Consider the following 72089-nt stretch of genomic DNA (forward strand, 5'->3'; position numbering starts at 1 on the left):
TTCAGCTTGGTTGCTTTCCAGTACTCTTTCAGCTCATTGATCTGTTTTTCTACCTCTTCTAATCTGCTATAGATTCCCTCTAGTGTATTAAAAAAAAATTCAGTTGAGTTCTTTATCACTGACTGGTACCTTTTAACATTTTTTTTTCTTTTTATTGGGGGTTTCACTGAGATCTTCCACTCTTTTCTCAAGTTCAGTATCTTTACGATCATTACAGTGAATTATTTTTCAGTAATATTGCCTATCTCCATTTCATTCATCTCTAGTTTGCTATAGTTTTGTCCTGTTCTTTCATTTGGGGCATCGTTCCCCCTCTCTTCATTATGTCTAACTCTGTGTTTCTACGTATTAGGAAGGTCAGCTACATCTCTTGATCTTGAAAATAGTGACCTTCTGAAGTGAAGGTAGTGTGCCCTATAGTGCAGTATCCCTTGTTCACCAAAACTGGGTGTTTGTTTCAGAGGTGTTTACTCTGTGGGTTGCTATGCCCTACTCTTGTGGCTTACCCATGTTAGCCTTCAGGCTAGTTGACTCTAATGGCCTGCTTTGCCTGTTGTGGGTGCACTGGGTGGGGTTTGGTTCCTGTGGTCAATAAGGGGCAGTCTTGAGCTGTTGCAGCCGTATAGTGGGGGAGAGCTCTCTGACCAGATGTTTGCCCTCAGCCCCTCTGCCCAGGCTGTTGCTGCACTGACCTACCAGGTGCTCTGCCAGCCTTATTTCTGAGAAGCTTTTTTTTTTTTTTTTTTTTTGGTGGGCGGAGCCGGCAATCTGACCAGCTGCCTATCCCTAGCCCGTCTATTGGGGTTTCAGTTAGAGTAATCTGTAGAGCAATCTCTCTGCACTGCTAACTATAAAGTTTGGCTGCTGGGACCGAGGACACCTTCCCCTTCCCCAGGGCAAGAGTCACTTTGGAGTGGCACAAGTCCATGGCAGGGCTGTTTGCAGGGTATATTTGGACAGGAGCCACTTTGGAGAGATGGCTAATAAGTGGGGTGGGTTTGATGGCATGGATCCTCAGAATGTGAGGGTGTAACACAGTGCTAGCAAGAGAGGTTCCCACAGATGTCCTGTGCTCTAGGCTTTGGGAACAGAAGGGAGGGAAATGGTACCTGCCAGTTCTTTTGCTGTTGGAGAAGTCTCCTAAAGATCCCTACTTCTCAAATGCAAATTCTGAGATAAGCAAATAAATCTCCTCAAAGTCTACTCCAGGCTCTTTCCAAACTGCTGCTGTTTTCTTATATCTTGGCCAGTTTAATTGCTATACTGGCTCTTTAAGAGAGCAGATGCAGTTTCCTATTGCCCTGTGGACCTCCCAGAGCTAAACCCACTGATTTTTAAACTACCTAGAGTTAAGCCCTTTTGGATCTAAAAACTCATGAAGTTAACCCCCACTGTTTATCAAAGTCAGATATTAGAGGGACTCATCTTGCCGGTGCAGATCCTTTTTCTCTGGGTTGTCTGCCTTGGGGTCTGATCCTTTTACTTCTTGCTTCTGGAGTCACTCTCATTTATGATTAGCCTCACCAAGGGTTCCCAAACACCTATCCATTTGTTATGTGGCCTCCTTTCTATGGTTAACTGTGGAAAGTCTGTTTTGCCAGGCTTCAGATTGTTTTCTGGGTTAATTGCACTGTCAATAGACAGTTCGGCATATTTGTTCTTCCTCAAGATCATATTTGTTATGAACTTCAAATATGGCAAGGTGCATAGCAACATAAATGAAGATATTTTTAATTCATTACATGTATAAAAAGCTAAATTTAAATAATTTTAAAAGAGCACTTTTAGCAATTAGGATTTATATCTCTGTTTACTTATCAAATAGTTGATGTAGGGACGCCTGGGTGGCTCAGCAGTTTAGCGCCTGCCTTCTGCCCAGAGCATAATCTTGGAGTCCCGGAATCAAGACCGACATCAGGCTCCCTCTATGGAGCCTGCTTCTCTCTCTCTGCCTGTGTCTCTGCCTCTCTCTCTATGTGTGTGTCTCTCATGCATAAATAAATAAAATCTTAAAACAAATATTTGATGTATTTTCCTATTTTAAACATATGCACAATAGGGTGCTTTTTGTACTTTGCAAAATAATGTGCCTTGGTAAAGAAATGCACAATCCTTTTGTTTTAGAATGCCTTATATTTTATAATGCCTACATTATGACTTCTTGCATTGTCTATGATGATCTCTCTAAAATAGGACGGTATTTTAAATTAAAAGATCTTGGAAACACATACAGGTAGAGATAGTACCGTATATATGTATAGCATATACATTCATACCTTGTTTGCACCATATTTATGCCATTCAATGTTAGAAAAGTGTAAAGATAGTCTTATGTTGAACTTCTAAAGACCATACTACTATCCCTTAGATATGAAGAGAATAAATGTGGAAGAAAATGTGCCTCAAATGAAAGTGTTACTTTTACATATTGTGTAACTAAGAGGCTATTTTCTGAGTCTTTCCCACTGATGTTAATAACACATGAGAGTGATGCTGGATAACTGACAGGAAAACTACAAATTCATGTATGAATACAGCCTTTCTTGAACTATATTTATGACAATATAAGAATATTTACTATGGGTACAGTAGGTAGTTAAATGCCTTTTTTTGGAGCGTGCTGGGTGTTGACCAAACATACAAAGATAAAGATCCTATAGGGCAATATACCCAAGATCAATTGTTATTGTCGATGCAAGACTTGAGGCAAAAATGTAGTCTAAATAGGGATGAATTTAAGAGTCTGATACACAAATGAATACTCAATATTTCACTTCCTACTCTCTTCTAGTGAGAGCAGGGAAGGCATACTTGGAAAAGATAGAGACTGATCTCACAGTAAAGAAGGAGAATCTGGAATTAACTGGGTTTAGAAAAGAAACCAAAGCCAAAAATTTCCTTATGTATATCTGTTCTTCCACTGAGCTGTAAGGTCCCTGAAAACAAGGGGAAAATGAAAATAAACCTTGACTTCATCATTAGGGCAATATTCAGTGAGATAGGAGATCTACCAATTGTTTTCTCACATATTTATGCAGCTGTGATCAGTATTTTTATTGCGGCAAAATATGTAGAACACGAAGTTTATAATTGTAACCACTCGTAAGTATGCAATTCAGCGGCATTAAATACATTCACATTGTTGTGTACTTGTCAACATTAACTATACCCAAAACTTTTTATCATTCCCAAATAAACTCTGTGCCTGTTAAACAGTATCTCCTCTACCTCCTACCTTCTCCCTTTCTTCATCTTTATTCTTAAATTCTATTCTGCTTTCTCTGTGAATTTCCCTGTTCTAGATACCTCATATATATGAAATCATACAATCCTTATCTTCTGTGTCTGACTTATTTCATATAATGTTTTTAAAGTTCCTTTATGTCATAGCACATATCAAAATTTCATTCTTTTTAATGGCTCATTAGTATTCCATGTGTATATACACCACATTTTGTTTATCTACTGACACACATTCAAGTTTTCAGCCTTTGAGCTAGTTTGAATAATGCTGCTATGACACCAGTGTAGAGATATCTGTTCTCTGCTTTCAGTTCTTTTGGATATATACCTAGTAGTGAAATTTCTGGGTTATATGACAGTTCTATGTTTAACTTTTTGAGAAACCGTGAAACTGTTTTCCAGAGGGACTGCACCATTTTACATTTCCACCAGTAATGTACAGCAATTCCAATTTCTCCACATCCTCACCAATATTTACTATTTTTTAATAATGGCCTTTCTAGTAGGTATGAAGTGTTAATCCTCCTGTAGTTTTGATTTGCATTTCCTTAATAACTAATGATGCCAATAGTATTTTCTTGTGCTTATTAGCCATTTGTGCTTAAAGACCTTCTTTGGAGAAATATCAATTCAAATCCTTTGCTCATTTTTGAATTTTGTTGTTTTCACAATTGAGTTGTAGATGTTCTTTATATAATCTACATATTAATCTCTTAATACTTAAATAATTAAAAATATTTTTTCCATTCTGAAGATTGTCTTTTTAATTTCTTGATAGTGTCCTTTGATGAACAAAAGTTATTAATTTTGTAATGTCCAATTTATTATTTTTTTGTTTCTTCAATTTTGATGTCATCCATGAAATCATTGCCAAATCCAAAGTAATGGAGATTTTCCCCAATGTTTTCTTCTCAGACTTTAAGTTTTAGCCCTAAAGTCTAGGTCTTTAAACAATGTTGAGTTAATTTTTGTGTATGGTATAAATTAAGGGTCCAAGTTCCCTCTTTCACATGTGGGATATCCATTTTCCCCCACAACATTTGTTGAAAGACTGCCCTTAGCCCATTGAATGGTCATGGCACCTTATAAAAAATAGATTGATCAGATATGTGAATTTATTTCTAAACTATTTTATTCCACTGATCTATATGTTTCCTCTTATGCCAGTACCATACTGTTTTATGTATTTAGCCTCATAAGTTGAAAGTCAAAAAATGATACTGTTCCAACTTTATTTTTCTTTTTCAAGATTATTGGTTATTTGGGGCCTGCTAAGATTCTACATAAATTTTAGAAATTTATTTTCTATTTCTGTGAAAAAAGCTATTGAAATTTTCAGAGATTGCATTAAATCTGTGGATCACTTTGGGCAGTATGGACATCTTAACAATATTAGGTTTTCTTATCTATGAATATGAATGTCTTTTATTTATATTTTAGTTTCAGCAACATTTGTAGTTTTCAGCACACAAGTCATTCACCTACTTGGTTTGATTTATTCTAATTTAATTACTTGAGGTGCTATTTTAAATGAAATTGATTTCTTAATTACCTCTTTGAGGTAATTTCCTTCTGGATTCTTTGGGGGTATTCTATGCATAGGGTCATAACATCTGTGAATAGAGATTGTTTTACCTTTTAAGTCTGAATGCCTTTATTTTTTTCCTTTTTATTTTTCTCAAAGGTCTGGTTTGAACTTCCTGTACCAGGATGAATAGGAGCAATGATGCAAGTGACCATCTTTGTCTTGTTCCTACTCTTAAGGGGAAATACCAGTGACTATAATCTTCGATGTAGGTTTTTATAAATTCCCTTTATCATGTTGAGGAAGTGTTCCTCTATTCCTATTTTTCTGAAAATTTTTATTATGGAAGGGCATTAGATTTTGTCAAATGCCTCTTCTGCATCAATTGAGATATTCATGTTTCCCCCAACCTTGTTCTATTAATTTGATATATCATATGAAATGATTTTCTTACATTGAACTACTCTTGAATTCTTGATATAAAACCCACCTGGTCATACTGAATGATACTTTTTAAAATGTTATTTTATTTTAAAACCAGTATAGTTAACATACAGTATTATATTAGTTTCAGGTGTACAATATACTGATTCAACCACTCTATGTATTACTCATTATTTATTAAGATAAGTGTACTCTTAATCCCCTTTACCTATTTCACTCATCTCCCCACCAACCCTCTGGCAACCATGCATTTGTTCTCTATGGTTAAGAGTTTGTTTTTTGGTTTGTCTCTTTTGTTTTTGCTGTTTATTTGCTTGTTTCATTTCTTAAATTCCACATATGAATAGAATAATATGGTTATTTGCCTTTCTCTGATAGACTATTTCACTTAGCACTATACTGTCCAGCTCCATCCATGTTGTTGCAAATGGCAAGATTCCATTCTTCTTTAGGGCTGCATAATATTCCTGTGTGTGTGTGTGTGTGTGTGTGTGTGTGTGTGTACATGTACCAATTCTTCTGAATCCATTCATTTATTGATGGACACTTGAACTATTTCCATATTTTGGCTATTATAAATAATATTGCATTAAATATAGGGGTGCATATATCTTTTTAAATTGGTGTTCTTATATTTTTTTGGCAAATACACAGTAGCAGGATTACTGAATCATACAGTAGTTCTGTTTATAATTTTTTGAGGAACCTCCATAGAGTTTTCCAAAGGGCTTGAACCAGTTTGCACTCCCACCTACATTGCACAAAGGTTCCTTTTTCTCACATCCTTGCCAGAACTTGTCATTTCTTGTGTTTTTTCAGTCATTCTGAGAGGTGTGAGTTGATATCTCATTGTGGTTTTGTTCTGCCTTTTGCTGATGATCAGTGACGTTGAGCATCTTTTCATGTGTCTGTTGGAATCTCTGTGTTCTTTAGAGAACTGTCTGTTCATGTGTCTGTCCTTTTTTATTATTTTTTTAAGATTTTATTTATTTATTCATGAGAGACACACACACAGAGAGAGAGAGAGGCAGAGACACAGGCAGAGGGAGAAGCAGGCTCCATACAGGGAGCCTGATGGTGGGACTTAATCCCGGGACTCCAGGATCATGCCCTGGGATGAAGGCAGGCACTCAACTCTGAATCACCCAGGTATCCCTCTGCCCTTTTTAAAATTAGCCTTTTTTAGGGGATATTGAGTTGTAAAAGTCTTTATATATTTTGGATACTAACTTTTTATTGGATATGTCATTTGCAAATATCTTCTCATTTTTCTCTAGTTTTGTTGCTTCTAGTTTTCTTGAATTTTTTTCTTTGCTGTGCAGAGCTCTTGAAGAGCTCCTGATTTTGATGTTGTCCCAATAGTTTATTTCCCTTGCCTCAGGAGATGAATCTAGAAAGATGTTGCTACAAATGATGTCAGAAAAATTAGCACCTGTGCTCTCTTCTAGATTTTTATTTTTCCAGTTCTCACATTTAAATCCTTGATCAATTCTGAGTTTATTTTTGTGTATGGTGTAATAAAGTGATCCAATTTCACCCTTTTGCAAACTATCCAGTTTTCCCAGCACCATTTGTTGAAGACTGGCTTTTTCCCATTGCATATTCTTGCCTATTTGTCAAAGATCAACTGACCAAATAATTGTGGACTTATTCCTGGGCTTTCTCTTCTGTTCCATTGATCTATGGGTCTTTTTAAAAATGATTTTATCATTTATTTATTTGATTTTATCATTTATTTTATCATTTATTTATTTCTATTTTTTACATAGAAATAAACAAGCATAAGCAGCAGGGAGGAGCAGAGGGAGAGGCAGAAGTAGGTTCCCCCTGAGCAGGGAGCCTGATGTGGGGCTCAATCCAGGGACCCTAGGATCATAACCCAAGACGAAGGTGGACACCTAACTGACTGAGCCACTCAGGTGCCCTCTGTGTGTCTTTTTTTATGCTAGTACTATGATGTCTTAATTACTATAGCTTTATACTATAACTTGAAATCTGGGATTGTGATATCTCCAGTTTTGTTTTCTTTTTCAAGATTCCCTTTGCTATTTGGGGTCATTTGTGGTTCCATACAAATTATAGGATGATTTATTCTAGTTCAAGGGAAAATGCTGTTACTACTTTAATGGATTGCATTAAATCTGTAATTTGCTTTTGGTAGTAAGGACATTTAACACTATCTTTTCTCTTAATTCATGAGCATGGAATATCTTTCCATTTGCTTCTGTGTTCTTCAACTTTTTTCATCAGTGTTTTATAGTTTTCAGGGTATAATTTTTTCACCTTCTAGGTGAAGTTTATTCCTAATATTTTATTATTTCTGTGCAGTTGTATATGGGATTGTTTTCTTAATTTCTCTTTTTGTTGCTTCATCATTAGTGTATGAAATGCAATGTATTTCTATATATTGATTTTGTATCCTGTGACCTTACTGAATTCATTTATCATTTCTGGTGTTTTTGGAGTAGTCTTTAGGGTTTTGTATATATAGTATCATCCCATCTGCAAATGGTGGAAGTCTTACTTCTTACTTACTGATTTAGATGGTTTTTATTCCTTTTCATTGTCTGATTGCTGTGGCTATGACTTCTAATATTATGTTGAATAAAAGTGGTGAGAATGGAAATTCTCGTTTTGTCCCTGAATTTAGGAGAAAAGCTTGGTTTTTCACCATTGAGTGTAATGTTTGCTGTGGGTTTTCCATATAAGGTCTTTATTATGTTGAGCTATGTTCCCTCTAAGCCTACTTTGTTGAGGCTGTTTTGTGGCTTAATATTTGACCTGTTTTGAAGAATGCTCAATGTGTACTTGAAAAGAGTATAATCTGCTGTTTTAGGATGGGATGTTCTGAATATGTCAGATCCATCTGGTTCAATGTGTCATTCAAAACCATTCTTTCTTTGTTGATTTTCTGTTTGTATGATCTATCTATTGATGAACTTGGTGTGTTAAAGTCCCCTACTATTATTGTATTACTATCAATTACTTCTTTTATGTTTTTTATTACCTGCTTTATATATTTGAGTACTCCCATGTTGGGTGCATACATATTGGGTGCATTGTATTTTGTAGGCTACATGTATATAGGTTCTGCTTTTTTATTCATTCCATCATTCTAGGTCTTTTCATTAGAGCATTTAGGTCATTTATGTTCAGAGTAGTTATTAATATGTATGTTACTTATTGCTATTTTGTTACTTATTTTATGGTTGTTTTGTAATTCTATGTTCTTTTCCTTCTCTTGCTTTCTTTCATGGTTAGTTGTCTTTCTTTAGCAATATACTTGGATTCCCTTCTCTTTATATTTTGCATATCTATTACTGATGTTTGATTTATGGTTACCATTTAGTTTGTATGTAACATCTTCTTTATAGAGTAGCTTATATGAAGTTGATGGTTGCTTATACTTGAACCCATTATTTACTCCTATCCCCCTACCCATGTTTTAGGTATATGATGTCATACCTTACATTCTTGTATTTTTTGAGTCCCTTGTCTGATATTTATAGATGTATTTCTACAGCTTTTGTGCTTCCTACTTTTCTTCTACTTTTGATCTGTTGTTGTTGGTTTTTTTTCCATTCAAATAGTCCCTTTTAACATTTCTTGTAGGGCTGGTTTAGTGCTCATCAATTCCTTTAACTTTTGTTTGTCTGGGAAACTCTTTATCTCTCCTTCTATTCTGAATTATAGCCATGATGGGAGAGAGTATTCTTGGCTTCAGTTTTTTCTTTTCAGTATTTTGATTGTATCACACTGGCCTGTAAGGTTTCTGCTGAAAAATCAGCTCTTAACCTTATGGGTTTTCCTTTGTATGTAACTGTTTTCTTTCCTCTAACTGCTTTTAAAATGTTCTCTTTAACATTACTTTTTGCCATCTTAATTACTATGTCTTAGTGTGGACTTTCTTGAGTTGATTTTCTTGGGGGCTCTCTGTGCCTCATAGATCTGAATGTTTATTTTCTTTTCATAGTATTTTTAATAGCCTTTTTATTTTTGGCATTGGTTATTTTTCTTTTATTTATGACGTCATTTATTTAAGAACTTTCTCTTTTTTGTCCTGATAAGTCTGGCTGAGGTTCATCAGTTTTATTGATTTTTTTTTTTCCAAAGGACCAGCTCCTCCTGGTTTCATTGATCTGTTCTACTAGTTGTTTGTATGTTTGGGAAGGGGGGTGTTTGTTTGTTTAGTTCCTATGTGATTTATTTCTGCACTAATCTTTATTATTTCCTTACTTTTACTGGTTTTGAGGCTTGTTTGTTGATTATCTCTTTTAGGTATAAGGTTAGATTATTTATTTGAGATGTTTTCTTCTTCAAGTAGGCTGTATTGCTATAAGCTTCCATCTTAGAAGTGTTTTTGCTGTATCACAAAGGTTTTAGACTACTGTGTTTTCATTTTCATTGTTGCCATGTACTTTTTATTACTTTTATTTCCTGGTTGTCCAAGTTATTGTTTAGCAGGATGTTTATTTATCCTCCATGTATTTGTGTTCTTTCTAGATTATTTCTTAAAATTTTTTTTAAGATTTTATTTATTCATGAGACACACACACACACACACACACACACACACACACACACACACAGAGGCAGACACATAGGCAGAGAGAGAAGCAGGCTCCATGCAGGGAGCCTGATGTGGGACTTGATCCCAGGTCTCCAGGATCATGCCCTGGGCTGATCAACCACTGAGCCACCCAGGCATCCCCTTTATAGATTATTTCTTATGATTGACTTCTACTTTCATAGCACTGTTGGCAGAAAAGATGCATGGTTTGGCCTCAGTCTTTTTTAATGTATTCAGGTTTGTTTTGTGGCCTAATATGAGAACTAGTCTGGAGAATGTTCTATGTGCATATAAAATCTGTATTCTGCTATTTTAGGATGGAAATTCTGACTATATCTGTTAAGTCACTTTGTTCCAGTATGTAATTCAAAGCCATTGTTTCTTTGTTGATTTTCTGTTTAGATGATATCTCTATTGATGTAAGTGGGGTTTTAAAGTCCTCAATAATTACTGTATCATTATTGATTAATTTGTTTTCAACTGTTTCATGTCCTCAGTGCTCCTATGTTGGGTGTATAAGCATTTACAAATTGTTATATCTTCTTACTGGATTGTCCTATTTATTTATTTATTTAGTTAGTTAGTTAGTTGGTTAGTTAGTTAGTTAAAGATTTGATTTATTTATTCATGAGAGAGACACAGAGAGAAAAGCAGAGGCATAGGCAGAGGGAGAAGCAGGCTCCCTACAGGGAGCCTCTTGTGTGGCTTGATCCTGGGACTCCAGGGTCATACCCTGAGCTGAAGGCAGATGCTTAACCACTGAACCACCCAAGCATCCCTGTCCTGTTTATTATTACAGTGTCTTTGTATCTTGTTACAGCATTTGTTTTAAAGCCTATTTTGTCTAATATAAGTACTGTTTGTTACTCCAGCTTTATTTTTATATCCATTTGCATGATGTCTCTCCATAACTTCAATTTGCAGGTGTTTTTAGGCTTAAAATTAGTCTCTTAACGGTGGCATATAGATGGGTCTTGTTTTTTGTTTTTGTTTTGTTTTGTTTTTTTTAATCAATTCGGTTGCCCTATGTGTTTTGGAAAGTTTAGTCCATTTTCGCAATTACTGATAGATATGTATTCATTGCCAACTTATTACTTGGTTTGTAGTTATTTCTGAAGATTTTCTTTGATCCTTTCTTTTTATTTTGCTGATTTTCTTTAGTGATATATTTGGATTTCTTTCATTATTCTTTGCATAAAGAAATGTGATTTTTGATAATGTTAACTATTCGGTTTGTATATATAATCTCTTCTTCTACACATAGCAGTCTATATTAAGTTGATGGTCATTTAAGTTTGAACCCATTGTTTTCTCCCTTCCTCCCCACATTTTAGGTATATGTTATTAAATTTTATATCCTTCATTGTGAGTTCCTTGACTGATTTTTTTTTTAAGTAGGAATATTCAGTTTTACTGCTTTTGTATTTCTTACCTTCATACTGTCACTTTTGGTCTCCTCTCCACTCAAAGTGTCCCCTCTAACATTTCCTGCAAGGCTAGTTTAGTGGTCATGGACTCCTGTAGTTGTTTGTCTAGAAAACTATCTCTCCTCCTATTTTGAATAATAGCCTTGCTGTAAAGAGTATTCTTGGCTGCAGATTTTTCTGATTAAGGGAAAATTCCGAATTTATCATGCCACTCCCTCTGGCTTGAAAAGTTTCTGTTGAAAACTCAGTCTTATGGGTTTTCCCTTGTAAATTACTGACTTTTTTGTCGTCTTTAAACAATTATTTATCACTGTTTTGGCAATCTGATTACAATGTATTTTACCGTAGGTCTGCTTTTGTTGATTTTGATGGGGGTTCTCTATGCCTCTTGGATCTGGATATCTGTTTCCTTCTCCAGATTAGGGATGTGTTCAGCTATTATTACTTCAAATAACTTTTCTGTCCCCTTTTCCACTCTTCTTCTGGGACTTGTATAATACGATTGTTATTATCTTTGATGGAGTCACTGATTTCCCTAAGTCTAGTCTCATTTTGTGTAATTCTTTTTTCTTTCTTTTGTTCAGCTTAATTTCCTGTAATCTGTCTTCTAGGTCATCAATTCATTCCTCTGCTTTTTCCAACTTGCTGTTCATGCATCAAGTGTATTTCTAATCTTCTTTATTGCACTTTTCATCTCTGAATGGTCCTTTTTTATCTTTGTATTAAGGGTTTCACTGATGTCTTCTAGTCTTTTCAAGGCCACTGGAAATCCTTTGCTTTAAATATTTCATTAGACATGTTACTTATATCTCCTTCACCTAGATCTCTGGCCATGGCTTTGTTCTGTTCCTTAATTTGGGATACATTTCACTGTCCTCTCCTTTTTGTCTAAGTCTTTGTGCTTATTTCTCTGTATTAAGAAAGTCAGCTATGTCTCCTGTTTGAAGGTAACAGCCCCATGAAGGGGTCCAGAAGTGCTCTGTTGTGTAGGGCCCCATGTTCCCCAGGGTCGGGTGCTTCTGGGAGTGTCTCCAATATGCGCTGTCTGTGCTCTACTATTTTGTCCTGGCAGCTTTATTCTTCTGGCCAGTTGCCCGCTGAGGCTCTTTTTGCCTGTCATGCACAGTGATTGGTCCCTGGTCGGAGTGTGGCATGTTCTAACTAGGTGCATTCTAGTCTGCTCATGAAATAAGACCTGTCACCACCAGTGCTGGAACCAGTGCTCCAGAAAACTCCTGGGTTGGGAGCCATGATGTTGATAGGGGTTTGGGCTAGTTTTCTAGGGTAAGTGCCCTGCCATGCTGGGACTAAGGCAAGCATAACAGAATGGTGGTTCTATCTGAGCATTGCAGAGTAGTGTTGGTGTAAGCAAGTTAAGTAGCATATGTAGGTGCTGCATTAGCTCCTACAAGTGTCTCTGTTTATGCTGAAGGGTTGGGCACAGAAATGATGCCTGCTAGTTCCTTTGTTCCCGGAGGGGTATCTCCGTGAATGTTCCCTGTCTGGGGCATGCACTGAGATGAGCAAATAACCTCTCCAGTGAGTACCCTGGTGCTCTTCAGATCACTGTTCCCACCCTATGTATCTGTAGGTTGTTTGCCTCCTTCTTTCCAAGGGCAGCACAGTGACCTCCAGGGTCTTTCCAATCCAAAACTGCTGACCATTAGAACTCCAGGCTTTAAGCTCTGCTGATTGCCAGAATGCACAAAATTCATCCCCTCCTGCTTTCCAAGCCAGTTGCTATCAGGATTTGTTTTCCCTATGCACTCCCTTATGTTGGTCTGTCCCTCACCCTTCTACATGACTGTGTCTCCCTCCCCACCACAGTGGCCACGATCCATTTCTCTTCCAAACCACATCTCTGCACTTCTTACATTCTTCAGTGTGGTCTCTTCTCTACCTTTAGTTGTGGAGTTTGTTCTGCCATAGGTCATTTCTGGAATATTTGGGATGATTTGAGAGTTTCCTAGTATTTGTGGGAGGAGGTGAGCCTAGGATCCTCTAACTCTGCTGCCATCTTCTAAGACCTTTTTCTGTTGTTCTTTCTAAGTCTAGCTGAAAATATGTCACTCCTGTTGATTATTTTTTTTCAAAGAACTAACTTTTGGTTTCATTGATTTTTCTCTACTGTTTTTCTATTTTCTGTTTTGTCTCCACACCAATCTTTTATTGTTTCTTTTTTTTCTCCTTTTGCTAGATTTGGGTACATTCTATGCCTGTTTTTCTAATTTCTTAAGGTATAAAGTAAGGTATTGCTATGAGATTTTTCTTTTTATTCTTTTTTAAAAAGATTCTATTTATTTATTCATGAGAGACACAGAGAGAGAGGCAGAGACACAGGCAGAGGGAGAAGCAGGCTCTTCACAAGGAGCCCGATGCAGGATTCCATCCTGGACCCAGGGATCACACCGTGAGCTAAAGGCAGACACTCAGCCCCTGAGAGCTACCCAGGCATCCTAAGTTTTTTTTCTTTAATGTAGGCATACACCACTATGCCAGCCTTTAGGTAAGCTATAAAGGTAGAAATAAAGAAAATAAAAAAAATTCAAAAATTTTAAAGGAAATATTTTAGAGAGTTTCTTCAAAGAACTCTGTGTAATACCAAGCTATTTGTCATATTTTGAAAAACTGCTTTTCTGCTTGAATTTTCTGTAAATATATCATTTTGAGCCACATTTATGGTTTATGAAACTATTTGGAAAATAAAAATTTAGATCTAAAATCAACCGAGGAATGTATTAATACCATCACCATAATTATCCACTCAGTCAAAATGTCAAGAGGGTACCCTTTTGGGGCTTAGCCTGCTGTAAAATTTATTATAGTGAGTAAATGGAAATCAAGGCAAGGATGTGCCAATCACAAAACTTAGAGTTTGAATGGATTGAATTATCACTTGATGATGGTATTGAGAAATAACACTGGTGAAAGGATGAGATTTGGGTGTTGAGGAATACCATGTTAGGCATTGAGTGACTAATAGAGTGACCCATAATCTAGGATGTCATCTCAATATAGAATGGAATATATTCCATTTGGAACCATATTTATATTTGGTTTATATTTGGAACCATAAATAGTTCCATAATCTATTTGCCTGTGTTGAAAATGTTCATACTTCAATGAGGCACTGATGCACTTTTCTGAAAAAAAAAAAAAAAAAAAAAAAGAAGAAAAAATGAGTATGATGCCAGAATGAAAAAAAAGCCTTTGGGACTCTGCCAGAATTTAGCCATTTGACCTCATACAAAAATTAAACCTTAAAATTAATTAATGCCTACTATGACTACAATCACTCATCTCAGCTGTTTCCTTTTTCTCCGTCAGTGACTACATCTTTTTCAAATCATTTAGTGAGTCAGTCACAGCAGGCTTATGAGACAGTGAAAAAGTCAGCTGCTCTTCGTAGCCATAATTGGTGTTCAGAGAATATTTACCCATGTTTTCAAGATTAATACCATGATGCTGAGTTAAAATTATCTAAGATAGTCTGTGTTATCATAGAATTCTGACATCTGATAAGCATGCTAAGTCTGAAACTTTATCATCAACATTATTGATATTATTATCAACATTATCAACATTAACCTATTACCTTCCACATCCATGGTTACCCAGTGATCTCTGATATTAAAGAGTCACTGTTTATTTAGTTTTTAAGAATCACTGTTTAAAATCATCACTCATCTTTTCTACTTCCCAAATGCCTATCTGCAGAAGAAATGCATTTTGTAAATTAGTCATCCATTTGTCATTTTCTTACTCAATATGGCAAACTGCCAATTCAGTAGCCAAAGCTTCAGAAAGCCACTTGACATGTAAACATGTTCAAATCCTCTAATCTTTGAAAACTCTACATTTTAAGGAGAAACTTCCTATACTTCTGCTACTTTGTCACTCTCAACACATTTTTCTTCGGTTTCTACCTGTATAAAATGAAAGGTTTAGACTTTATAACCTTAAATCCCATATGTTGATGGTTCTCTTTTTTTGCTTTCACTGAAGTTTTACTGCTCACTTTGTAAACAGAAGGAAAGTCATTAAGGACCTTGGCAGCTACCTCAGTTGTTCACATTCACTGAAGAAACAGGTTTCCTGAGGTACATACCATAGTTTGGGTTTCTGCCTTCCAAAGTTGGTTGAAAAACAATGTATGCTTAAGTGTAGTATTTTCCCAAGGCATCAGACTTAGTAATCATGATGCTCTTTTGGTATCAAATTGTTACAAGGCTACTTAAAAAGAAAATGCAATTGAATATTATTTAGACTAATTTGGGGAGAAATAAAGGCACTACTTTTAATTAGAAGACTAGCAGTTCAACTATGTCATTGAGAAAGAATACAAGCATGGCTTATTGGAATGTGTGGGAATTTAGATTTAGAATGACTATGAGATTTATCTCTGTCTCTTAACAGCTGTATAAACTTCGATAGTTTTTTCTTTTAAATCTATCTTCTCTAAGCCTTAAGTAACTCATCTGTAAATATATATATATAATGATGACTAACATAATGTTTCACAGTTTAAATAAAAAAAAAAACATAAGTTTATCAATGAGTTTTTGTTGCAAAATCCCAAACAGCTCACACAGTGAGTTGCAAAATCCCAAACAACTCACACAACTCACAATGGCTTAGAAAAATATATTGTTCAGGTTACATGAGGCACATAGATCAGCTGTTGCTCTAGTGGATATTGCTGGGCTTCATATATCTCTTCAATCCTGGCCCCTTATGAATGAATAGCCACTGACGAGGGTAAGCTTTTCTCATAAAGAGTCAGAAACAAGAGAGAGAAAATCAACCACATGCCCTCTTGCTGGGAGTTGGCATATATCCTACTGCTCACATTTATTGACCAAAGCAAGTTACATGGCCAAGCACAATGAGGCAGGGAGGAGTAGTCAACCTACACAGAATCACGGCAAAGGTAAAGAAGACTGAATAATTATTAACAAATAACAAATTCTACCATAGACTACACTTTTTTAAAATAAATTTATTTTTTATTGGTGTTCAATTTGCCAACATATAGAATAACACCCAGTGCTCATCCCATCAAGTGCCCCCCTCAGTGCCCATCACCCAGTCACCCCCAACCCCCGCCCACCTCCCCTTCTACCACTCTTAGTTCGTTTCCCAGAGTTAGGAGTCTTTATGTTCTGTCTCCCTTTCTAATATTTCCTACCCATTTCTTCTCCCTTCCCTTCTATTCCCTTTCACTATTATTTATATTCCCTAAATGAATGAGACCATATAATGTTTGTCCTTCTCTGATTGACTTATTTCACTCAGCATAATACCCTCCAGTTCCATCCACATTGAAGGAAATGGTGGGTATTTATCATTTCTAATGGCTGAGGAATATTCCATTGTATACATAAACCACATCTTCTGTATCCATTCATCTTTCGATGGACCCTGAGGCTCTTCCACAGTTTGGCTATTGTGGACATTGCTGCTATAAACATCGGGGTGCAGGTGTCCCGGCGTTTCATTGCATCTGTAATAGACTACACTCTTGATTATAAATGCTTACCTTTCTCTCACACACATAAAAATATATTCATCTTCTTCACAAGACACTTCAATAATGTTATCAAATCAGTGCTTGACCCTCAAAATCTAGGATCTTGATCTACATAATACTCATAAATTCAGGTCCCTTTAATTTATGGTGCCCTACACACCCAACATGCAGCAAGAGAACAGGAACATAAAAAACAAGCAAACAAACACTCCATTCAGCAAGAGAGGAAATTATTGTTCCTTAGAAATTCTGAAATCCTGTAGTACTGGTTAAAATGACTCCCTATTTTGGCTAAGGGATAATCCTGGATTATACCTCTGACAGTGACTCCCCAGTTCATTGTTCTCTATGGATCTTGTCCTCCCTCTGGGAGATCCTTTCTTTTTTTACTAGCATCTTTGTCTACTTCTGTAAATGTCTTTAGAGAATATGCCCTCTTTGCTCACTCAGTACCTCTCTTAGCCTGCTTTGTGCCCTTAAGAAAGTTGAATGTTCAAGGGTTGTTTTAAATCTCAGTGGCAGGACACCTGGGTGGCTCCGTGGTTAAGCATCTGCCTTTGGCTCAGGGCATGATCCTGGAGTCCGGGGGATGGAGTCTCACATCGGGCTCCCTGCATGGAGCCTGCTTCTCTCTCTGCCTATGTCTCTGCCTCTCTCTGTATCTTTCATGAATAAATACATAAAATCTTTAAAAAAATTAATCTCAGTGACAACACCTTTTAAATCTAAGCTGGCGGCACTCAGGTACTTTTGTAATATTTAATCAATTGCAGTCACCTCAGGGTATCAATAGCTTATACCAGTAATTTTGGAGACACATTTGTCTTTCTGAACCATGGCACGCATCTTTGAAGCTTTCTAAGCTTCTGTGAGACAACACCTTGTTCTTTACCTTGAGCCATTTTGTCCAGCTGTTTTCTGGAGCCACATTAATTTTAGACTTTGATAAAGAATTTGAAAGTCATATCTTTGATTGAATTGTTGCACTCTAGACATGTCCATTGTTTGGATTTGTCCTGTAACTGTATCACTGAAATTTTTGCTAATTGGGGATGAAAAATAGATGCATATTTCAAGTCTGAAAAGTCATATAAATTCTAAATTTTCTTTGAGTGTTTCTATTCCGGCTTGCAAACAAGCCAATTGTTTTCCTACTAATACCTTTTTTTAAAAAAGATTTTATTTATTAATTCATGAGAGACACACAGAGAGAGGCAGAAACATAGGCAGAGGGAGAAGGAGGCTCCCTGTGGGGAGCCTGATTCAAGACTCACTGCTACGACCCCGGGGTCATGTCCTGAGCCAAAGGCAGATGCTCAACCACTGAGCCACCGACACATCCCTTCCCCCTCTTTTTTCTTTGAGATTTTAATACCCTTCTTGTAGAAGTATATCAAATGCAACTAAAGAGAACCAACTCACTGCAACTTTTTTTTTCAAGAAAATTCTGTCTCCAAGGCTATAGTTTCATTAGGTATATTTTCTGTCAGTTATTACAATTTTGTCACCTTTATAAAATATTTACCTCAATTCTCAGTCCCTATCTAGAGAAACATATTTAGATATTTGTCATATCATCATTCAACTTTCAGTATTACTTTCTATGTTGTTTAGCTTTTTTTGGAACAATAATTAATCCAAATACCAGAGATTTAAAATAAATATGTATTTTTTGCTCATTGTGGATGAGGTTTAGAGCTTAGCTGAACTCAGCTGAGTTCCATTCATCTTACTTTAGAACCCAGGCTTAATGAGTAGTCATCATTATCTTAGGACATAATGTTCTCAGAGTGAAGAGTAGGAGCAAAAGAATTTGAGGGAAAAAAAAAAACACAAATGCATTTTATTCTTCTGTTGGGATGTGCATATTGTCATGTTTGCTACTATTCAATCAGCCAAGCAAGTCACAGGGCAAAGCCAAGCCACTGAGTAAGAAGGTATACTGAACCTATAGAAAAACATAGGCACAGAGAGGTAGAATTAATAATTGTGAGCAATGAAAACAATCTACCACAATGTGCAGTGTAAATCATCTTATTGAAGGTCAATTTTACTAAGTGTCTAATTAATGTAGCTATTATTATATTATTGTCATTAGATTAAGTTTTAATTATTGGTACAAGTGTGTACATACCAAATTCCCAGCAATTACACAGTAACTTTGAGTCTATAATGTAGAAGTTATTAGTAAAATAATTTGGTATTTAATAAAACATGATTTGGAATGGTTTACTATCAGTCTTATGTACAATCTTTTTCTGTAAACAAATTCATCTTTAAAGATGCAAAGCTTAAAAAGTAATACCTGGGGATGCCTGGGTGACTCAGTGGTTGAGCTTCTGCCTTTGGCTTGTGGTGTGATCCTGGGGTCCTGGGATCGAGTCCCACGTCAGGCTCCCCGCAGGAAGCCTGCTTCTCCCTCTGCCTAAGTCTCTGCCTCACTCTGTGTCTATCTCATAAATATATAAATAAAATCTTAAAAAAAAAAAGAATACCCGTGCTTTTAAAATTTAAAGAATAGCATTCTGGTAACTGTTGGTAGTACTTTAATTAGAGAGAATACAATAGAAGGCAGACAGCAATAACTTTAGGGTTTTACACAAGAAATTGGCACCTCTTTCCTGAAATGCATTGGTGGTCCCCCAAGTTATATTTGTGTTTGAGAGATAAGCCAAATGCCATTACTCTGACCTATAGTGGTTTGTATTTTTAGAAAAGATAAAATAACCAACACTTGGATTTTTTACATCTATGATATGAACCAATAACCCCATGAAATTGGATGAGCACTAACTTTCTGTAAAAAATGATTAGTCTCATGTTCTAAGAAAAAAGTAATAAAATATTAAAATATTTGTAGGAAAAGATTCCCTTTTTCTAAGCTGCGAATTAAATTTCTTTGAGAAAATGTTGAAAGGCACACATTTTCCAGCAGAAGATGAAAAACTTAAAATTGTCTCATTTATTGTTTTGAATTTAGTAGGGAGTGTTAAAAATGGTATTACATATTTCCTCCTATAAACAAACAATTTGCTCCCTCGCATTTTATCCAAGCCTCTTTCATTGCTATGTGCAAAGCGAATAATAGTGCAGAGGCTGAGTGTGCCAATGGTGATGTCAACTACAAAGTATGGGTTGATTTAGAAGTGTAGCTGGCATACAAAGAAAAAAGGTGTAGCTGGCGTACAAGTCACTGCATTCTAAGAACTGTTGAAACCCAAATCAAATCTGATTTTTCTGAAGCAGTGTGTTTCTTTGCCTGAGGCATCAAACATTACGACATCACACTATTTCCAAAAAGAATATTTGAAGAGAAATATTTTTGAACTTTAATAATGGATGCGTGCTCAGAAATTTTAATGTAGAAATTCTAATCCTCATCTGTCACTATGTGTCGATGTAGTTTATAATTTAAATCTTTCATTCTCATCAAAAACATTAATGCTCTGACACCTCCTGTTCACCAATTTAATTTTAAATTGATAAATAAAGATATATGCTCATGACAGTTTTTTAAAAAAATCCGTGTCTTCCTATGTGATATACCTCCTCTGTCCTATTGTGGCAGCAGATTCATACAATAAAAGTGAGGATGATGCTATAGTATTATGATTTTAGAAATTCTCATTTCTAGAATTTATTTGGCCTCTTGGTTTGTGTAGAAAAATTACTGGGGAAAAATGTGAAGAAATAATGCTGCAAATTAAGATTATGCAAAACTGCCCCTAGACTCAATAAATTTGGCAACTGTTTAATGAAATTGCAAATAATATGGCAATATGTCTTATATATGGGCCTTTTAAGAGCCAAAGTAAAATACAGACAAATTAATAGCTTAATAAAACATTACAAATTTCCAATTAAATGGATTAAATACATTTAATTTATTTATGATGTAACTATATGCTTAAATGACAAGAATGCTTCTTGAGGAGCCGGCAATATGATTTAAATCAATCAACTCTAAAATGTTGGTCTAATGAGAGCTTCAAGCTTTATTTCTTTTGTTTCTTATTCTACCTCTTATTAGCTCAAAGGTATTCTTCAAGGCTAAGGCCAGCATTTGACCTGAGGGCTGGGGATACATCTTAGGTATATGAAGAACAAAGAAATCACAAGCTGTTGTGTTTTGGGGGGCAGCACTTTTACAAGGCTTGCCTCAGTGTACGTCTTCAGAGATGGTCTGTGTCTTCCAGCCCTTTTCACTGTAATCCACTCTTACTGTACTTGAACCCTGTAGGTAAGAAGGTGTATTAGAGAAGGAGCACTCTCCAGCCTCTTAATGAAATCTGAGATTTTTTTTTTTCTTCATTTCTTGTGTTTTGCAAATGTGTCTTCTTGTATACAGTCCTCCATTCAGTAGAACAGGCTAGAAGGGACTGGAGTAAGAGGAAGAAGACTCTTTCCTCATACCTCTAAGACAAGGTGCTGGGGAGTCGGCTATTGTTAAGGAGGATGTTTTGTGTGTATTTGATAAGGACTATCCTTATCTTCCCAGTGCCAGGGCACAAAGAACTCTTTCCTGGATATTTACCTTGAGGATCTGCTGGGATTACTGGAAACTCTGCTTCTCCCCAGACTATATCTGCCAGGAGTTTCTTACTGTCACAGGAGTCCAGCTTAATCTCCAGTAATTCATCATGATTATTAGATTAGTGTTCATAACAGTTTATGACTACAGAGGCTTCTGTTTTAGAAAAGCAAATCTTTGCTATAGCTCTCTGGATTCATCTGTCTCTCCAGATTTGGGGATTTTTTTTTTCTCCTAGTTCACATTAAAAAAAAAAAAAAAAAAAAAAGAACAGTTCACATAAAAAACAAAACAAAAGTCATCGATTTCTGAGTTTGTCCAGCTTTTTCTTTCTGTAACAATGGATTCCAACTTCTAAGCTTTTTACATACTGGAACTGAAGCCAGAGCCGCCTCAAATATCATTTTGAACACTTAATATATTTATTTTTTAGTAACACATGTATTTATAAGATAATATTTGGAAGTATATACATTAACTATACTAGGGTGCATATTATTGCGGTAAGAAAAACAGACTTAGATGATATAGTATGAAGAGTGAAAATAAACCAAACTTTTTGTTAACTATGGGTTTTAAAAATGCAGAATTATGACCTTACACTCAGAAACATACAGAACACCTCCACTTGATTCTCTTGGCCAGATTTGGTCTCATGAAAATACATGATACTGAATTATGCAGGAAGAAAAAAAAGAACCTCAATAATTCCCTTCATGTATACCAAATAAAAGACATGTACAGAAAGACCAGGGCCTCTATGTATAACATGCTTACTTTCATGCTGTCTTATAGGCTCAAACTCATCCTGTCAAGTCTAAACCTATCATCTGATCCCTTCAACAAGGTGCCCATGATCCAATATTTATTTCTGGCACTACCTATTTTTCTGCTTTAAGATTTTATTTATTTTTGGGGGGAGATGGGAGAGGGGAGAGGAAGAGGGTGAAGGAGAGAGACAAGCAGTGCACAGCATGGGGAGGGACAGAGGAAGAAGGAAACGGAGAAGGCAAAGGGGAAGCAGACTTCCCGCCGAGCGGGGAGCCAGACATGGGGCTCTACCCTAGGTCCCTGGGATAATGACTTGAGCAGAAGGGAAATGCTTAACAGAACTGAGCCACCAAGGTGTCCCTGGCAATACATATTTTTCAATCTCTCTTAGTGTTCATTCTATACTGTTTCCACTTTTTCTCATCTTTTTTTTTTAATTTTTATTTATTTATGATAGTCACAGAGAGAGAGAGAGAGGCAGAGACTTAGGCAGAGGGAGAAGCAGGCTCCATGCACCGGGAGCCCGATGTGGGATTCGATCCCGGGTCTCCAGGATCGCGCCCTGGGCCAAAGGCAGGCACTAAACCACTGCGCCACCCGGGGATCCCCTTTTTCTCATCTTCTATATAAATGTATAGATTTTAAAATATTTCTCTTAGATATCCTCCCCCTTGCCACTTTTTCCATTTCATTTTCCTACACCAGACTAGGTCTGCTTTACTTTAGTCACAGACCACCATTGCAGTCTCCTAGTAGGTCCTGCTTCACATACATCTTACCCTATAATTTCCTCTTTATCATTCCCTTTTTCAAGAATCTAAAACAATCTCTTACTGCCCCAGTAGCTGGCAGAAAGTCCTTTGCTAGCTTTTAACTATTTTTTTTACCCTTTCTCAACCTGGAATCCCATGTCTCCCACTACATTTGAAGCTTGCTTAATTCTACATTCTGTTCTAGGGTCATCTAAATGTTTTACTCCATGAGGTGTAGTAATCATGTATTCATTTTTATTAATCAAAAGCCTACTTCTGCTACAAAAAAATCCAAATGTTATCTATTTATAAAGATATTTTTGATAGTTCATTATCTTTGCATCTCCATCTCCTCTTTGTTTACATATAATTGTATTTACATATAATTGTATTTATATGTTTACATATAATTGTATTTATAGCCACAGGAGAGGGGGCAGATATTTATGGATCACAGTTCTAGAATTTACATGTTATCTTAGTCTTACAAACAGCCTTCTGTGATATTATGATTATTTCGTATATGAACAAATTACATGATTGTATAGCAAGTAAATATGAGAGCCAGGATTCAAACTGTGGTCTGAGAGATTCCAAAATTTATGGCCTTCCAAAGAAGAAAAGGAAGAAAGGAAGGAAGAAAAGGGAAAAGGGAAAAGGAAAGGAAAATAAAGGAAAGAAACTTCTTAGCATATTTTTCTTTTATTAAAATATGGTTTCACTCTTACATAGTCTCAGGTAATTTCTTCATGTTAGTCTTAACTTCAACTAGATTAAGAGGAAATACAATAAGAACATACCTGATTAATTGCATATCTCATTAATATTCATCACTCTTTTGATAATTACTTATATGTCTGCCTCTTCTTTATTATAATTTCTTAAGAAATGAAACATAAGTGGGGCATCTGGGTGGCTCAGTCAGTAAAGCATCTGGCTTTGGGTCAGGTCATGATCCCTGAGTTCTAGTATTGGCCCCGCTGGGTTGAGGAGTCTACTTCTCTCTCTCCCTCTGCCCATTCCCTGCTCGTGCTCTCTCTCTCTCTCTTTCAAATAAATAAATAAAACCTTAGAAAAAAAGATAAATGAACCATAAATGTTTTCTCTTTCTCCATTGGTTCTATAAATGAATTTAGTCAAATAATTAAATAATTAATAAAGGATATAATCTTGGCAAAGTAGGTGGGCTTTAGAAAAAAGTGCTACTGACCCAGTATTAGGCAATATATATTAGTTGATAATGACTTGTAGATATAAATATAAAAATAAAATTAGGTCATTTAAGCTAGATGCAAACTTTTTTTCACACTTTAAAATAATATTTTAAAATAAAATTCCCATTTTTTAATGTGCCCTTATATTCCCTCCATTCACCTTTCTAACTCCTTTCGAATTTTTGTACTTAAAGAATATTTGTCTGCTATAGGAAAATTACTTGATAAATTTCATGTCATAAACTGTATTGAATTTACCAGCAGCTCACTTAAGAATAACTTTTTTTTAAATCACTGCCTATACATACAAGTAGCATATAGAAATACTAGCCCTTTTAAACCAGATTCCAGAATGTATCACCTGATGACAGTGTAGCATAATATTTCTTAATCCAAACATTTGGAGATAAACTCTTCTGTCTCCCTAATTTTGTTTTTAGAAAAAGTAGCAGAAGCAAAATACGGTAAACTCCTCTCAATCTTGGGAGTTTTGGTTTTAAATCCTCATATTTTAAATGGCCATGGTGAGTTTTGGAGGATGTTTCTCTGTATGATCCAAATATATTATTGAAATATGATATTGCAAAATTTTAAGACTATACAAAAAAGATGAATTCTCTAAAAGTATGTACTTTCACTACTAGTAATAACGTAATAAAACAATATTATTGCAATAGCATGGTTATTATAATTTCACACCAAAGGAAATTAACGGCTGATTTTCAAAACGTGTCTTCTTTTTTATTAACATAAGAAGATTTAAAATTGCTCTTAACTTTAAATACCACTTGTGAAGCTGAGTGATAAAATAATAGTGAAATTATATAACATATAATCTTAATAACCCTTCTTGAGGCTCAAGGTGACCACCAAGCAGCTGTTATTTTAGAAAAAAAGAGAAATACTATATAATAAAAACAAAAGCACAAACTTTATTTCATGTCAGGAAATGTTTCTGTGCTGTCCTTCGTGAGGACTGAAGTAAGGAAACAAAATGTAATTGTGCACATGATATCTAAAGGCTAACAGGAATTTTATTATGTACCCCAGAGATGTAAAACTCTGTTTTTTCAGTCTTAAATTTTAAAGTTAAGCTTCTTTGGATTGGAGTAACTTGTAAAAAAATATTCTTGAATCCTTAATGTTACTTGTTGACATTTAAAGAATTGATATGACTGAAGTTGATAAGGCATATATTTTAAATGGAGAATGTGACCCCAGGTAGCATTTTATTAGTATTAAAGAGTAAAAAGTAAAAATCAACTTGTGTCGGATTTTCGGCATTCCCCTTGAAATATACCGGTCTGGAAAGAGCATTGTTCTCACTCTAACCAAGAAAAAAGCAAATAATCTCCAAAGGATAACTTTTCTTGAACCTGATCTGGCATAGGAAACTATGGAATTTTGACAAAAATCAGTTTTAAAGTAAATGGGACAATCGACATTTATCAAAGCTGGGCAATAAGAACACGAACATCTGTTCAAATATTTGCTGTTCTCTTTATATATTTAAAATAGTTCATGAATAAATAAAAGTCCTAGGGTCCGTTAGGACCAGGAGAGATGAACAGTAGACCCAGAGATGAGAGGTTGTGGTCCAGAATCTGTTATGGGTATGACGTTAGGTATCTTACTTCATTTGTACCACCTTCAATTAGTTTCTCCTTAGGGCACTTCTCTTTGCTTTGGCAAGTTTTCCATGCTTTTTCTAACTTTTCCCGCTGTTTGAAGATGGCCATATTAGAAAAAATGTTACCCTGGAATGTAATTTTTACCTTCTTCATGTAAATGGTAATATAATCCCAACTGATGCCTACAGCTAAGTCCGATATATTCCAATTTGAATAACTACTGAATGAGAAGCTTTGGATTTTGTAACGTTGTGTCATATTCGAGGCTGATATGAAAAAATGGACGCTTAGATATCTTTGTCCAAGTTAGACTAAGTACCATCTGAGAAAGATATCATAATTAGTCTTTAACTTGGTAGAGTCAGCCCACGGATGAGTATGCATTTTAGCTTATTTTTGTGATGATTCCTCACTGATTTTTACAGAATACTATACCTATAAAATTCCCCATTGCATGCAATCTTTAAAAGGAAGCAAAGGCAAAAAAGGAATGTGAGTAAATATATTGAGCATATCCTTATGAGTAGCAAGGAAATAGCAATCTGATTAGGAACTATGATGTAGTATACAGCTGCTAGAAAATGTGACTTCCTTAAAATACTTTGAAAGCTCTTTTGGATATTTCTATAATTAAGATATAGGTTTTAGCCACTTAAATATTTCTTGAACTTTGCAGGCAGTTTGACTCAATAGGCAAGGTTTACAATAATCCTCTTATTTTCATAAATTCCAGCCTGGCATGGGACAAATACCTTTTCCTCAAAACTTAATTCCTTTTATTAGCTCAAAAATATTTGTAGGATTTCACTATTTTCTATTTGTTCAATAACACTGACCAAAAAGAAAGAAAATGACACACATGCAGCCTCTAAATGCCATTTTTATGTTTGTAGGCAACATTTGAAACACTATCAAAAATTGCAATTCCAACTAAAGCATTCTTTTAAAATAATTCTGCAAACCACTGGGCCACTTGGTGCTTTTATAAAAGAATAAATGGATAGTGACTTTAGTTTATTTGGGAGTTTTCATGTTAGAAAATAGGACAGAGGCTGACATTATTCCAAAAGGTAAATTCTACAAACTGCTGATGAAACTATGTATTTTTTGGGTTCTTCCAACCAGTCAGCTATTTCCTGAAGAGAGACTATTTTATAAAATCTTTCTTTTTTAAAGATTTTATTTATTCATTCACGAGAGAGAGAGAGAGAGAGAGAGAGAGAGCGGCAGAGACACAGGCAGAGGGAGAAGCAGGCTCCACGCAGGGAGCCCAACGTGGGACTCGATCCAGGGTCTCCAGGGTCACGCCCTGGGCCAATGGCAGCGCTAAACCACTGAGCCACCCGGGCTGCCCTAAAATCTTTTTTAAAATGCCCACTCAACTCTCAATTATTCCAGCAATGATTCTTTAATTGATGACCATTGAAAACTCTGAAAACCACCTTTGCCTCCTACCCTTGATAGTTTGATTTTTAGTCATTAATCCTTTAAAGAGTATATATGGAACACTGTGTTGGCTTGTTTCTACATGTAAGACATAATAGGACAGGTAAAAATTTCTGAAACAAAACTCAAAAGCACACATTATAAAGAAATGATTGAAAAAATTTGACTACACCAAAAATAAAAAATTCTGGCATAGTAAAAATCCACTTAGGAGAACATATTGCAATGCCTAAAAATGACAGATTATTTGTTTTAAAATTTCATTGCAAAGCCATACTCCTCTCTTCTAGCATTTTGGTATAAGGCTTACCTAGCACTTCACCCCGCCCCACTTTAGTGTCTCCACTGTAAAGGCTGATGTTATTTAAAAATAAAACTTCCAGTTACTTTAGGAGGAAAATTGGGTTTATTTGGAAATAGCAGAGAATAGAAATATGGGTCAAAGAAGCTACGACAAAAAACAACAACAACAACAACAACAACAACGAAACCCCACAAAAAACATAGGTAAGTCCACAGAACAAAGGAGAGGTAAACTACTCAGAGGAAAGTGTGAAGTTGGAAAGGTTTTTAGGAACATAAAGTACACTGAAATAAAATGGGTTTTTGAGTTATAGTGGTCTCCTGTTGGCTGAGTTGTGACTTTCTCATTGGTTGTGCTGTTGCCTGGGAGATGAGGAAAGACTTTTCTCCTTCTGCTGGGGTAGCAAAATAGTATCCATGTGCAAGGTTCAGCTGTTCCTGTTGAATTTGCAAATGGGAAGGAGTGGTAAAGTCGAACTTCTCCTGTGGAACATCCTGACTCCATTTTAGTGAGGTTTCTCTTTATAATTTTCACACTGGCCTTCAACCAGAAATTCACAATGTTTTTCTTCTGCTTATATGAAGGACATCACGGATTCCCAAGGCCATAGCTGGCTTAGCCCAGGTCTGGCTTCAAAGATGTTTGCTCTTTCCAGTACGTGAACCTTGGTAATTGAGAACAGCTTTTAGGCCCACCCATTCGCCCAGATTACAACATTGAGCCTGGTTCCAACCAACTGCTTTTGAGAGGGGTGTATACGTGTGTGGGGCAGTCCAATTTTCATTTCCATTACCTCAACAGAAGTTGCATTCCATAATTAGATTAGACTCCACACTGCTCAACTTTTTATGAAACTATTAGTTGTTAAGTGTGGTTATGCCATTTATCTTTTAAATTTTTCTTCCTAATATTTTATCTCTGCTATATGGTTTCCTATATATGTTTAGAATTTTCTTAAAGGATCTATTTACACTACTGAGATGTTTACTAAAAATTCAGTCCTTGACATTTCCCCAAACTATTTCATGTTGTAGAAAAAAAAAAGACATATTAAAATTTAGAACATGAAAGATTGTAGTGAAAAGACTAATCCTTAATTATAATATTCATTTAAACTAATATTGCAATAGAAATTTTCAACAGTCTTACCCTGCTTCATTGTCTTCAATTTTTTGAATAAGCATTTGTAGTACTCAGCATGAGCTGGCATTTAAAGTGAATAATTTTACTGGATGTTATGATTCTACTGCTATTTAAAGTAAATGAGTCTTTGCGATTTCAGTGACAGTTGTGTCAATGGAATGCCTGCGGGCCAGAAACCCATTTGATATGTCTAGCAGGAAGCTCTATAGGAAATTTAACATAAAATAATTGATAGTTTTGAAAACAGAAAAGGTTTAGGAAACAAAAAGTTTTTGGCTTATTGATTCTGCATCTTGTTCCACTATACTGTACTAATAATTATAATTCTATATTTGACTTTGTAACATTTACAGTAAATATATTTTAAAATGTGTTCATATTTATTATTATTTAGAATCAATGGCATCTTCTGATATTCCTACTAATATCTACTAGTGTATTGGAAAGTTTAGTTTTCATCTATAAATTGCAATAAGTTGTTGGAACAACACACTGGAAAAACTCAGAGTTTAAATCTGCCTCTTTCAATGACTAGCTGTGTTGCTTGAGCAAAAAACATTAACCTTCCTAGCCTATGCAAACCCTGGAGGTAGGTTTACAGCTCTTTGAGAAGGAAATTCTGGGGTCTCAGATATGCAGAGCATGGTTAGTATGGGGAGGGGTGCAGGTGGGCATATCTCCTTGACACCATTGTCACATGCCCTATAGGAAGGGCACAATAGAAGAAAGCCAAAATAGAGCTTTCTACAGCTTGGGCCTATGGCACTAACCCCTCTGGCCCTCATCCCAGGGAGGTACTAGATGGAGGGAAATAAACAGGTTCATATACTATTTATTTCAAATAAATTAGGTGTAGGGGAGCAATTTGGCAATATCTTCCAGAATTCAACCTGACAGTTCCACTTCTAGAAAAGTGTCATCGAGATTTACTTGTAGAAGTGCCCAATGGTGAATGTATGTTTACTATAACACTATAAAATCAAAAAGCTGCAAACAATATAAATATTGACCACATGGTGAATGGGTATTTAAATTATGATACACTAAGGCACTGAAATATATTTTGCAGCCATTAAATAGGATAGCCCAGTGTGAAAAGATCTTCAGTATATATTTTTAAAGATTTATTTATTTTAGAAAGAGTGCAAACAGGAGGAGGCACAGAGGGAGAGAAAGACTCTCCAGCAGACTCCTTGCTGAGCATGGAGTCCAACCAGGGGGCTCAATTTCAGGACCCTGAGATCATGACCTGAGCTAAAATTAAGAGTCCAACACTTAACCAACTGAGCCACCTAGGTGCCCCTTCAATATATATTTTTAAGTAAGAAAAGCGAATTAAGGATCTGAGACGTAGTATGACCAGCTGTGTTTGTGTGTGTCTATGTGTGTGGTGTGTGTATTATGCCTATATTTTTAAAAAAATTCTCTAGAAGGAATTACAAGAAACTATGAAGTGATTACCTCTGGTTAGTAAGAGCAAGGGTTATTGGGGGGCAGTTTTTACTTTACATCGCCATCTATCAGAATTTGTCACAGCAGTTAATACTTTCATAATTAAACAATAACAACAAAACAAAAAAAACCCATTACCCTTCCCAGCATTATGTCAGAGGATTATGCATGAGAGATAAATGTATAGCACGAGAAAAATATCTTGCACATAGAATGTATTTCATATGTGATAGCCCTTATTTTTATGTGAATTATATCTTATCTTTAAATCCCCAAATGATCTTTTGCACTCCCTTACATATTACAATTGTTGACTAGATTTTATCTGATTAGATCATTTAAACATATTTTATGGCCTTACAGTTTTTTCATTTCTTTGGTTCTCAAAAATTTCAAGTGAAAACTAAAGCAAGACAGTAAAAGTACCAATTGTGTTGGCATGAACCTTCTTCTAAAGATGGTGATACTATGGCTATAAGGTATACAGGTGGTGACAGTTAACATCCCTAAGTGTGAGCAGCATATGTCCCTCCTTTGCATTGTGTGCATATAAAACTTCTTTGGTGCTGTTGATTTTTTTTTTTTTTTTGAGGGTTTTAGGATTTGTTTGCTTGCTTCCTTGATTGATTCTAAGACTCAGTATTGGCTAGGATGAATCTTACTTTCTAAGCAGTGAAATAGGGTGACTGTGTTGATTTGGTTCACTCTATAAGAAATCTTTTAACTGCAGAACAGTGCACAGGGAAACAGAAAGGTTAGGTAACTTGACAGCTAGCCCAGCCTGGCATTGTTTTCTGAACAGTACCGTTTTCCTTGGCATTAATGCACAAGTGTACTATCCCTCTACAGAAGAAAATGATTTCTATTTAAAATAGATACAAGTTTCCCAAAACATTAAAATTAGTGTCTATGCTTTGCTCCTCTCTTGTCGACTTTACCTGAAATTTCAGCATTTTAAAAGGTTAATTGAGAGGTTTCTTTTCCCGTGTTCTTTATCATACTTTCTATAGATCTTTTCAGAAACAATTCTTCTTAAAATCAGGTTGATTCTTTGGGAACTAAATTACTCCCATCTCTAGGGGACTGATTTTTCAGAGTATAGTTATGATAGTTTTAAAGAAATTATCTTTCAAATCCCTACTATCTTAGATGTATTCTTTCCAAAGATCACTCCCTTTAAAAATATACTTGCAGTCTCATATTCGCTTTGCATTGTCTCCATCGCTATCTTACTTCAGTTTGCAAAAGCGATATAGAACGTCTAACCGTCCTCAAGTTTAAGGAAAATATACTATTCTATCGGTATAGAAAATTCTTTTTTTTTTTTTTTTTTTTGGTATAGAAAATTCTGTGGCGCTAACAAAGGCACAGATTGGGATACATCAGGCTTGAGAGAGTTAATAAGGGCTGAAAAACAAGGTCTTTTTTATGAATTAATAAAGGAGCAGCCTCTCATTTATCTAAGGCTTGCTCTATACTCACTGCTAGTCTCCTTGTCTTTCTAATCCACCTGTTTGTCTCTCCATCTCTCAGTGCACGTATGTTAGATTTCGGAAGTGAGATGTCGATCATGGTGACTCATAAACATACTTATTTGAATAAAAAAAAACAGTAAGCCTAATTTTCCTGAATTTTCTGACAATGAGAAATGGTCTTGCCTAAGTTATATGGTAGTGTTTTCTTTAAATTGAGGGAGTTAAAGCCACAATCCCAAAGTCCTAAGGACTGTGTATTTAAAATGTGTGTGTATATAATTTATCATTTATATATTGATATATATTTCCATCTTTTTAAGGTGCTATATATTAGAAAATACAGTACTTCTTATGGTCAATTAGACCTTTTAAATTTTTAATTAATTAATTAATTTTTGCTATAAAGCACCATAAACATCCTTGTATATATCATCCTGGGTACAAATTAAATATAGGGAATACACTTGGAAGAATGCCACATCATAGTGTTTGAACTTTTCCAACTCTATACTAGATATTTCAAATTTATTTTCAAGCATAGCTACTATCAAGTTATATTGCAATCCACCAGGGTTTCAGAGTTTCATTTAAGCTCATTTGATGTTTAGTATGCTGATCATATGTTTTCTTTCTTTCTTTCTTTCTTTCTTTCTTTCTTTCTTTCTTTCTCTTTCTTTCTTTCTTTCTTTCTTTTTTCTTTCTTTCTTTTTCTTTCTTTCTTTTCTTTCTTTCTTTCTTCTTTCTTTCTTTCTTTCTTTCTTTCTTTCTTTCTTCTTCCTTCCTTCCTTTCTTTTTCTTTTCTTTTCTTTCTTTCTTTCTTTCTTTCTTTCTTTCTTTCTTTCTTTCTTTCTTTCTTTCTTTCTTTCTTTCTTTCTTTCTTTCTTATTATGTTTTCTTAGCTCCAAATCTATCTTGCGATGCTGTAACTGAGACCACCATTGCATTTCTGCTTCGGCTGATGGATCCATGGTAGGCTCTGCTAGCAGGGTATATTAGAAGTGACTGCAAGGATGAAGAAGAAAGAGGGTCTTGCTCCTTGTGTGCTACTTGCTTCTATCAGCATCAAAAAGTTCTCCCTGGTGGCAGCAACTGATTCCCATTTAATGTGTATTTCCTAGTCCCCAAACCAGCTGTATCATGCTCCCTTGGTAATAAGAGTGCATCAAGAGGTCTGATTTCCGGCTGCTCAGAACCTCCCTCTGAATTCCTGAAGTCCAGGCTCAGCCAGCCTCCTCCTAGAGGCCTACGCTCTAGTGCTGCAGAGGCCCCCTTTCCTGGGCACCAAACAGGAGGCGATTCTTCTTCAGAGATTATTCCAGTCTTTGGAAGCTGCCTGCTACAAATATTTAGGTTGTAATACCCTGGAAATGTTCCATTTGTTTCTCTAGCCCTGGAATGGCAACAGCTTCCAGAAGTTGTTACTTCTATGAAAACTTAATATTTTCCTCTTGCTTTTTAAGTTCTCCAAAATCCAAGTAACCAAACTTTTATATATTAAAATGTCTCTGTTAAAATAAGCAGCATATTTTTCTAGGTTTATGATTGGACAGTGACAGAAATGATATATTAAAAAGTACCCCAATTTTGTTTTAATTGAATCTCTTAAATAATGCAGTTGAGGAACTTTTCATATGAGAATTGCTTAATCTGGTTTCCTTTTCTATGTATCTCTTGACCAGTTCCTTGCTCATGTTTCCTACTGATTTTTTTAAGATTTTATTTATTCATGAGAGACACACAGAGAGAGGCAGAGACACAGGCAGAGGAAGAAGCAGGCTCCATGCAGGGAGCCCTATGTAGGACTCAATCCTGGGACTCCAGGATCAGGCCCCGGGCCTAAGGCAGGCGCTCAACCGCTGAGCCACCCAGGCATCCCTGCTACTGATTTTTGATCATTTTTTATTTGATGGATTCTTTACACTGTCTTGTATAAATGCTTCAGCTGCTGCCTGTGTTTGAGGCATTGTGAGGAGAGCACATTCTCTGTTTTCATTTTAATGTAGTCAAGTTATGTTATTTCCTTTTATAATTTCTGCCTCTTATTCTTTCTTTCAATATCCTTCCTGAAAATGAATGGTTCTAGTTGGATGGCAAACCAAGATAATGTAAAAACTCTTGTAGTATAAACATGCAGATGCTAAATAATCTATAACAAAAATGATTTTCAATGCATGCCTGAGTCCACAAGAAAGAAAGAAAAATCTCTAAGAATCAGTAATATAAAAGGAACAGAAGGTAGAAAGCTAAGCATCTGAGTCGAAGCGGGGTCCCAAAGCAGGCTATGGTTGTTAAACCTGAAAAGATTTTTTATCTTTTCATATTTTATGTTTTTATATTTTCATTTTAAAACATTATAAAATACTTTTAAATAAGTAGAAAGAACAAAATGAATCCCCATGTTCATATCACCCAGATCAAGAATCATCAGATTTTTTCCACTTTTATTTAATCTCTTTTTTTTAAAAAGCAAGTTCCAGATGTAATGTCATTTCAGTCTTCATTATTCAGTGATCATCTCCAAAAAAGGGACAAAGTTCTGGACAGCAAAAGTAGAGGCGAAATAGGTGAATAGAAGTATACAATTCCAGTTGTAAAATAAGTTATAGGGATGAAAGAGTGCAGCATTACGAATATAGCTGATAATATTGTAATAACACTGTGTGATGACACATGGTAACTACACTTATCCTGGTAAGCATAGCATAATGTGTAGAATTAGTGAATCACCATGTCGTACACCTGAAACTAATATAACATTGTATGTCAACTATACTTCAAATATTAAAGGAAGAAACACAATGGAAAAATATAATGTCTGAGAGGATATAACTCTCAGTCTAGAATTTTATCATTGGGTTAGCAATTATTTAAGAAAAAGAAAGACATTAGAAGAATAGTAATCAATATACATCAAGAAGAGTTAATTTTTGGTATTTGTAGTAGTTATAAAGTTGCCAGGAACACTGAATTAGCAAAGACCAAAAACTATTGCACCCAGAAGAAATAGACGCTTGGGTTCCTTTGGGTCTCTGGGCACATTATTTTTGTCAAGCAAAGTGCTATTTGTGTCATATAGGTTTGTGTGTCAGTGTCCTTCTAAAACAAGCCGTCTCATGCGAGCCTTCCACATGACCCTTTCCTGTACAATACATAGCAGGTATTTTAAAAATTCCTCTGCAGTCTCCTGATCTGTAGAGCCTGCACTACCTGCAAGTTTAGTGTGTTTCATTCTTCTCATCTTTTGAAACAAGAAATGTTTAACATTATTTTTTACCCTTGGTAATGTGGACCTACATTTTTTTGGCTTTTAGGCTAATGACTGTGCTGTCCACTCTGCTCTTTTCATCATCCATCATCTCATGAAACCACACAATGAGCTGCTTTTCCATCTTTCCCATAGCTTTGTCACGCACTGTAGAGGTTACTTTAGCACTTTCTGTAGCGGCTTCACATACAGATGGGCAAACATCCTCTTTATTTTCTGTTTGGATGGTATTGTTGATTTATTGCCATTGGACTCACAGCCATTGGCACTGTAATTGATGCCTGAAGGAAGCTTATCTGTTGCAAGTATTTTTTTACACGAGGCACATCACAGCCTTTTTATGCTAAAGAACACCATGTAGCACATCAGCACTGTGCCCTGGGACCCATTTCAAGCAGTGGCATCACCAAAATAATCACACAAAAATGTATAAGACAGATGCAAAAAGGAGAGCATGAGAGCAGAACTAAGAAGGCAGAGCATTCCCTTGTCTACCCTCACCTGGGAATGTGTGTGTTGGTAATTTTGTTACCACACTGAGTATGTTTGTGAATGGTTGGAAAAATGCTGTATTAATTTTGGTATTGCAAATGAATTTCAACAAGCAGGCAAATAATGAGGATACATTTGTATGAAGGAAGGAGGGAGATGCAAGAAGACATTACCTGAACAATGCAGTGGTAAATTTAGCAAAGCAGTGGCTATCTTAAACCATAACAATTATAAATAATTTTATATTAAGAAAAAGTTATAATAAATATATTGTGAAATGAAATATATACATGTAATGGGGGAAATAAAAATTAATATTTAATATTTTATCTAGTTAGGGTAGTGACATTTTATAAGAATGCTGAAGTATTGTAGTTACAAAAAAAAAGGAAACAGAATATTTTACATCCAAAGAATACAGGAAATAAAGGGAAAAAATAAGACATAATCAACTAATGATGGAAGGGAAAAAACATGGTAAAGAGAAAGCAGAAATAATGTAGAAACAAATATAAACATAAGGAATGATAAAAAATTTTAAAATAAGTGTAAAAAAAGGTTGGAAAATCTATGTGCTACTTATAAATAAATGGCACAAAAGTTAAGAAACAAGGCAAAAAATTATATCAGATAAATTCTAAGTAAAAAAAAGCTGGACAACAATATTAATATCAGGCAAAATGAAATGCATAGCACAATGCATTAATAGTGATAAATAATAAAGTCCACCAAGAAGGTTAACCACGAACTTGTATTCTATTTTTTTTCTTTTTTAAAATTTTTATTTTATTATTTATTCATGAGAGACAGAGGTAGAGACACAGGCAGAGGGAGAAGCAGGCTCCATGCAGGGAGCCTGATGTAGGACTCCATCCCGGGTCTCCAGGATCACGCCCTGGGCGGAAGGCAGGTGCTAAACAGCTGAGCCACCCAGGGATCCTGAATTTATATTCTCCTAATGTAATCTCATGGAGGTATGGGGGCACTAGCAGGGAAGAGAGCAAATTATTTTAAAATTTTCACTGCAATATAACTGGCTTATAAGTTCCAGAGATACAATATAATGATTCAACATTTGTATGCATTGCAAGAGGAACACCACGATAAATCTGTTAACATTTATCACAATACATAGTTAAAAATTCTTTTTCTTGTGTGCTGAGAACTTTTAGGGTTTACTCCCTTAGCAATTTTCAAAGATGCAGTACAGTTTTATAGACTGTAGTCACCATGTTGTACACTGCATTCATGACACTTTCATAACTGGAAGTGTGTACCTTTTGACACCATCTGTCTTGCTCCCCCTCCCTTTGCCTCTTGCAACCATCAGTTTGTTCTCTGTATCAGTGAGTTCATTTTTTTTTATTTCCACATATAAGATCACGTGGCATTTGTCTTTCTCTGACTTATTTAGCATAATGCTCTCAAGGTCCATCCATGTTGGTGCAAATGACAGGATTTCCCTCTTTTATGGCTGCAGAACATTCCGTTGTATATATGTGCCACTTTTTCTCTATCCATTTACCCACTGAGGCCATTTAAGTTGCTTCTCTGTTGACTATTGTAAATAACTGCAGTGGGAGGGTACAGATCTTTTCAAGATAGTATTTTTGTTTCCTATAATCTCAATCTATATAGCAAAACAACAGAATGTCAAGGGAAACACAGCAATCTTTTAATACACTTTTACCAGAAACTGACTTATCAAGCAGACCAAACAAAAACTTGTAAGAAATAGAAGATATGGAGAACATGTTTTAAAAAACCATATATTACAAGAAGACCTCTTTATATAAGTCACTATCTGTTCTGCTCAAACCTATGTGGAACATTTATAATTGATCATATTTCAATTAATTTAGAATTCATAGCAAAAAAGCTAATTTTAAATCTTTTTCTGTAAATTTTATCCTAAATTTTACAATATTACACCTATGGAAAAAATTACAACATAAAAAACCTTTTTCCCATTTTTCTAGTAACATTTGAGAGCAAGTTGCCAACATGATGCCACATCACACATTGTATATTCCTAAAAACAAAGATAGTCTCTTAAAATACAACCACGAGAATCATGAATTTACATTATTAATACTTTATTAATCGGAATTGAGTTTTGCCAGTTGTTAACAATAATCTGCTTTATAGGATAGAGATCAGGTCTGGAATTATACATTACATTTAGTCATCATGTCAATTGTAGTCCTCTTCAATTTGTAACAATTATTTTATGACTTTGGCATTTTTGAAGACTTTTCATTAATTACTTTGTACACTGTCTCTGCTTGGTATGTCTGATGTTTCCACATAATTAGATATGGGCTATACATATTTGACAGGAATATCACAACAGTGATGCTATGTTCTCATCACACACTCCTAGGTGGCTAATGATTTTGTTTGATTCCATTACTAATGATTACTTGGATCACTTGATCAATGTGGTGTCAACCACTCTTCTGCTCTGTGAAGCTAGTTTTTTTTCCCCTTTCATAATTAATAAGCATTTTGTAGCGAAGTAATTTAAATCTCAGAAGTAGCTCATTCCTATTCAAACTTTGAATTTATTCACGTTAACCTATATTGAGGTGGACTTACATTCCTACTGCCTAAATTCAGTAGATTATGTTGGTATCATTGTTTATTTGGATGCTCAAATTCCCTGAAATTTGGTCAGTGGGAGCCCATTCAAGCTGGTTCTTATGTCCTTTTGACATGACCCTATCACTTCCTTGCTTTGTGGTATAGCAAGATGTCCCAGTCTTATCTTTGTCTTTTCCCTGATATTGGCTTCAAGTCCATCATTTCTGAAAGAAACCTGGTTGGTTTTGGAGGAGAATGGTATTTATAAGCCATGCTCTCATTTGCTCCTCTGAGACACTCTTCATGAACAAAGGTGGGAAATACACGTACATATGTGTGTATGCATATATAGCTGACCCTTGTGCAAGACAGATTTGAACTGTGCAAGTCCACTAATACATGGACTTTTTTTTTAATATAAATACAGAACCATGTATTTGGTTATACATACCAGATATACTGTAAGTAGATCTTCTCTTATGATTTTAAATAACATTTTTTTAGCCTGTAAGAATATAGTGTATAACATAAAAGTATATGTTAACCATGTCAGCATGTCTTCCACTTAACAGGTTATCAGTAGTTAGCTTCTAGGGAGTCACAAGTTATTCATGAATTTTTGACTGCATCGGGAGGGTCAGTTGCCCAACCTCTATATTATTCAAGGGTCAACTGTGTATATTTCAATCTGTATTTCCAAATCTATTTATCTAGCATCTGTGTCTCCAATTCTTAATTCAACAGCAGAGGATTTATTTTTGGTTTTTGTGTTTGTAAATACCTCCTTCAAAACGAAAACTAATTCCCTTGTACTCTTGTGTAACTACTGATATAACCAATTTCTGACTGCAACTGCCTTTCTATGTAGGCATTTTGCTTATGCCCAGATACCTGTGTGGGGCTACCGGCAAGAATAGGCATGTTCTCACACCTTTCGGACACTGCTTGTTTACATCAGGACACTGTCCTACAAAAACACCCTATTGAGTTTTTGTGGTCTCTAATACCCTATGGTGACCATCCTCTGAGATGGCCTCAAATGATCTCTGCCTCCTGCTACTTACAGGTTTATATAATCCCTAGTGACATTGTACCAGTATTAGTTTATGTGATGCAACAAGTGATGGAATGCCACCTTTAAATTAGTTTATACTCTCGCAAGTCAAGAAAAAAAATAAATTAGTTTATAAAAATTGTGGCATTCTCTCTTTGGAGTATATATTCTTGCTTTATTAGACTACTCTAGAAGAAAGTAAGCTTCCATGTTGTGAGTAGATAGATGCTGATACCCACACAGGGAGAAACTAAAGCCTCCAGCCAACACACAGTGAGGAGCAGAGGCCGCCAACAACATCAGTGACTCTGAAAGTGACTCTGCAGCTCTAGATTCTCCAGGTAATAAGACCCACATGTCACAATTGACCCTAAGTAACAGGCACCCTCATAAGCTGTACCAGATTCCTGACTCTCAGAAACTGCATGGAATAATAAGTATTTGTAATTTTAAAATGTAAGTTTCGGGTGAATTCATTACATAGGAATGGATAACAGATAACCATTCCACATTGGGTGAGTGCTATCCTCCAGACTCCACATGACACCATTTCAACTTGTCTGGGCTCTGAAACATGAAACCAACCATTAACACATACGGATAACTTCCTTACCACACCTGGGCTCTGATGCACCACGCTAAACTGCTCCTTGGCACAGATACTTTACCAGTTGCACCTCTATTAAATGCTTTAGAAATGAAAAGAACAAAAATGGAATTAAAGAGGAAAGAGAGAATGGGAGGAAAACAAAAATTTTAATGTATATGGACATTTAAAATAAAAAAAATAGGAGAGATTTTGTTTTCTTTGTTGTACTTTCTATCAAAACCTGTGGGAAGCAGCCAAAGCAGTAACAGACTTTTCAAAGAATTAATTTGTGTGTAAAGATTATGGAAAAACATATATTTATCCAATAGGTATAATACAAGTGGAAAGGATAAATCTAAATCATGTAAATGAAAAAGTGTTTTTAAAGCCATGGCTTTAATAATGTGCAGGGCAAATCAATAAATATGATCAACAAAGCTAAGAGATGGCTCTGTGAAAATACTAATAAAGAGCATTTACCCCAGACAAAGTAGATTAAAAAAGAGAAAGATGCAAAACAGTGAGAATTTAAACGAGGAATACAGTAGATTTTTCTTAACACAAAAACATAGAAGGTTTGTTACATTGAACCTGAAAATAATTAATAAATTTCGGTATCTTATAAATCTATATCTCAGAGACATACATTTATATATTTTATATAAATGTATTATATTTGCATTTACCAAAGTGATTTAGGAAAATATGTAAAATTCAAATTTATCTATGAAAATAAAATTAAATACTTCAATACCTGTTATACATATACCCCTCCCACACACACACCCCTTAAAATACCTTGATAGATTTACTACCTACAGGCTCTTCTTACTTTTTTTGCAGCTTTGAGGTATAATTTTAAATAAAATTGTGTATATTTAAAGTGTACAGTATGATGATTTATATAGGTCTATACATTATTAAATACTATTAAGTTCGCTAACAAATCCATCACCTCCCTCACATAGTTACCTTTTTATTTTTTGTGGTGAAAACAATATATATTAGCAAAGTTTAAGTACACAATGCAATGTTATTAACTGTAGTCACCATGCTGTACATTAGATCTCCAGAAATTATTTATTTTATAAATGGAAATGTGTACTCATTGAACAACATATCCCCAAATCTCCTAATCCCCAGACCCTGGCAACCACCATTCTGTTCCTGTGAGTTTGGGTTTTTTTTTTTCCCCTTTAGATTCTACACATGAGTGAGATCACACAGTATTTATCTTTCTCTGACTTATTTCAGTCCTGTCACACGCCCCCAAGGCTCATCCACACTGTCACAATGCGTTCCTTCCCTTTTATGGCTGAATACTATTTCATTGTGTTGTGTGTGTGTATATGTCTATTCCAAATTTTTTTTTTTAACTATAAATCCATCTAGGGACATGTGGGATGCTTTTTCTATATCTTTACTACTGTGAGTAATGCTTCAATGAACATGAGAGTGTAAATATCTGTTCTTGATGCTGATTTCATTTCCTTCAGATAAAGGCACAAAAATAGAATTGACAGATCATAGGGTAGTTGTATTGATCCGTTCTGGTGGCTGTAACAATATACCACAGACAGGTAGCTTACAAACAGAAACATTTATTTCTCACGGTTCTGAAGGCTGGAAGTTTGAGATCAAAGTGCCAACATGGTCAGGTGAGAGCCCCTGTCAGGAATGTAGACTTGTATAAACACAAGAAGGAAGGGTTTAGGAAGCTCTGTGGGGCCCATATATCCATTGTAGAAGACTAATAACCACTGGTGAGGACTCCACCCTCATGATTTATCTTCTAAAGCCCCACCTCTGGGTATCATCACATTAGAATTAGGATGGATTTGAATATATGAATTTGGGGTGGGGGAGACCTGAATCTCCATAATATGGTAGTTCTATTTTTAGTATTTTGAGGATTCTCAATATCATTTTCCGTAATGCCTGTACCAATTTATATTCCTACCAACATTGTACAAGGATCCTCTTTTCTCCATGTCCTCCCTGACATTTGTTATCTCTTTACTTTTTGATAACAGCCGTCCTGATAGATGTGTCAGGTAATACCTCATGGTAGTGCGTTTCCCTCATGAATATTAATGTTGATGACCTTTTCTTGTAACTGTTGGCCATTTGTAGGTTGTCTTTGCAAAATGTTTACTCAGGTCCTCTGACCTTTTTAATTGGATTATTTATTTTCTTACTATTAAGTTGTATGATTTCTTTATATATTTTGGATAATAACCTGTTATCAAATATAAAGTTTGCAAATATTTTCTCCCATTCCATTGATTGCCTTTACACTCTGTCGTTTCCCTCTGTGCAGAGCTTTGTAGTTTGACCGTCCCACTTGTTGGTTTTTGCTTTTGTTATTCATGCTTTCAGTATCCGATCCAGAAAATCACTATGAAACCAAAGTCAAAGAGATTTTTTTTCCCTATGTTTTGTTCTAAGAGTTTTACGGTTTTAGGTCTTACATTTAAGTCTTTAATCCATTTGAATTAGTTTTTGTGAATGGTGTAAAGAAGATGTCCAGATTCATTCTTTTGTACATGGATATCCGGTTTTCCCAACACCATTTATTGAAGAGACTATGCTTTCTTCATGGTATGTTTTTGCACTCTTTTCAAAGATTAGTTCACCATAAATGTATGGGTTTATTTCTGGGTTTCTATCCTGTTCCATTAGTCTGTATGTCTGTTTTTATACAAATACTATGCTCTTTTCATGACTATAGCTTTGTGATATAGTTTGATATTAGGAATTATGATATCTCTAGATTCCTTCTTTCTCAAAATGTCTGTGGCCATATGGGGTCTTATGCAATTTTTGGGTTGTTATTTCTAGTTATCTGAAAAACATACCACTGAAATTTCAACAGAGATTTCAGTGAATCTATGGATTGCTTTGGCTAGTATGGAGACTTTAACAACAGTACTTTTTCAATATATGAACATGGAATATCTTTGCATCTATTTGTATCTTCAATAGCTTACATTTGTTAGTGTAGAGGTTTTTAACCTCATTGGTTGTAAATATTCTTAACTATTTGTTGTTCTTGATGCTGTTGCAAATGGGGTATTTTTAAATTTTCTTTCAAATAGTCAGTTAGTGTATGAAAATGCAACTGATTCCAATATACTGATTTTGTATCCTACAGCTTTTTTAATGTATTAGCTCTGATAGTTTTTTTGTGGAATCTTTGTAGATAGTATGATATAGAAAATCCCAAACAGAGAAAATTCTACTTCCTCTTTTCTGATTTGGATGTTTTTGTTTTTCTTGCCTAATTGCTCTGGCTAGGACTTCCCATACTGCATTGAGGGCAAAAGAGAGGCAAAAGTAGACATTCTTCTCGTTTCTGATCTTAGAAAACTTAAAACTTTAAAAACTTTCTAATTTTCACTGTTGAGTATGATGTTAGTAGTGTGCTATCATATATGGTCTTTATTATGTTGAGGTAGATCCTATCTCAAGTTTGTTGAGGGTTTTTGCTATGAAAGAATACTGAATATTGATAAATTCTTTTTCTGCATCTATTGAAATAATTATATAATTTTTACTTTTCATTCTTTTAATGTGATATATCACCTCAATTGATGTGCATATGTTGAACCATCCTTGCATTCTAGGAGGAAATTCTCACTTGGTCATGGTTTATAGTCTTTCTAATGTGCTATTAATTTCAGTTTGCTCATATTTTATTGAAGATTTTTGTATCTGTGATCATTAGGGAAAATGGCCTGTAATTTTATTTTCTTTTAATGTCCTTATCTGCTTTTGGTATCAGGGGTTATGCTGCCTTAATAAAATGAATCTGGGGGTGATTCCTACTCTTCTACTTTTGGAGGGTTCTGAGAAGAATTGGTATTAATTCTTTAAATGTTTGGTAAAATTAACCCATGAACTTGCCTGGTCCTGGGCTCTTCCTTGTTGGTAAGTTTTTGAATACCAAATAATTCTTGTTATTGGTCTGTTTAGATTTTCTATTTCTTCATGATTGAGTCTTTTTCAGTTATATAATTCTAGTCACCTCCCCATTTCTTCTAAATATTCAACTTATTGGCGTATTGTTTATAGTAGTCTTAGGATTCTTTGTATCTGTGGCATTAGTTGTAATGTATCTTTCTGATTTTATTTGAATCTTCTCTTAATGTTAGCCTAACATTTATCATTTTATTTATCTTTTTGAAAAACAAGGTCTTAGTTATATTGATCATTTCTATTATTTTCTAGTATAACTTATTTCTTCATTGTTCATTTTTATTTCATTCATTCTGCTAATTTGGACTCAGATTGTTATTCTTTTTCTGGTTTCATGAAGTATACAGCTAAGTACTTACGTGAAACCTATCTTTTTTTCCCCCCTCTAACATAAGCATACATCATTTTAAACTTCCACCTTAGAATAGTTTTGCTGCATCTCATAAATTTTGGTATGTGTATTTACACATACCAAATATGCACTTGTCTCATAATACTCTTGGTTCTTCCTTTTAATTTTCCAGTTTTCCTACAGGAATTGATTTCTAGTTTTATAACATTATGGTTAAAAAATACTTAAGATATCAATTTTCTTAAATTTGTTAGAACTTGTTTTATGGCCAAATACATGTTTTATCCTGGAGAATGTTCCAGTTGCACTTGAGAAGCATGTGCTGTTTAATAGGACATGTTTGTTTAGTATATTTGGTCTTTCATGTTATTCAAGTCTGTTATTTCCTTATTGATTTACTGTTTGGATGTTCTATCCGTTTTGAAAGTGGGATACTAAAATTCTCTACTATTCTCTCTCTCTCTCTCTCTCTCTCTCTCTCTCTCTCTCTCTCCTTATTTGTTACTGTTTGCTTAATATATTTAGGAAGGCCAATGTTTGGTTCAAACATAACTCTTATATCCTCATGAGGAATTGACCCCTTTATCAAATTTTTTTTCTTATATAACCATGCCTGTGCTGTTTTTAAATGTGGTATCTTTTTCCTCACTTCACTTTCAATTTATGTGTGTCCTTAAAGCTGAAGTGAATCTTTTATAGGCAGTGTATAGTTGGGTCTTGTTTTTTTAACCATTCAGTCACTATGTCTTTTGATTGGAGAGATTAATACATTTACATTAAAGCAGTTATTGCTAGCTGAGGGTATACTATTGCCATCTTATTATTATTATTTTTCTCTTTTTTGCTGTCCTCCTTGATAATTTGATGATTTATAATGGTAATATGCTGTTATTCTTTTTATCTGCTGTGTACCTCCTATATTATTTATGGTTACCATGAGACTTACATAAAACATTTTAGTTATAGCAGTCTATTTTAAGCTGATAACTTCAATTGTAGGAATGAAATCTCTATTCTTCAATCCACATTTTATATTTTTGATGTAATTTATATCTTTGTAGTTTTTAAAATGATAGATATTAATATTTTTAATAATTTTGTTCTTTAACCATCTATTAGAATTAAATGATTTGTATGCCACCATTGCAGTATTATTCTATTTTGACTATATACTCAGCTCCATGTGGGAGTTTTAAAACTGCTAATATTTTCATATTATCAATTAGTGTTCTTTTACTTTGACTTAAAGAATTCCTGCTAGCATTTCTTGTAAGGCAGTCTAGTGATGATGAACTCTCTGTTTTGTTTGGAATAGTATCTCTTCTTCATTTCTGAAGAACAGCTTTGCCAGAAAAAGTATTCTTGGTCAGCAGGGTATTTTTTTTCAGCATTTTGAATATATTATCCTACCTTTCCCTGGGCTACATGATTTCTGCTGAAAAAAAAAATCCATGTATAGTATTTTGAGGGTTCTCATGTATGTGATGAGTTTCTTTTGCTGCTTTCAAAATTATCTCTGATTTTTATCTTGGGTTGAGTCTGTTTTGAGACGTATGTGCTTCATATACCTAGATAACCATTTTTCCCCTCAGATTTGAGAAATAAGTCATTTTTTAAAGTAAGCTTTTAGTTCTATTTTCTTTCTTCTCCTTTGAGGAGTCCCATAATACATCTATTACATAGTTCGGGCTGTGATATAATTCATCTAAGTTTTCCTTCATTCTTTTTTCATTTCATTCTTTTTTTCATTCTTTTTTCTCCTTTGATTAGATACTTTTAAATGACTAGTCTTCAAGTTCACAAATTCTTTTTCTGTTTCATCAAGTCTGTTCTCAGTGCTCTCTATTGCAGTTTTTACTTCATTCATTATATTCCTCAGCTCCAGAATTTTTAAATGTTTTCTTTTCCTTGTTGAGTTCATATATAGTTCCTATACAGTTCCCTATTTCATTGAGTAGTCTCTGTTCCCTTGTAGTTCACTGAGTTTCAGTATAACAATTATTTTAAATTCTCTTTCAAACGATTTATAGATCTCCATTTTGGGGCTGGCTACTAGAAAATTGTGTTCCTTTGGTAGTAATTGTTTCCTTGAATTCTCATGTTCCTTGAAATATTTCTTTCAAAATGCTGTATTTGTGTTTGAAGAAACAGTCATCAACTCCAATTTTTGCTAATTGGCTTTGAAAAAATAAACACCTTCACTGGTCAGTCTGGAGATTCTGAAAATTGTTCAGATCTTTTCTATGGATGGACTCACTCCACCTTTTTTATTCCTTCTTTGGCATGAATTCTTATAATTTTATGCTTCTTTTTCTCAATTCTATAGAGCCAGGCAAAGTGCTAAGAACTTCCCATTTGTTTTTCCTAGCATGATGCCCTAAAAATTTTAAGCTTATAAGCTTTCTCTTAATTCTACATAATCAAGCCAGCCTTCTATACATGCTCACTAGCCATAACAAAAGCTTCCACTTAATGTCTATGGGAACACATGCCAAAAGTTGACCAGAAGGTGGGGGGTAATAACTTGGAGCATTGGCTGTGCCCATGGCCCAGTTGGAAAACTCCACAGGAAAGCCATCGCAGAAATTGGTGGATGAGCTTCTTGTTGAAGTTCACAAAGGAATTAGTAGTATTAACTGCAAAGTATTTAGTAATATCCTTTTAATGAGTCCTGGTTACTGTCTTCCCAGACTGTGCTAATGCCTCAACTGTGCAGATAACTTAAGTATTTTGCCTAGAACAAGAAAGTGGGCTTAATTTTCTTGATCTTTTAAAGAGGAAAGGTTTGACTTCATTAATTTCATTAGTTTCTACTGTCTTTCTTTCTGGATTTTCTTTTTTCTAATTTCTAAAGATGAAAATGTAAATACTCATTTTGCAAAGCTTTTCTAATATAATATAATAATATAATAAGCACTGATTTTGTAGTACTCCATTTTTACAAGTTACATTTTTATTGTTAAACTATTTTCCAATTTCCTTTGTGATTTATCCTATAATCTATACAGTTTATTGTTTAATTTATATAACTCCTCAGTTTCTAGCCACTTCAGCATTTTTATGCTTACTGTTGATATAGTATAAGTTTGTTGCTATAGCAAAATACTTTACATTTGTGGCCTAAGCAACAGAAGTTAATTTTTCTCACAGTGTTAGAGGCTGAAAGTCTGAGACAAATGTGCTGGCAGGGTTCCTTTACTCTAAGGCTTCTCTCATTGGCTTGTAGATGGCCACCTTCTTATTGCCTCTTCATAAAGTCTTTACTCTGTGCATACATCTCCCTGGTGTCCCTTTCTCTTCTTACAAGGATACCAGTTATATAGGATTAAGTCTCCACCCTAACAACAACATTTTAAGATAATCACCATTTGAAGACCTTATCCCCAAATAAGGTTACATTTTTTGTTAGTGGATATTAGAATTTCAACATAGGAATTTGAAGGGGATACAATACAGTAGATAACATGTTATATGCTTTTTTCACATATTTACTTTCAACCTAACTATATCTTTAAGTGCATCTCTTGCAAACAACATATACTTTGTCTTGATTTTTAATCCATTATATTTTTAACTTTTAATTGAAGTGTTTACTTTCAATTAAAGCCATCATTGATGTTTGGATTTAATCTTTAATTTAATTCGTTTTCCTCTTTTGTATTTCACCATTTCTAACCTATCTTATATGATATTTTTTGTTCCAGTGTTGATTTTTCTATTTTATTAGTTATACATTGTTTTTGTTTGTTTAGTGACTATCTTTGATAATACAACATATATCTTTAACTTTTCAGAATTTACTTACAATTTATATTGTACCACTTCACAAGAATTATAGAAATCTTAGAAAAGTATAGAGTATAGGCTTATACCTTCCCATTTTTTATGGAAAGGTTAATATAGGCTCTATAAAATTTTGTTTTGAAGAATTATATAATAAAATCATTAAGAGGGGAAAACAAAAAAAATTAACATCTTTTATACTAACTAGACATTTATTATTTCCAATGTTCTTTATTATTTTTGGAGAATCTGAGATTCCAGTTATGTCATTTATCTTAAGCCTGCCCTAACTTGTGTGTATCTGATTACAAGGAATTCTCCTAGTATTCTTTCACCTGAAAATATTTTTATTACACTTTCATTTTTAAAGGATCTATTTGTGGAGTGTTAAATTCGGGTTTTACATATTTCATTCTTTTTCCTTCTTTCTATAATCTTTCATTATAAGAATGATCCATTTTATGGTTTTTGATAAAAATCCCAGACATTAATTTGATTATTCCTTTTCATCCTGTGTCACCTTTCTCTTGTAGCTTTCAAGATTAGCTCATATTTAGCTTTCAACAATTTGACTTGATGGTTTTTATTGTACTTGTGTTGATTAAATATCTTTTATTAAAATTCTATTTTTATAATATTTAGAGGATTACTAATATTACTACAAATATTTTCTTCCCCATTCTCTCTCTATTCTACTTCTAGGACCCAATTATGTGTATGCTAAACAATGGGATACTATGTAACAGGTCCTGATGTTTCTGTTCATCTTCTCAAAATTGTATTTCCTCTCCTCACTTTGAATTCTTTCTGATGATGAATGTTCAAGTTCATTAACTCTTCTATTTTGCATTTAAATCAATGGCATTTATGTTTTTAGTAAATTTATATTTTGGTTCTAAGATGTAATTTGGTTCTTTTTACTTGTTTACAACTCTCTATGGAAATCTCCTCTCTTCTCATTTATTGTGAACATATTTTATTTACCTCATCTATTCAATCAAAATTGCCCCTTGAAAATTCTCTTTTGGAAGTTCATCATTTAACTGATATCAATTTTCAATTTATTTTTGAGAATGTGTCCATTTATAATACTCAAGTATTGTATAAATTTGGATTAAGTTTTGGACAATAAATTGTGGCTGCTTATATTCTATTTGCTTGTTTAATGAGAATAGATTCTCTAGTTTTAGTTTGGCTGGACTTGAATTGCAGAACTTTCATAGACAGCAACTCTATTCTCTGTTCCTTTGTCTGTTGATGAGTTAAACTTCTGTATCCATATCCCTGACTGATTCACTTCTAATTCAACTCAGAGGTGAATCAGATGTATAAGTAAACATAATTTAGAAATGTCTTCTCTACATCATTCCTACTCGGAATTCTACTACTCTCTGCAGCAATTTTGGTTTCTTTGGCTTTAGTTTTCTGGTTCCTTAGGATGGAAAGATTACTATTTACCCACCACCATTACTGACATGTTTTTCATCAATGCCATTGCTGTCACTGACATGTCATACAAATTATGATTCATTCAGATTAAAAACTGCCAAGATGAGAACTTGTCTTTCCTCTAAGAGAGTATGCACTTCCCACCAGAATTTGTCAGTTTCCATCCACTCTCTAATACCTTCAAATTATATATTTATATTCCACTTTTGTAGTTTTCTCTGAAGACTGAATGGTTATTTTTAAGGTCTGGGTCCATCATTCTCAAGAGTAGGAGTATTTAGTATCTTATTTGTATCTTTATTTTCGATTGTCCTTCTCCCCTGTTATTCTTTTAATTATAAGCTAAAATGTCATAGTTACCACTAAAAAATTACAAATATGTAACCAGCATCTTTGCATGCTTTAATCCTTCACTGAATCATACAATCATGATTTTTTGATGCTGCATAGTTATTGAGCTTTACCAAAACTTTTGCTCACTCTTTTGGTTGTTATTGTCTTCTTTTCACCTATGTTAATTTTTCCTAGTGGAAGTTTAGGAATTATTTCATTTAGATGATACATTCCCTTAACTTTTATTTCTTCATACTTCATTTTAATGATAGTTTAACAAGCAATTGAAGTCTAGAATGAGAAGTATTTCCCATAGACTCTTCACTGGTATGAAATGAGGTATTCAACTCCTTTTAATTAAAAAAGTCCAAAAACTATTTCTGAATTTGCACCTAATTTCAGTCTTATTTTGAAATTGGGAACTTACAGTACTGCTTCATAGAGATATTGTTGTATTTTCACTAGAGCTCTAGGTTTGTATTTATCTTAAAACTGAGAAGTGAGTTTGAAGCATGACTACATAGAGAATTTTTTACTCAAAATGATCTTTAATTACCATATAGAGTGATCATGTGGAAATTTATAGAATTTGCTTTCTTCTACTGGTTTTCAGGCTCCTCTTTCTCATCAGACTTGGTTTATTCATACTACTGCTCTGGCCCAGTTCCAATCCTAGATACTGGGTACAAAGGCATAACACATGGGACAAGGTAGGAAATAGTATTGAGAATAGAAAGGAAGTTCTACATTCATGGGCCTTCTCAGAGTTCCCAAACAAAATGATTCAATCATGCATTCAGCCCCAACAGCCACCATCCAAGAAGGTGGCTCCCATTAGATTTAATATGTAAACTTTCCTCAGCTGAAATGAGCCAACATAGGTTTAATAGCCAGCTATACTTTATAAATCATATATATGTATTTTGAACTGTACTAATAACTTTATGTTTCCAATGTTTTATTTCATAAACTCAGAAAGGCTATTATCACCCAACATTTAAACAACTTAATGTCTTTAACATATTAAAGATATTTTAATTAAGGTGAATATCTTATTCACAATACTTTTATTGAACAAAATTTTTTATAGTTATTTCCATTTCATATTATGAAAAGGGGGAATGGTGTATCCCTTTTTCTCTCATGAAGAATGAAACCCACAGCTTACTTAACATGTACATTAGCACCTGCATTGGCAAAAACAACATATTTGCAGGAGTCTTACTTTCCTAAATATTATTTTATTTGAAGACACTTGTTTTGGTCTAAAACACTACCTAAATTAAAATGTTTATTTTAATCATCACTACAAACAAATGTTTGTTTTTGGCCCAGTCTAAAGGCACAAATGTTCATGCAAATGTTCCATAGGCCAGCTGCTACTAACAGTCCTTTGTAAACTTTCTTCACTAGGAATTTTATCTACACTGGTTACATATTTTAAGACATTTGTAAAATGTATAATAATCTTTACATTTTTTTCTATGTATAAGAATTTTATGTGCAGGATACTTTATTATTGGATTAAATTTTTTGAAAATGAAACCACATAAAATTATTTACTTGGTAAATGGCAGTAAGAAGACTAGTATATAAATCATGACACCTCATTTCCTGTAGTAGTTGGTAGTCTATCAGAGTTTATTTTATATATATGTGTGTGTATCCATATATATATTAGAAAGAATTAAACCTAATGTACTGAAAAGTGAGTTTGAAGCATGACTACATAGAGAATATAGATTAATATAGATTATTAGATACTTACAAATACTTTAGGATGGCTGGGGATAAAGGCTCCAGACTGAATTTCATGAACTATTCTCATAATAATACCGTAGAATCATTCTTTCATCTAAAAGCCAGGAATACAGATGCTGTGATACTAACTACTCATTCCAGTTCTAACAGAGATAGGGAAACAAAACTATAACCTCTAAGACAGCAATTTCTCAGTCTTCAAATGGAAAATACATGTTCAATGCTCACTAATCTAAGGATTGAGCACTGGATTCCCTAATGAAATACCAAATGCATTCATGATGATGAGTACAAATAAATATGAAATCTCTGTATAATTTACACTTTTTACAAGAAATAGGACTTATGTAGAACATAAACTGTAAAGACTTCCAAGAACTTTAGACTTCCAGTGTGTAGAATGTATTAAGTACTCAAATAGGGCAGCCCGGGTGGCTCAGCGGTTTAGCGCCGCCTTCAGCCCAGGGCCTGATGCTGGATATCCAGGATCAAGTCCCACGTCGGGCTCCCTGCGTGGAACCTACTTCTCCCTCTGCCTGTGTCTCTGCCTCTCTCTCTCTCATGAATAAATAAATAAAATCTTTTAAAAAGTCCTCAAATAAAAGGGTTAGAATTACAAAGAATGCGGTAATCAATTGAAATATTGGCCAGAGGATTCATATAAATAAACCCACTTGTCAACTATATAACCTGTTTTAGAACTGCATTTGTCATTAAGTGCAAGTCTATCAACTAATAATACAAGTTTAAATTTTGAATTGCCAAGTGCCTGCTAATTCCAGCAAAAAAAAAAAAAAAAAATTATCATGTTGATTTAAATGGTCTCACTTTTAATGAGAACTTAAATTGTTGCCTATGCACTATATCATATTTTAATAAATATTTGACTTATTTTTAATTATTAAATGTTTCCAACATATACACTCAATCAGGAAGCATGCACAATTATAACTACTATTCTTAATGTGGACTCTTTATTGGAACGAGGCTATACTGTTTCTTGTATCTGATGTATTACTATTAGCTTTTTTACCTTTATAGAAATTGCATATTTTTTATCTGACTACCTTGAACTGGGTTGCATAAATTTTTCATCCATATGTCAAAATATTCATATTATCATCCCCATGTCAACCTGTATAGCAGGAAATAGGATCCCTGGGTGGCGCAGCGGTTTGGCGCCTGCCTTTGGCCCAGGGCGCGATCCTGGAGACCCGGGATCGAATCCCACGTCGGGCTCCCGGTGCATGGAGCCTGCTTCTCCCTCTGCCTGTGTCTCTGCCTCTCTCTCTCTCACTGTGTGCCTATCATAAATAAATAAAAAAAATTAAAAAAAAAAAAAAAAAAAAAGCATCACAAAATCGGGTATTCAGGGATTCCACTTGTCTGGAACATGCTATAATATTCTCTTCAAAATAAAAAACAAGCTGTTGTTATTCATATCCCCTTCAACTAAAACACAGCTAATGCTTTGGAGGCCTTGTTGTATATTTGCTGTGTTATTGAGTCTATTTATTTATCAAGGAACTAGTAAACCTGTCACCTTTGAGTTTGACCCAGAGCCTGAGAAAATTTTCTACTTGGTTCAGCATGCTATGCAAAGAAATAGTTCTCTGTATTTATGACCCAGGTGAACCAATAGTATTTGTTGAGTCTGTGGCAGACGAAGATGCACTATGGAAGTTTTTAAAAATCTATAGAAGAATGGAAACCTTTACTATTTCAAAGAAAAAATCCTCACCGGAAAATTCTCATATTGAGAAATCATTCCTGATTTTCTAGTGGGTAGTGATAGCTGACCCAGTATTCCATGTGACCAAAATATCTGAACTCCTGTTAAAAAATGAGTACCATGTAACCAATGTTCACTTTTGGAGGTACTCAGCAGCATTTCAGCATCTAGTGGAAGAATATATGAATTGGAATAGAGTCTGTTCAATTAAATTGCTAAACCAGGTGGCTCATACTCCCAAGGTACCTTCTGAGGCACCTAAGACTACCTGCCACCTCTTCTTCACGTATACTGCACAGACAATCCTTATGAACAGGTTAAGACAGATTTATACATATTACTAGATGATTTGCTAACACCTGGCCTGAGTGGTTCTGTGGGATAATTAGACTCATATGAAGCCCTGAGGTCACTGGGGAATAAAAACTTCCCAATTTTATATCTAGTGGTCTACTTTGCCCGGAAGAGTAAGGACGCTTAGGTATGAATCAATTATGATTCTGAGCAGTGGCTAATAGTTTGGTCAGCAATTTTGAAGGCACAGATCAGAAAACTAGTGCCAAGAAGATCCAAAGAAAGTATGTGAACTTCCAAAACCCAGGATGTGAGAAGAGTTATGTTCCATGTGTATAATCACCAAAGGGCTTCCACTATAGAGGAGTGCCTCTCTGATAAGGTAGACATTTGTTCTATCCACTACTGTTTGCTCAAAAAGCTAATGACTGAAGTGGCTATTTAAACAGGGATGAAAATGATGCATGGATTCAACAACTATGGACATCAATTCATGATATTGATGTAGTAACTAATAGGTCATTTAGCTGTATCTTACCCAGTGAAGATGTCACTCAGAACTAAAGGAGTGATAAAAAGTTTTCCAGAGAATAAAAATCTAAGGACTTCTTCACCATAGTCTGGCCTTACAAGAAAAGTTAAAGGAATGTGTTTGAGTTGAAATGAACAGGCACTAGTGAGTACAGAAAAAATATGTATCCCACAGCAAAAGGTAAATATGTGGTAATAATGTTGTAAAGATGGAGAATCAATGATTTATGAAGCTGGTATAAAGGTTAAAAAACAAAAATAATAAAAATTAACTATATTAGTTAAGGTATACACAAGATAAAGATATAAATTGTGACATCACAAACCGTGACTTCAAATGCATTCAAATTTAAGTTGTTATCAACTTGAAATAGACTTTATAAATGAGTTTTTATATGTATGCTTTCTGTGAAAGAAGAAGTAACACTTCAAAATTCATTTTACAAAAGCCAATAATCACTTTAGAAAGCCAGCATTACCGTGATACCAAAACCAGACAAGGAACCACAAGAAAATTATAGGCCAATATCACTGATAAACCTGCCACCTTAATCAAATGTTACCTAATTAAAGGATTATACATCATGATCAGTTTGATTTAGTTCAGCCATGCATGGATGGTGCAACATCCACAAATAAATCAATGTAATATACCACATTAATGAAATGAAGAAATTATATAGTCATCTTAACAGAGGAAGGTGAAGCATTTACCTAAGATCAATATACATTAATGGTAAAAATTCTCAAGAAAGTAGATTTAGAGGGAACATAGTTCAACATACTAAAGGCCAATATAACAATCCCACAGCTAACATTATGCTCATTGCAGAGAAACTAAAAGCTTTTCCTTAGATCAGGAGCAAACAAAGGATGTCCACTCTTGCCACTTTTACTTAACATGGTATTGGCAGTCCTAACCAGAGCAACAAATTAGGAAAATGAGTAAAACACATCCAAATCAGAAAGGAAGAAGAAAAACGATCAGTTTTTACAGATGACATTATTTACAGAAAATCTAAAGATTTTACTAAAAACTATTAAAAGTAATCAACAAAGTCAGTAAAATTTCAGGATACAAAATCAATATACAAAAATCTGTTGCATTTCTATACACTAATGACAATCTATCAAAAAGAGAAGAAAGCAATTTCATATATAATCGCATTAAGGAAATAAGATGTCTAGGAATAAATTAACCAAGGAGGTAAAAGATGTGTACACTGAAAACTGTAAGACAATGATGAAAATTGAAGATGACACACATAAATAGAAACCAAGAATAATTCAACAAGAAAGCTTATCATTCAGATCTGAAGGAGAGATTAAGAGGTTCCCAAATAAATGAAGTAAAGTTCGTCATCACTAAACTGGCCTTACAATAAATGTTAAACTTAAAAAAAAATTTTATTTATTTACTTGGGACAGCATGAGAAAGAGCACAAGTGGAGGGCTAGGGGCACAGGAAGAAGCAGACTCCTTGCTGAGCAGGAAGCCCTATGTGGGGCTTCATTCCAGGACCCTGTGATCACGTCATGAGCTGAAGGCAGACACTTAACCAACTGAGCCACCCAGGTGCTCCAAAAAATTTAAGTACAAAAATACGGGCTGTAAGTAGGATAAAATACTGAAAGTAAAATTATATTGGTAAAAGCAAACATATAGTAAAAGTAGTAAATCAATCTCTTATAAGGTTAATAGGAAATGTAAAAAAGATCAATTTTATAATAATAAATGTATACATAAAAATAAAATATGACATCAAGTAAAGAGAAGTAAATATGTAATGTTTTTAGATGCTTTTGAACTTTGATGCAACCATCAACTTAAAACAAATGTTAACCTCATGGTAACAACCAACCAGGCATCTAAAATACATACACAAAAATTAAAAAAGAAAGTAATCCAAACATAGCATAGTCATCAAATTAAAATGGAAAGGAGCAAAAGAAGAAAGGAACAGAAAAAGCTAGAAGACAAGTAACAAAATGGCAACACATACATGCTGATCAATAATTGCTTTAAGTATAGACTATTCCAATCAAAAACCATAAAATGATGTAATAGATAAAAAAAAAACCACTCCTCTTTATGCTGCTTACAAGAGACCTCAAACTTAAAGACACATACAATCTGCAGGGATGGAAAAACACCATGCAAATCGAAATGAACAATAAAAAAATGCCAGGGTAGCAATACTTAAGCCAAATACACTTTAAAACAAAGACTATAGCAAGAGATAAAGAAGGGTGGGTACTAATAATGGTAAATGAATCAATCCAACAAGAAAATATAACAAGTATAAATATCTATGTATCCACTGAAGAGCACCTAAAAACAACAAAAAATATTAACAGACATAAAGGAAAAAATTGACAGTAATGCAATACTATCGGGGAACTATAACACCCCACTTACATCAATAGATAGATCCTCTAGGAAGAAAGTCAATAAGGAAATGGTGGCTCTGAGTGACACATTAGACCAGATGGTCTTAACGGATATACACAAAACACTCCATCCCAAATCAACAGAATACATATTCTCTTCAAGTGCACTTGAAACATTCTCCAGAATAGATCCTATGTTAGGTCACAAAACAAATCTTACTAAATTTAGGAGGATTGAAATCATTTCAAGTATCTTTTCTGATGAAAATGTCATGAAACTACAAACCAATTACAAGGAAAAACTGGAAAAAGACATGAACACATGGAGGCTAACCAACATGTTACTAAACAACCAATGGGTCAATAAAGAAATTAAAGAGGAAATAAATATTTTGTGACCAATGCAAATAAAAACACATTTAAATATCTTTGAAACATGACTAAAACAGTTTAGAGAGATATATCGATACAAGGCCACCTCAAAAAAACAAGAGCAATCTCAAACAGTCTAACTTTATACTTAAAGGAAATAGAAAAAGAACAAACAAGAGCCAATGTTATTAGAAAGAAGATAATAAAGATACCAAAAATAGATGGAAAGAAAAAAAAATGAAACAGATCAATGAAACTAAGAGCTGGTCCTGTGAAAAGATAAACAAAATTGATAAATCTTTAGCCAGATTCATCAAGAAAAACAGACGGGAGACTAAAAATCAGAAATGAAAGAGAAGTTACAACGGACCCCACAGTGGGACTCCTGGGTGGCTCAGCAGTTGAGCATCTGACTTTGGCTCAAGGCATGATCCTGGAGTGTGGGGATCGAGTCCCACATCAGGCCCTGCAGGGAGCCTGCTTCTCCCTCTGCCTCCTGTCTCCGCCTCTCTCCCTTGTGTGTGTCTCTCATGAATAAATAAATAAAATCTTTTTAAAAATGGACTAAAAATCTAAATGTAAAACCTGAGAACATAAAACTGAAAGAAAAAAATAGGCAGTAAACTCAGATATCAGTCTTTTTTGGATGTGTCTCCTCAAGCAAGGGCAACTAAAGCAAACAACTGGGACTGCATCAAACTAAAGGAAAATGGATAACAGGTATATGCTTCCAATTATACAACAATAATAAATAAGTCTCACCCAATTACTTGCCATACCTCTTCATATAGCTTCCTACTAACTACTGGTTGACAGCTGCAGGAAGAATTATTCAGTTTCAATTTTACTTCAAATCCCCAACCACTATTAAAAAAAAATACTTATAAGGCACACCCAATTTCCTAACTTCTAATATGTTGTTACCTACATGTGAAAGATTTTCAAAAGACTGTTATGCTGCTATTTTTCTTTAACCATTTTACATTTCTTTTTTCAGGGGGACAATTTCAGTCATTAAACTTGCAAGCAACTCTAGCTCAGAATGTCATAAATGAGAAATGTTTTTTAAAAATGAATAGTTTTAAGGATTGAGTCTTCTGAAGGGAGCTGTCTATTACCTATCTGACATTTTGGGGGACTTGATTACTTCGGTTCATCTGAGATAACTATGCAGAAAGCCTCGAACTGTTTTTTCACTCACTAAATGAATTTAAGTCACTCCTGGTTGTGTTCTAATTACATATGGCATTTCTGAGTCTGTTGCAAATGACAACTATGACTTAAAAGTGTCTTGAAAGTGTAAATATCCTTGACATGAGTTTAAAAGTAGCATTTCATAATCTTTTCATGCCCTTGGAATTAGATGCGACTTTTATTTTCACACTTTAGGTGAGAAGTAGGCAACTTTAGTGGATTATTTCTTCTCTCTGTTCTCCCCTCAGCTCCCTGCCAATCCCTTAAGTATTTTACCCCACAGTTCACAAATTACAATGTTTTAAAATACTTTTTTGTAGTTAGTTATATATGTTTTTAAAAATGCAATGAAGTTATAAAACTTGCCCTCCAGAAATACTTGCATTCAAAATTACTAATAAAAGTATTAAAAATGATAATCAGAATATTAAAACAAGCTAAATATTTACCAACAGAGCATGAATTCAATAAACTATTACTGAATAAATCTATTTAATGGAGTATTATAGAGCAGATAAAAGTAATTTATTGGTATGAAATGCTCTCCAGTATATCCAGTACAAAAAATATGGTATAAAATGAACTCTAGATATATATTTTATATAAATTCCCCTACACTTGTACCCCTATAATAGCACACCTAGACATCTTTTTACTATATTTTTGTACTTAATATTCTTTATATACATATATATTCCTTTTACCTATTAGCCTATTAATATTTTTATAATATTATATGCTTATAACTGCAGTGATTTTCTGGAAGGATACATAAAGCCTTTATAATCTGTTACCTCTTTGAAGAAGAACTGAGTAACTTTGGAACAGAGGTTGGGGGAATCAGGTTGGAACAGGAAAACTAACAAACTTGTGTAGTTCATCTCTTTTACTTAACTGTTTATTAACTCAGGGTATGGAGAGAGTTCTATGAGGGAAAGCTTGAGAACATTCCATAAGTGCTACCTATGTGGCAGAGGTATTTTTATTTTACTTCCCTCCTCTAACAGTCACTGATATAACCAAATAGTGAAGTAAATATCCTTAACCTCAAGTCACAATCAATAAATTATATCTGTCAAATAAAATTTGTGACAAAATCAACATGTTCATATAGAGCTGATACACACCTTCTTGGCTTCAGGCAGCATGCAGATTTTTCTAAATATAGTCTTAAGAAGCTCATCAAATATACCTTGTTCTAAATGCTGTAGTAAGCGATGCAGGAAGCCAGGCAGGAATATCCTTTCATGGTCTCAATTCAGTATAGCAAAAAATAAAGAAAAGCTGAAGGAAGTAAAAGAAATGTCTAATGTCTCTGCTTTATCAGTGCTACCCAGAGGCAGGTGAGTAAGTATAGATAACAGATCATTGTACATATGCAGGTTATACAAAGGCTTTACCATGAGCCAAGACAATCTTTATTGCCCCAGTACGCAATAATCCTCAATTCTTCTACAAATTTTCCACTTAATCTGCCCTCATTTAAAACGAAATAATAACTTGAAAAGAACCACCAATATACCAACCCAAAAATATATTTTTAACTGAATTATAAACATCAGCAGTGGTGTTACCTTTCCCAAATCTTCAAACATCTGGTTCTTCATACCCAAAGAAATTAATGATCACAAGGCAGCTGTGTGGAAAAAAATATTTTTTTTCAAAGACAGAGTACAGAATATTAAATAGGAAATGGTAAATAAGATAGGGAGATTGGACATGATCTGACAAAATAATTAGAACAAAAAGAAAATCATTAATAAAACCAAAATAAGAACAATATTGGGGTACATGGGTGGCACAGTAGGTTAAGTGTCGGGCTCTGATTTCAGCTCAGGTCATGATCTCAGGGTCATAGGATCAAGCCCCACGTTGTCCTCTGCACTCAGTGGGGAGTCTGCTTGTCACCCTTCCTCCTACTCCTCTCAAATAAATAAATAAAATCTTTAAAAAAGAGAAATATTACCAAAAGCATACCGTCTTTTAAAAAGTTCTGTAGAACAGAATGAAATTGAAGCAAGAGATAAAAAAAAGATCAGAAAAAATGATTCTAGATATGGAGGGAAAAGCAGATTCAAACAAGTATGATTTACATTCCTAAAAAACAAAAGATTCAGAAACAAATAGAAATTTGAAAAATATAATTTATGGACACATATAAACACATATAAATGTAAATAAACAATGGATGCTACAGATTAAAAGAGAAACTATATCCTAGGAAAAATGGATAAAACATAATTCACTATTAAACATATCTTGATACAATTACTAAGCCTCAAATATAATTAAAGAATCCTCTGGCAAAATGTCAACTATTCAAAGTAAAATTTATTCCCAACTCAGACTTTCCAGTTTCCAAAATTCAATGTCAAAATAAGGTGAACCATTATACAAAAATTTCTGGGGACACCTGGATGACTCAGTGGTTGAGTGTCTGCCTTCAGCTCAGGGCGTGATCTCAGGATCAGGAATCGAGTCCCACATCTGGCTGCCTGTGAGGAGCCTGATTCTCCCTCTGCCTATGTCTCTCATGAATAAATAAAATCTTAAAAAAAATACTTTTGAATACCATGATATATGATCAAGAAAGTCATCATTCATATAGTAACAAAAACCAAAGTTGTCATTCATATATAATTTCACATATACAAGAACTCAGATAAAATATAGAATGGCCCTATTTCACAGTTCCCCAAAATCCATTTATGCCTTATAGTTCAATATTGGCATTAAGAGCTCTCTTTTAATTTTTAAACATGTCCTGATTTGGACAATAGTAAATTTTATAGTCATACTAATAATAAACCCTACTTGAAAGAAGAAAAAAAATTCTTGATGACAAAATTTAACAGTCTACAAAATAGATACAAATAAATTCAGAAATGGCAACACAGAACCTCATTTCAGCTCTGACATGTAAAGAATTTGAAGTCCTTATCTGAATCTAAGTAAAATTCTGAACTGGGAACCAGTGACTTTTCTTGGACTCATCAGGGAACCATGCCTATGAAGCAAATCACCATCATGGACTCTGTACAGACAAGTGAATACAGTGAATTTTAGCCAGTAGCTTATCTGGAACAGAAGCTGCTGGAGCCATAAATTGGTAGGCACACTTAAATAGTAACTTTAATACATTGCTGGAGGCACTATGTGGATTAGCATCAGAGTGAGAAACTCTGGCTGTAGGGGCTGCAGTTTTTGTGGGCTTTGTCTCCAGAAATGCCCAGCAGGTTCTCAATGTGGAAAGTCAAGAAAAAGCCTGTTTTGGCAAGAGTGTGAGAAAAGAATTTTTTTATGAAACAATCACAGAATGTTCTCTAAAATTAAGGCTTATGTTAGGGGACAGGAACTTTGCAAAGCCCTATCCAAAATAGAGAAAGGAAATGATGTAACTCCATCTCTCTCCAGCCTTCCTGTCTCACCTGCAGGAGGAATAAAAGCTGAGAAACTTTTGTGGAGGTCACAGTCCAGGGACAGAGAACCACTGAATGAAAATCATGAGATTATAGATTTCTTCCACCTGTCACAACATCAGCAGGGCTCCAGAATATAATAATGGATTACAGCTGAAAGAACTTCAAGGTACAGATTCTATTTAAGAAGATTTTTAGGGAAACTCAAAAACAATAAGAGAAAAAACAATAGAGACGCTAGAGAAAACTGACAGACTGAAAACTGCTTTGGCAAACTTTAAACACTCCTCTCCTGTAAATCAGATTAAAACCAAACTTTACACTAAAGGTCTTTTTGTCACATTTCCTATTACCTGATACATCATGACCAGCTTTCAATAAAAAATTACAATGCATGCTAAAAGGCAAGAGAAAAACTCTGAAGAGACAAAGCAAGCATTAGAGTAAGACACAGATATGGAATTATCAGAGAATTTCATAGAACTATGACTAAATTTTTAAGGACTCTAAATTGTAAAGGTAAACAACAAGCAAGAATAGATGGGTAATATAAACAGAGATGGAAATTCTAATTAAAAAAGAAATGCTAACTCTAAAACATTAAAAAAATGTTAAATCCAAAATGACTATCAGAAATAAAAAAAGGGTTTGATGGGCTCATTAGTAAACTGGACACAGCTGAGGAAAAAAATCAGTGAGCTTGAAGATAGGTCAATAGCAACCTCTCAAACTGAAATGAAAAGAGAAAAGAATAATGAAAAAAAAAAAAAAAAAGAAACCAAACTAGAATATCAAAGAACTGTGGTATAATTCTAAAAGGTGTTACATACATAAGTATAATAACAGAATAAGATTAATAGAGAAGGGAGTAGAAGAAATATTTAAAGTAATAATGGCCGATTTTTTTTCAAGATTAATGACAGACACCAAACCATAAATCCACAAAGCTCAGAGAACACAAAGCAAGATACATACCAAAAAAATGTATAGCTAGGCAAATCATGCTCACAGTACAGAAGACCTAAGGAGAAAATCTTGAAAGAAGCTAGAGGAAAAAAAGTAATCATTTTATATAGAGAGGAAATATATTAAGAATTATAGTGGATTTCTCATAAAAAATATAAAGGTAAGAAGATAATGAAATAGAATGGTGAAAGAAAAACCAACCTAGAATATTTAGAGATATACAAGGAAATGTGAAGATAAACTATTCAGATTGCTCAGCAAGTTTCTTCCATTTGGTGTAGTTCATATCTTCTTAATTCAAAACTATTTTTCTACTTCAAAAAAATCATATATTTTCACTCCTATATGACCATTTCAAAAAACTTTAAATTCTGATCACCTAAGACTGATTCATTATTGAGTCAGGATATTCCATAAGTTTTTTAACGTACCTAAGCGCATTAAATCTACCATTCATTCATGCATTCGTTCGTTCTATACGCGTTATGCATAGAGGATCAAGAATAAGAATTATAGCAGATTTCTCAGGAGAAATGATGCAGGCTATATAGAGAGATATTGATTGAATGATTGATTATAAGGAATTCACTCATATGTAATTACTGAGGCTAGAAAATCCAAATTTTTCAGAGCAAACATCCTAGTTTGAATCCAAATGTTCGCAGGCTGCTATAGAGCCAGGAAATTCGAAGACCATCAGGAAAAAGAATTCTCCTTTATTGGGGGGAAGAGTCAGACTTTTTATTTTCAGGCATTCCACTGGTTAGATGAAGTTCACCCACATTATGAAGGGCAATCTACTTTATACAGTCTACCAATATACATGTTAATCTTATCCAAAATCACATGGTAACACCCAGAATAATGTATGACCAAGTAGCTTGAGAGTTTATGTATGGATTTTATAATCATTTTATCTATATCAGAAGCCAATATGTGGTATATGTCACGAAAGAAAAGAATTTGACCTAAAAAAAAAGATTTATTCATGAGAGACACACAGAGAGAGAGAGGCAGAGACACAGGCAGAGAGACAAGCAGGCTTCCTCCTGCGAACCTGATGTGGGACTTGATCCCAGGACCCCGGGATAACGAACTGAGCCAAAGGCAGACACTCAACCACTGAGCCACCCAGGTACCCTAAGAATTTGACTGTTGCTAGAGAAATTTGATAGCCATCAGCAAGATTTAGAGTAATGAATAAACAATATTGGCTCTTAAAAAATTTAGTCTTTCTGTTATCCTAGATATATTTTATGCACTTCAAACTAATTCCAACAATGGTAATATGAAATAAAGCACTTTGGAAAATAAGTCAAAAGAATTCATACACTTTCTTATATCTGTATTTATTATAGAATACAGTAAAAGAATCAAATAATAGATATCCAGGTGAATCCTTCCTTTTTTAAAAAAGATTTCATTCATCTATTTGATAGAGAGAGAGAGAGAGCTCATAAGTGAGGAGAAGAGGGAGAAGCAGGCTCCCCAAAGCAAGGAGCCTGATGCAGAGTTAGATCCCAGGATCCTGGGTACATGACCCAAGCAGAAGGCAGACACTTAAACATCTGAGCCACTCAGGCACCATATTTGTTCTTCATTTTTTATATCACAAAAACAGTTAACAAATATTGAAATATGGGTAATAGTCACCACCAAGATAGCATTCACTGAGTGGCAATAGATGTCATCCTGCTTAATTTTCACAGCAATTTTATGGGGTAGTTATCCCTAATTCTATTTTAGTGATGAGGAAACTAAGGCTCAGAGTAGTATGCAATCGCCACCATCAGCAAGAAATGGAATCAGAATTTAATATGGGTCTGATTGTCTCTAAAACCTCTTATTCTCAGTTTACATTAATTCCTTCCCTCATAGGAAGTGTTACATTAATTTTTAAAGGTTTAATCATATTAGTTCATCTGACATTGGCATCAAATGATATTTTATAGAATATTAATTATATTAAAATTTCATGACATCAGAGTTCCCAGAGTTCAACATTGGGCTTATAGGCAATACGTTCATAAATTTAGCTAAATTTATATTGAATCAATCAGTTTTCATCAACTTTGACTAAATCATCCAAGTTTCTTAATATATATTGGCTATCTTATCAGATTTCCTTTTAGAATTAATTTGGAAGGATAACACTTGTTCCTCCATTTTTTGAAGACTTTATTATTAAATACTACTAGCATGGGTTTCCTGATGGAATGAATGTTGACACTAGTTAGGAAGGAAAATAAAAAACTGAGTCCTAGTTCAAAGAACCAAAGAACAGACTCCCCGAGGAGCCTGCCTCTCTCTCTGCCTGTGTCTCTGCCTCTCCCTCTGTGTCTCTCATGAGTAAATAATAAATAAAATCTTAAAAGAAAAGCACCAAAGAATTATGCTGTGTATTACTATGATCTTATCTCAGTGGAGATTGGCATCATGGACTACACTCAAAAGAGAGTCATCTCCTGGCCATCCTTGCCAAGGATTAGCAATGAGAATCTAGTACCAGATGTCATTTAGGTGTCCCTGCATGTCTAACTGTAGACTATGATCTCATCTTATGAACTATTCTAATATCTTTGTTTTCTTGTTGTTCAGCAGTGAAGCCTGTGGAGGACTGGAAAGCAATATTATTTCCTGTAGTTCACCATCTGTGGACCAAGCTTTTTTTGTGTGATTCAGGGCCTATACTACCCAACTGCGGACTAGCTCTACATCAAGTATCTTGTTTCATCTTTAATTTGTAATTTGTTCAGTGTATAGGTGCAAAAGTATATAAATTTAATTTACAAAATGTGCAGAAGAAACTCAATATGAATACTGAAAAGCTTCAGCTACTGAAATAAAATGATTATCATATAGTTTTTTGTGTGGGTCAAAGTGTCTAACAACAAGAGAAGACAAGATACTTGGTAGAAACTAACATGGGTATGTTGTAACATGTCAGTAATATTGAGTTACTCGTCCATATTCACATTGAGAGAATATAAGGGGAGGGATTTAATGCGAGCATAAATGGACTTAAAAAAATAAACACAAAACAGAAAGTGCCAGTGCCAAAGCAAGAGTTCCTTTTGTTGTGTGAAACTCCCTGGGGACCTGCATTTCAGGGGCAGCAAGTCACATAACTTTATGTCAAAAGCTGTTTATCAAATGTGGGAGTAACAAGCAAGCATTGGTTATCACTGTTGCCTTTGTGGTATACCAACTTGTGCATTTACCTTGTTACATTTATCTAGATTATTTCATTTTTAAAAATGCCCCCTATTGTAAAATCCTCATCTAATTCTATATAGTAAATAAAGCACACTTAAAATTTCTTTTTTGCTTATACAGAGAAAAAGAATTTGACTGGATTTGATTAATTTTTATATCATACATACAACTACTATTTAGCTTGATCAATATCTATAATATAAGCTACCAAGAACATTTTATAATATATTTAGATGAATCCATAGAGGTAATTATTTCATCAGAGCAGTATGATCCTATACTGTTAATGTTGATGACTGCTCATTCAAATTAAAATACTTGTAATAAAAAATCCATAAATATTAAGACATATTTTGAAACTATTTTTTATTTAAAGAATGTGAACTTACATGCCATTTTTTTAATCCATTGAAATATCCTTTAAATTAAGCAGTTCAGGATTTTTTTTATTTTTTTGGATTCATTTAAAATAACAACAACCACCTTGAATTGCTTAATTTAGCCTGCTAGGATTTCCCTGTGCAAGTAGACTGCATGGAGCATAGACTGTCCTCAAATAAAATAATTAGTGGATTAGGGATGAATGGATAAATGAATGAGTAAATAAACCTACAAATATAGAAAGAAAAGGAAAAAGTTTTCAAAATTTCTTAATGCTAGGACTACGCAGGAAAGTATTAAAAAAAAAAGCAGGGAAATTCTAAGATACCTGATTATGTTTCACGTGGATATTTGGATGCCTACTAAAGTTTACATACAGGCATACACATCCACATTCACAGATGATGGAGATAAGGAAACCATGACTCAAGGAATATATGAACGAGCCAAACAAAGCTAATTTTCTTCTTAGATTTCATCAGAAAATTTTATTTCCACTTTAAAATTGTTCTAAAAATATGCCAGTGTAGAACACCTGTAAATGTTGAATATCAATATTCATTCAAATAAGTTAAGTACACACACAAGAGATATCCTTAGGCTCCAAAAAGGAAGGAAAGATGGCTACACAGTGGTAAAATGAAGCTTCAGCTAAAGATAAACCTGAGCCTTTTAGATCTTGGTAATCAAGGGTCATGCACATTTAAAGATGTTCAGGAAGAGGGAATATATTTTTGAGTCTCACGTTTTACTAACAGTATGATAAAGGGAAACTCCAAACTGGGAAATGGATCTGGCTTGACACCTGTCCAAAGAACTTGATGGAATAAACACAGAAAGGTGCTCCTTCTTGATCCTGATAGCTCAAAATAACTTTGGAAAATGCTCTCTTAATCATAAGCTGATGATTCAAAGTTTAAAAATATACAGGAATAAGGTATTTTAGTAAGACAACAAGAGACACAAGCAGGAGAATTAAAAATTCTCCATTAGCTGTAGTTACATAGGACTTCTCAAGAATGGCACATGAAATTATTATGTTTACAATAGTTAACAGAGAAAAGAGGCTATTAGGATTCATACAAGGAAACAAATGAATCTGAAAGAGAACCAAAGAGACATTCTCGAAGTATAAACACTGAAATTAAGATCTCCAAGTCATATAATGCATAGATAAACAATTAAAAGATGGACGATAATTCTCAAGTTCTTACCGGCAAGAGATTTTTTTCTATCTAGAGATAGAAAATATGTCAGAGAAATTAAGAAGGAAGCAATGGCAATAAAAGGCTTAACATATATTTGATTTAATTTTCAGAAGACTAGAGAGAATAAAATAGATGGACTTTCAAAAACTGGCTGAGAAATTTCTAGTCTTGAGGAACTACCTAAACCCTTTGATTCAGGAATCACAGCAAATTCCAGGAAGGATATATTAAAAAGAAAAGAAAACCAAATGCAGGCTTATTAATTGATGCCCAAACCCCTGAATATTAGTGCTTAAACAAGCAAGCCCCAAGTCCTATTTTACAAAGTTGTCTGTCTTATTTGACATCCCCAAGGTGATGCCTTCATTCACATGATTAAAGATGACTCAGCTGTCCACATGCTAACCAGTTATAAAGAAGGAAGGAAAAAATATATGTACCTCCCTTCATATGGCATGATCTGGAAGTTGTATATACACAGAGGGTTTTTTTTTTTGCATCCCTTTAGCAAATCTTAGCTTACCTGACCACAGCCAGACCTAGGCAAAGGTAATTTAGTCATAGTAGTCTTTCACTCAATAGCCATGTGCCCAGAAAAAAAAAAAAAAATCCGTTTCTCTAAAATTGTGCTGATATAGTAGCCACTATTCACATTTAATTAAAATAAAAATTCAGTTCCTCATTTCCACTAGCCACACTCCAAGTATTCAGTAGGCACATGTGGTTGGTGTTAGAAAGTACAATCTAAGAACATTTTCATAACTGAGGTACAGTGTCTCCTGCCGCTCTAGACGTGAGTAGAATACCGATTGGAAGAAATTTAGCGTTCAGTGTCATCAGTTTCTCCTTTTGTTACACAAATATGTGTATTTATGGGAACCCTTATTTCTATACTTGAAACACATTCTCACTTCCAGAGACAATCCCCAGTCCAAGGTGTTTGAGCTTCCAAAAAGCTCAGCCCTGACTACAAATTCTGGAGATCTCCAGAATTAATGATAGTTGATCTATCGATGACTCCTCCCTCCATACACAGTAGGAGAGCAGGAATAGGAAAACTACATTAAAGGCACACGTTTAAACGAGGGCGACAGGGAAGCACACAGCAGTCACCAACCCAAAATAATTCTAAAATTCCCCTGAACTGGGAAGTGTTGAACACTCAAAGCTGGATTCAGTTTTACTAAGCTCATCCAGCTGTCCAAGGTCTGCTTTCTGGGACATATTATCGTGTCCATTGTTGTCTTTGGATCTCTGAAAACGTCTTCGTTGGCCCACATATGAAGTAATGAGCAATGGAGAACATTCCTCTTGAGTATTCTGATGATTTGTGGGTTACTTTAGAACTTGAATAATCACAAGTATTTGTGTTCCTTGAGGTCATCTGAAATAAAAATTTGTGTGGGAAGACATGATTCTCAACTCATTGCCACTGGGTTGATTCCTAGTTTTCCAGTCTAAAATTCTTAATGGAAAATACTTGAGAATTACATCATACTAGAGTTGAATCTCCTGCTAAGGCTGCCTCTTCAAAGATACTTGTTAAAATTGCTTCTGTTTGGGGCAAAGAAATAAGTGGATTTCTAAAAACTCTCTATCAACCTATATTGCAGGTCATAGGTAGAGAGTAATAGGACTTTTGAATTATCACTTAGCAATAGCAATATTCAAAATATATATTTTTTGAATTTAGGAATATTGTCTTCCTCTAATCTTGCTAGCCAGTGTATATTAAGGAAATGGAAGGAGTTAGGAAAACAAAAGTATTGGGAAATAAATGAAGTCTAGATTTTTTTTTTTTGAATATGATGTATAAGTGAGTTAAGTCTATTGGAGGAGACAAACTACCTTAGTGTTTTCTGCTACTTCTGTCAGATTTGATTGAATTTGCTCAAACAGCTTTAATATTATCAGGTGAAGGGCACACTTATAAGTAGACAGATTTATAACAGGAAGAAAGACTTTCACTATGTAGTCTATTATTCTATTTGTCTTTAAAAAAAAAAAAAGCCTTCAGCTGAATTTCTTAAATAAAATGACAACCTGAAGGTGTAAAACAGCCTGGGTTCTAGTCCTGGGTTTACTGCTGCCTTAGCTGTGCCAGTGCAAACCTTTTTAATTTTTAGTTGTAAGATAGCATGTGTGTTTCAATTCTGTTATTTGGAATTAAACTGACAACACCGCTCATGGGACATGCTTTCAGATAAGAAATCTCAAAGTATTATTGAATTTTCTTTCTTAAAAGAATGATTTCCTTTAAGCCAATGAGGAAAAGCTTAGCTAAGTATAGCCAGGTAAGAACAACAAACAGAAGTCTGAATAACGAGTATAAGTGATGCTACAGGGATGTCTAGTTTCACCAGAGGCAAAGGTAACCATCGCAGCATTTCAGTGTTTTACCCAGCAGTGTGGGTAGAGACTGGTATGTCAAATAAAACTGGGGGATTTTCATGTTAAATATTCTGAAGGGTACTTAGCAGATGCCTTTCCCTCAAATTTCTCTAAATGCATCTCCGAAGGGTATAAATAACAGGAATATAGAATGTTTCATGTGCATTTTCAAGGTTCATAAAAGCTCTTTAAGAATGGATATTTTTAGTGTAAACAGAATTTTACACTAAAAAATTGTTAACATAGTAAGCTTTATGTTATGTACATTTTATCACAATATTTTTAAAAAGAAAATTCATCAGGTTTCCATTCTCGGAGAAAGCACTTGGAAAGTGAGTATGGAAAGTAACCCTAGTTTCTCAGTTAATATGTTAAGTTAGGTGCTTTCTATTTGTGACCACAACTGTTCTTCAGGAGAACTCTTACAGATATCATTCACATTTATAGGTGAAAAACTGAAGTTCAGAAGGAGCATGCATATGGATGAGACACTGAGATTCACGAAGAACATCTAAACCCATTCTGTCTCTGAAAGCAGAAGCAAAAAAGGATAGTGGTGAGGAAAAGCTCATGGATTCTATGGACTTGGAAACAGTAGAACATCCCTACCACAATCCAACTACCCTAAGAGCTTCACCTTATTCCATTCCTGAGCAATTTCCCAGGTAAGCATTAAAGTAGCAAACCTAGATCCAACAATCAATGTAAGTAAAGGGAAACAAAAATGAATGAAAGAATGGTTAATAGTTAAAGTTCATGATTATTGATGGTCAGTAAGAGCCTTTTGCCCTCTAAGAAAAATAAGACTTTAGTGTCGGCTATGGCATTGCCTCCAAATATGTTTTGAAAAAAATCTGCCTCAAGTTTTCTCTCAGGGAAAACTGACTTTAAAAATGTAATTTCTTGGGATGCCTGGGTGGCTCAGCAGTTAAACACCTGCCTTCAGCTGAGGCCGTGATCTTTGAGTCCCAGGATTGAGTCCCACATCGGGCTCCTTGAATGGAGCCTGCTTTTCCCTCTGCTTGTGTCTCTACCTATCGCTCTCTCATGAAGAAATAAATAAAATCATTTTTAAAAAATGAATTTCAAGGGATGCCTGGGTGGCTCAGTGGTTGAGCACCTGCCTTTGGCTCAGGTCATCATCCCGTGCTTCCGGGATCAAGTCCCACGTCGGGCTCCCTGCCTGAAGCCTGCTTCTCCCTCTGCCTGCGTCTCTGCCTCTCTCTGTGTTTCATGAATGAATAAATGAAATCTTAAGAAAACAAAAAACATACACACAGAAGGTAACTTCAAAAATAGAATGCAACTATGTTTTCACTATTCTTTACAATTGTTCCCTCTATTAACCTTCTCTCAACTTTATAGCCAGCAATACACAGGAAATATGACCTATGTGAATCTTAATCTTAAAACCAGATTATCTAAAACCCCCAAAATAAATCACTAGCAGAAGTCTGTCTATGGCACTTATCGCTTTTTATAGCAACAGTAAAAAAAAAACATTCCTCATCAGATTCAAGGAGAACAGTCTTTAACACTCAGGTTTAGAAGGTGACAAAACATACCAGGAGCTGAAGTCTTACATATAATATTTTTTACCAACAGAAACCTCATGCCTAGCTACTACCATTTTCCTAACATGAATGTGATCCAGGAAAGGGGGGAGAAGAAAGGGTTTGACTATAATTTTGAATTGCTATAGAATTTGCTAATAGAATCAAGAACTATGCATGTCACCTCTTTCTAGGAATGGCATCATGACCTTCTCAGAGGGATATTTTGTTTTTTGCAATAATTTTCATCGTCTTTCAAGAAGAATTTGTAAATAGACTATGGAAAAAAAATTGCTAACTACCTATTCATTATATTTGGTGATACTCCATTGCCGGAGCTAGTCAACTTCAAGTTACAGAAACACTCCCCACAAGAGACCACCATCCCAGGTCTGCCCCTGCAGTGGACACCAACTATAGATGAAAAGGTTTTTCAAAACCATCCCCAACTTGATAATTTTCTGTAAGGACCCACAGTACCTACTGAAAGCCATTATATTCGTGTTTATAGTTTATTAGAGGTAACAGAGACAGCATAAAATGAGAAGAGAGAAGGGCATAGGATGGAGTCTAGGGAAGTAACAGCCAGGGTTCCACAGTCCTCCTCCTGTGGGTTCAGAACAGTTTTGTTTCCTGGCATCAATATGCGATAACACCTATGGAGTACTGCCAATTACGGAAAGTCACTCAAGCCCTAGTGTTCAAAGCTTTTATTGGGACACTGTCACATAAGTAGGATTGATTAACTGATAGTCCATGTGGTTGATCTCTATCTTCAGGTGAACTGATACCACATGACTATTCCCGCGTGCTGAATCACTTCAGTTGTCTTTTTGTTATGGCCAACCCCCACCTTAAGTCACGTTCTTACCTCCCAGAAGCAATTACCTCCAGAAACCTAGGGCAAAGGGTAGACTTCTTGGAGTCCAATAAGTTTGTCACATATTATGGTGTTAGTTTGCTAATGCTGCCATAGCAAAATACCACAGACTTGGTGGGGTAAACAAGAAACTTGTTTTTCTCACAGTTCTAGAGGCCTGAGGTACAAGATCAGGGTGCTTCCCTCAAGATCTTTCTTCCTGGCCTGTAATTCACTACTCTCTTGTTGCCTCTTTACATGGTCTTTACTCTGGGCATTCTCACCCCTGGTACCTCTTCATCTGTTTTCATTTCTTTCCTTTTTTTTTGGGTCAGAGAGCACATGGAAGTGGAGAAAGAGGTGTGGGAGAGGGGCAGAAGGAGAGAGAATTTTTTTTTTAAAGATTTAAAAAATATTTAGCTATTTGAAAGAGAGAGAGAAAGTGCACATGAGCAGGGAGCAGGAGAGGAGAAGCAGACTCTGCCA

Source organism: Canis lupus, chromosome 29, assembly GCF_003254725.2.
Source record: "Canis lupus dingo isolate Sandy chromosome 29, ASM325472v2, whole genome shotgun sequence".
NCBI lineage: Eukaryota > Metazoa > Chordata > Mammalia > Carnivora > Canidae > Canis > Canis lupus.